Here is a 63375-nt window from a genome sequence, read left to right on the forward strand (position 1 = left end):
CAAAATAAGATATTGAATTGGACTCTTTATCTATGTTTGTGGCAGTCACTATGACCATATTGTTCTTATAAAATAGTAGTAGATAGTGAAGCAAGTTTCATAAACAAAATGTATTTTGGTGCACAATATCATTGTGATTGCTATAATGTCATTTTTTTTACTTTTGTATTAGATTATTGTTCTATGGGGAAAAAATGATGTCTAGTAGGAATCTAAATTGTCCCGTCTCATAGATCATGTACATTATCTGTACTATTTGGCTTCCTTTGTAGAAATGCTTGGGTTTTACGTATCATGATATAAACCGATTGATTGACTTTGGAATCCAGTAGTCAACTTGGATTAAAATGCATCAACTCATGATATGCTAATTTTACATAGTTGTTGACTTATAAATATGTTCATTAGACCACACTCAATGACAATGACTTCCATTTCAGTAGCATGGGGAATGAGATTGAGTCTCTGCAATGATCATGTCTGCTTCAGATGCATTTGCGGGTTACTTTACTCCTTACCAGTTGAGGTGACTTGAAAAATGAGATACCAAGAGAGCTTAATGCTTGCTCATTTGTTTCAAATTTTGAAAGTATCTCATATTTACTTAGCTTAATCTGCTGCAGCTTTTGCTTAGAGAGCTCATTGAACAATTCTAAAGTTAGAGGGAAGGTTCTGGTTTGTCGACATGCTGATAGTTCTGCTGACTCAAAGTTAGCTAAGAGCATGGTGGTAAAAGCGGGAGTGTAAGAATGATTTTGATCGATGATGAAGATAAAGATGTTGTTATTCCTTTCATCATTCCTGCTGTAACTGTTGGCACAAAAGATGGAGACAAAGTTTTAGCATATATTACCAACACAAGGTTTAAGTCCCTGCAATAACCTGAACAAATAAAAAATTTACTTGTTCCGAACATTATCAATTGTTAAGATGTACCAAGCTTTTGATAGAGATAATTTTCATTTGACTGATTTTCTTTGATGATTAATAAAACTTATAATTTCTAGCCTTATAAATTTTTAATATTTTAATATGACATGGTTAACTACTTTCCATATATATATATATATATATTTTGGGGGGGGGGGGGTGTATGCATCAGTCTATATGGGGCAAACACATGAATACATGTGTTTTCTTTCACCACCTGCATGAAGACTAAATGTTGTTGATGACAATCTTGTGCTATTATAAACCAATTTGAAAATCATATTTGGGGCAAAAACCAATTTGATATTCATATTTGGAGCAAAATTCAATTAGACATCTATATTTGGGGAAAAAATCCAATTTGAGATTCATATTTAGGGAAAAAATCCAATTTGAGATCCATATTCGAGGCAAAAATACATATTCAGGGCAAATAGCCAATTTGAGACCCATATCCGAGGCAAAAATTCATATTTGGGGCAAAAATCCAATTTGAGATCCTTATTTGGAGCAAAAATTCATATTTTGAGGCAATAATACCATTCGAGATCTATATTTGGGGCAAAAATTCAATTTCAAATCCATATTAAGGGCATAAATTCATGATTTTAGATATAATTTTGTAATTGGATCCATATCCGGGCAAAAAACCATAATAAACTTGTTAAAACATATAAAATAGTGGACGAATTGGATCATACGATCCAAAACAAAGTAATTTGACCCATTATCCATGATTGTCCAAGTTGTCCGCTCATCATCATCAAACAACGAACATTTAGAACATAGCATTTGAGTACGGTACAAACAAACGTTGGACTTGAAACATTTGTTACAAAATGATCATAACCAATGTTCTGTTCCGTTCTTTTTGTTCATTTCGTCCAACCCTAGACAAGCCATCAAACATACCCTTAAGAAACACAACTTTGTATTGGTAGCTCTTGTATCTTGAAAGGCTACATTAAAGAGCAATCATAAACGGGAAAGCTCAGGAGTTTATGTCTAACAAAGATGCCAAAATTTTATGTTAAATTGTATAAATCGTGATCCCTTCTCTCTTCAAAATAACCTCCTTCATGGCTTTGGTGTTTGTTTTTTCAGGAGGTGGGGTAGTTGGCTCATTAACTTTAAAGATTGAAACGTGTGTAGCGACCTGATATTGAGTTTGTTCCCCTGAAAAATGTCAAGTTTTAGAAAGTATTATCACTGTAAAATTAGTTTTAAAATACTTTTTGCCTGTTAAAATATGAAAAACTAAAGGTTACTGCCTGCAAGTATATAGGTAAGGTACTCTTGGGAAATGAAAACTTACAAAAATGGCACGGTGCTAACACAAAATTGGATTTGGGTATTTTTTTGAAATTTTGACCATATATATGTGATATATATGTTTGTTTTTTATAGGAATTATTTCTTGCAACATTTGCTTCCAATGCATGGATAGGTTTTAAGGAGGTTTAAAAAATCAACAACTATAATTTTTATAAATTTTTGAGACTCCAAATACCATTTTTTCATCCAAAATGCATGATCCAAGTGTTGATTTCTTGTAAATCAATCATGCTGAACGGTTGAAATTAAAAAAAATACTGAAATTCATGACCATGTTTCATTTACCACCGTGGTCATTTTGTAGGTTTCCATTTCTCAGGTACATACTATGCTATAATAATTATGTGAAATGTATTATCCTTCTTAAAATGAAACATGTCCTAATTCAATACCTTTTTTGACTTAAAGAGACTATAAGCCACATTGCAAACATATCTCTCTCACTATATCACTATATATATAAATATATATAGTCACTAGAATATGAGAACTAGAAATATGGGCATTTTCAATGCTGTTTTTGAAAATCTAACCAAGATATTTTTGGCATAATAAATTTGCTAGGAATCAACTGTTGAATCGTGTATCATTGATGAAAATATGATTTTTTAATGCTTGAATATTTATGAAGATTATGAGACATTGATTTTAAAGCCTTAAAAATATCTCAGTTATGCATTATAATCAAGAACTGATCCTTTTAGAACAAAGCATGTAGATAACATATGATTAGATTTAAGAAAAAATCTATAAAAAATGTTGTTCATGGTAGTTCTCGTATTCTAGTGACTCTCTCTCTATCTATCTGTATATATATATAGAGAGAGAGAGATAAAGAGAAAGAGAAATGGGAACCTACTAAATGGACATGCTATTGGATTTTTGTGTTTAATAGATGTGATCTATGTGCTTGTTTTTATATAAACGAGTTCTTGGAGCATTTGATTCCAATGCATGGATGGATTTCTATAAGGTTTCAAAAATTAACAACTTACAATTTTCATAAATTTTCTAGACTTCAAATACCATTTTTCCATCCAGAATACATGATCCAAGCATCTATTTCTACTAAATAATCTTACTGAACATATCTATGGGGTTACAATTTAAAAAAGAACACCAGAAAAATAATAGCACGGTGTCCCATCTCGCTCTATATATATAGTTAATGTTACAAATCTAGTAGAAAAAACTGTTTTTTTTACTTTGTACTATTTTTGTAGATTTAATAGACGCAATCAACAAAGTTTTTTTAGTAGAAAACATGCTTTGGATCATGATTTTGCAACATGTAAGTTGGTTTTCTAAAGGCTTAAAAAGAATCAACGACCTACAATATACCAAAATTTTATGATTCAAAAAATCATATTTTTAAATTAAAAAAAATACTCAAAAGTGTAGTCCCTAGTTAAAAAACCATGTTGAGCACATCTATAAGGTCAGATATGATTTTTCACTTATATTAAATATATAGTAGACAATACCAAGATTGCATTTCTCTCTCTCTCTCTCTCTCTCTCTCTCTCTCTCTATATATATATATATATATATATATATATATATATATAAAGTGGTAGATGCCTACCCCGAGTGAACACGTGTTTTTGGGTTGTTTTCATAAATTTGGCTTTACAAATGTTAAACATGGTTGATTTGCTAAGAAATGACACTAGAATCTTGTTTCTTTAATAAAAAACATAATTTTTAAGCTTAAATATCTATAAAAAATTTAACCATTGATGTAATATTTTATTGCTCATGTATTTTTAAGTGAATCTAACCATAAAGATATGATTTATATGGTTTTTTTGGTGGGGATCGACTTTTTGAATAACAACAATCTAGTGTGTTATAAACCAAAATCAGCCCCAATTTACTGACGTTCTTTGAATTCTAGTTAGATTTAATGTTTCAATTTTTTGTTGTAATAGAGGGAGTATAGCGGGTTATTAGATTTTGATGTTAGTGTTTGGTCTATTTGATTCTCAAGAAGTTGGTCATTTTTGTATGGATTAAAGGTCCAACAATTGTTCTAGACCGCAATTCAGCTAGAGCTCTGGACCCAAAAAGAGATCCAAATCCATTACCAAGGATTCAAACATCACTTATAGAACCTTCTAGGGGTTGACCAACACAGTGTGGAGCCCAGGGTGATTATGTGGCTGCTGATATAGCTTTTATAATGGTTGACAAGTCAAAGATTCAGAGTCTCAGTTAAGAGAATGAGAAGCTAGACACGTGTCAAGACTCAAAGACATGATAATTAAGAGTGGGGTTCACCTAGGGGGCGTGTGATCCTAGAGAGTACTAAGAGACGTCCCCTAGTTTTAGAAGATTAATTAGAATTAATTAAGTTAGTTAATTAATTATAAGATAGTCTTTAGTTGGTTTGCTCTTTTGAAAAATCCTTTGCTAAGTTGTCGAAGTCTAGTTGTTTTTTTATACAAATAATACTCAACTCAAGTTTCATTTATATAAGGAGGTCTTCAGGTGCCATATGAATCATTGAGTAATAAATTAAATTATATCATAATTTCTATCCGCCCCCTTCTCTTTCTCCTTCTGTCTTGCTGACATTCCTATCATCTGATGCCCTCTTTTCTCTCTCCTTCCTCTTGAATGTCCTTATCTCTATGATATCTTATTCTCTTCTCTCTCTCTGGTCTCACCTAACACCATGTGTGTGGTGGTGGATCCAACATACACAAAGTGCGCAAGCCCTTCACAAGTTTCTTTTAAATATTCAAGAAGGCTATATTACCCGATAAGTGATTCGAAAGCTTCTACAGTCATGGTTTTGCCCTACCACCCTCTTCGAAACCTAACTCAAGTACTCGATCCTCTAACCCTCTGATATTAGTCTCCTACACCTATAACTAGACCCTAGGTTACATTAGTTTTCTCTTCAGTGTCTTATCTTAACACTGACACATGTTCCTAGGTGTCCAACAACCCCTTGGTTCAGTCTATACCGGATATGAACCAAAATTATTTTTTGATTGGCCTCCAAAGTCATTTTTAGCCTAAATGATTTGCTTATTTCTTTAGACTTTTTTTCTGAACCACCCAAAACCTTCATCATAGTTACCCTGAGACAACTGCCTCATCGTTTTCAACGAGGGTCTGCACCCCAAATACATCCTGCATAACCTAAGAATATAAAGAACCTTAGATTCAATCCTCTCAATTCCATTAGTCTCAGACCAAAATACTTATCTATTGTTAGCCTAAGGCTCTCTTCATATCCAAGTTCTGAACCTTCAAAACTAGATCTTAAGGAGGACCTAACAAGTGTATACAAGTTTTATTGGTGATTCATAAATCAATGACTATAAAATGCACTAAATATTTGCGACTTGATAATAGTTTTTTTTTTCAAAATAACAAGATCCAAGGGTTAATCTCTAAGAAAATGGCCATGCTAAAAACAACTGCTAAGGTTAGATTGAGTAAAAACCAACTTTCACCTATGAGTTCCAACTTTGGATCAAAAGCAAGATCTAACCTTTGGATCATGTTTAGCATGTTGTAATGACTATTTTCATGTGTTAATGTTGCCTGAAATATGATGCTTTATATCATTTCTAAACCACCCTCATTTTCATGAACTATGAGTTATTGATTTTTCATTATTTCAAAAAAAAAATCTTATTATATATTCGAGATGATAAAACCTTCTATCGTAATAAATAAACTATGCTAAATACTCTGTGCCGTTAGATCTATCATTTGCTGGCTAGATTTGTACCAACAAGAGTGCATACCACCATGAGGTATCATGGTATGTAACACACAAATATACGTGTGTATGTTTTTTGAGATTTTATAGTGCCATAGTAAGAGCTATCACAAAGACACTAGTATAATTTGCAAATGGGCATGAGTTCAAAACATGAATTAACCAATTTTGTGACAAATAGGACCGAGAACATGAATTTTTTATTTTTAATTGATTGAAAATATTTTTTGATATTTAATATATTAAAAGTACAAGTTACTAAAATATTGTTAAAACTATTTAAAAACTATAAAAAATAAAAATAAGATTTATACATGTCACGATGTATACCAATGTATTTGATGGTGCATCCAAGATTGAACATAACAGCAAAACATGACAAACATAATGCATATTTTGTATGTTCTATAACAATTGTACTACGTTTAACATTTGTTTTAATTGGACAAGAAGTTGTGTTCTTTGTGTTCACAGTTTGATTTTTATTCTGTGTAGACAACTTGAAGACATATGGATAATGGGTCGGATAACTTCATTTTGGATCATACGACCATATGAGTATTTTAACATGTTTATTATGAAATTTAGCTCTTTATATAAATTTTGGATTGGATCTAAAAACTAAAAAAAAGTTCAAAATTTGAGTAATTTGAGAAAAATTAAGAATTAATATTTTTTTGATATATAAATTCTTTAATTAGTGTCATATTGGATTTAATTATGAAAGTTTATCAAAAAATTATGGATTTTAGTGCAAAATATGAATCTCAAACTAGATCCAAGTATGAAAAAAATGTTTAAATTTTGGGTAATTTGAGAAAAAACATGAATTCATATTTTTTATATACAAATTCAAAAACCACAAATAAATCATAAAACCCTAAAATAAAATAAAATAAATCATAAATAAACAAAAAAAACTTAAACTACAAGAAAAATAAACCATAAAATCAAAGATTCCATAAATAAACCATAAAATTAAATATAAAAATCTTAATTCAAACTCTAATGAAAGAAGATCAAAGAAAAACAAGAAAAGTTCTAATCAAATTAAGTATAAAAAAACTTAATTAAAGAAATTTGATTCTAAACCCTAATCAAAGTAAATTAAAGAAAAAGCGGTAATCAAATTAAAGATAAAAAACCTTAGTTAAAGATATTTGATTCTAAACCCTAATCAAAGTAAATTAAAGAAAAAAGTGGTAATCAAATTAAAAATCAAAAACCTTAGTTAAAGATATTTGATTCAAAACTCTAATAAAATTAAATAACAAAAACCTTAATTAAAGATATTTGATTCAAAGCCCTAATCAATGAAAATCAAATAAAAAAACTCTAATCATTGAAAATCAAAGAAAAATTATAATAAAATAAAAAACCCTAATCAATGATAATAAAAAATAATTCTAATAAATGAAAATCAAAGAAAAAACTGTAATCAATGAAAATCAAAGGAAAAAAATTCCTAATAATAGAAGAACAAAAATGAAGAGAAAGAGAGAGAGGGAGGAAGGAAGGAGAAGAAAGAAGAGAGAGAGAGGGGTTAGACCCCCTCCACCCGATGATTTTTTTTTTTCTTTTAGTAGCGGCATCCCGTTCTCATCGTAATAGGGGGAGGGTGAAACTGTGTTTCATCGTTCCACAAACGTGGCAGACACATGTTTGGAGCATCCGCCACATCCAACGTTTGATGTGCGAAGTGTCCCACACATTTGCGGCATCCTGGGCGATGCGCAGGACGCACCATAGGTGTGTCCATGTGACAAAGATTAAGAGACATGATCTGTTCTTGTTCTGGTAGTGGAGATGTAGAGGTCCGTGTCTGTGTACAGACATAAGGGGTTGGTAGAAACTAGAAAATAGGTACCAAATACACTCCATCCCGTCTTTTCAATTGTTTTGAATCCCTTCACAAAAAGTTGATATTTGCCAAACAAAATGCTTTAGTTCTCTTGATATCTTTCAAACCAATTACTTGGGAATTTCTTTCACTAGTCTTCTTAACAAGAGAGAAGAAACTACAACGATTGATATATTAATGCTTTGAAGAGTCATTAGCTTCTCCCCCCCCCCCCAATTTCCCCTAAACCATTTCTCTTTGTTCCTCCCAAATTCCACTTCCATCATTTTCCTTGAAATATCATTTTCCAAACATAGCTAACGGAAGGTGGGTGAAAGAATCGATAGGGACCTACCTAAATGTTCTTTGAAATCAAAGAGTTTCAGTCACTTTTATTATTTTTACTTGGAAAAACCGCTCCAGGTTCAGAGAGAGACCTAGCTGCACTGGCTTCTCTGTAAAACTCCTAGGGCTTACCCCCGGGCAGTCGCCAAGCTTAGGCTTAAGCAGGGGTGACGACCATGGAATTTGAACCTAGACTGCTCGTCAAACGGTCTAGGCCCCCATCCAACTGGGCCAAACCCCTTGGGTCTTGAGATTGTCACTTTTGGTTGTTTGGAATAGAGGAGTTGGTGGAAATGGAAAAATAGGCAATAAAAATCTGCCCCGGCCCTCCAATCCCTTCACCCTCCTTGTTTTTTAATATCACCATAAGGACTAGATATATTCACCACTTCCTTCTCTAGTTAGACTTTACTGTGAGCTTGGGTAATACGATCCTTTACTACGTCCAGAGCCACATAAGATTGGTTACTGGTCTTAAATGGATACGAAATACATGGAAACAAGTTCACACAAACACAAAAGAGAAAAAGAATGATTCGAAGAGGAAAGAAATAATAAAAACAAATATGTATTTACCAAATATCATATCACACAAGAACCATATACGTGTACGGTCAGAGTACCAAGCCCTCAAACCAGTTTATTGCTGCAATAATCAGCATATAACACAAAAGGGTAAATTAATAGCAAGCAACAGGACGAAAAGCTCATCCTGGAGAGTACTAACACGTCTATCTGACTACTATTCCAACACCAAGCAGCAGCAGCACCGCCTCTCTGACGAGGGCGGGATCTGGTGAAATCACATTGCACAAACATGAACGTGCTGCTGCAAACTGTGGGGCCCAACAGCTGATGGGTTGGCAGTCATGTGCAGCAGCACATTGTTTTCGTGCAACGGATTGCACCTGATCCAATTTCCTATCTAACTATGGGAGATTTAATAGCCTGCTAAAGCGCTTGAGGACACCTCCTTTCTCCTCCTCATCATCATCTTCCTTCTCGAGCCTGTGCTTCATCCCTCGGAGCCGATCAGCGTGAAACCTGTGGGGGTGGTCATGGTGGTGGTGGTGGTGGTGGCGGTGATGGTGGTCCTCCTCGTCGTGGAACCGCACGGGGCCCATCGAAAAGTGGCGGTCGTCCATGAAGCCACCTTCGAACTCCGCTCTCCTGATCGGCACGTGCTGGAAGTCTCCCTCGATATCCGCCTCCTTCTCCGGGAAGAAATCGTGGTCGCCGTGCTCGTGGTGGTGGTGGAAGCGGCGGGGGAAGGATCGCCGGATGTACACGTGGTGGTTTCCAATGAGGAGATCATCATCGTCGGCGGGGATATGCCGGAGGGTCAGCGTTTCCGGCTGTTGCTTCTCGTTCGGAAGGGCATGGTAGTTTCTGGGCAAGAGATCGCTGTCGTCGTCGGTCGGGATAGGCCCTCGGATGGTCAGTGTTTCCGACGGTGGCTTCTCGCTCGGAAGGAGGAGGTTGGGCTCCACTTGGACGAGGGGCTCCTCGACGTCGACCGATCCATGGGAGTTTTCCGGCAGTTTGGCCGGAATACGGGCGTTGATCAAGACGGCGAGGGAGAGGATAAGAGAGAGGAAGAGCACAGACTTGGCCATTTTTGGGGTGTGGTTGGGGATGAGGAGATCCTAAGCTTCGGTCGTTTTATAGATGGGCCTGCAGGGTACTTTGGTGAAACGTTGGTGGTTTGGTTCTTACGACGAAACCGTGTCGTCCTCCGCAGAATTTAAGGGGCGCACCGGCAACTGTCGGTCTCCTATCTGCCGTGGTCGGTTTGTGAGTTCACAAAAACCGGAAACCAGCTATAACCGTTGACTGTGCTTTACGACGCAACATGTTTCAAGGAATGATCGTTCACGGCACGGGTTTGACATCACCCCAATAATGGTTGGCCACAAGGTCCTCAGAATTCACGGCGGTCCATAAGACTCTCTCTCTCTCTCTCTCTCTCTCTCATATGCAACTGTGGCACTCTTCGCTCAGCAGCAGTAAACTTCTCTCTCTCATATGGCCTTAATTTATTTCAAACTTATTAGCCTGAGATTACATAGGAACCGATACAGTGTAACTTTATATACTTGTAATGATAATAGTGTTATGATAATAGCTTAACATGCCAATTGCAATGGATTTCTAATAAATCCCACTGGCGTCACATTCATAGAAGAAATATTTTCCAACATATTCTAATCTAGTTGTACCTAAAAGAATTCGTATGTATAGAAGAAATTTGATATGCAACTGTGGTACTCTTGGCTCAGTAGCAGTAAACTTCCTCTGTGTGAGAGAGAGACGAAAGAAGATCAACATTACCACTCATGAAGATCAACAAAATGTTGAACCCATGAACCAAACAATATAGAAAACAAAACAAAAAATAGCTAAAGAAAAAGAAACTACAAACAAATAACAACCAACAACAAAGCCAAGCTCAACCAGGATCCATTGGATTAGAAGAAACCACCGATGAGTGAACTTTGTTAAGAGGGAATAAGAGGTCTCTAAGATGCATACGTAGAATCACATATACATCAACCAAGATTTTATGGACAAGATTATTAAGGACAACCGGAATTTGACAAAAAGTAGCATCATTGTGTGCCATCCAAACAAACCACCAAGTAGTAAGCAACCACGTCTTCCAGATTAATCTCCACCGCGTCTAATTCCAATAGGACCCAGGAGCAGGTCCAACGCAAAATACTCTTCTTTGACAATTACGTCCAGAGATCTTCACGTCCTATTAAATATGGCCACAAAGATTGGGCAGGACCAGAATAAATGAGCAGTAGTTTCTTCAGCAGCTTGACAAAGCACACACAAGCTAGGAAACTGAAAGCCCAACTTCTTTAAATAATTGTGAGTGAGTGAGTGAGAGAGAGAGAGAGAAAAAGATGGGTTAGGTGATGAATTTTTCTTCTAAAGGCAGGTTGGGGGTAGGCAAACCCCTACCAGTTATACAACTATACCATAGAGTTTTAAACCTGCAACGTTCCAACACAAGGTGACATGCACTAGCTGTGGAGCCCCCAGTTGGTGTGATATAGGGGTGGCAAAACCTGACCCAACCCCCCAACCCGCTTCTTAGCCGGGTTAGGGTTTGGCTTAAACAGGTTCGTGTCGTAAATGGATTGACCCGCCTAACCCGTTTATTAAACGGGTCATGTTTGTGTTAGGGGTATGCCAACCCGTTTGACCCATTTAATAAACAGGTTAGGCGGGCAGGTCAACCTGTTTACACAAACCCGTCAACCCGCAACCTGTGTTTAGGTGTTCATTTGTTTGCTGTGATCAAATGTGTGTGTGTGTGTTGTATTCTTGATTTCCTCTTCGTATTCTTAAGAATGCATTTCTTTGATGATCTTTGTGTTTTTTTTAAAAATCTAAGATTGATGCATCAAATTCTTGTAGTTGCTACTCGATTTCTTTTTTTATTTATGTTTTTTATGTGACTTTTCTGTTTGAAGTTTGAAGCGATTGTAGTGTGAAGAAATGATCCGGTCATGTTTGTATTTGGTTTGCTTTTAGGATAATGAAGCACAGATTTTGTTGATGATAGTTCATTTTCTTTGTTGTTTATTTTGTCCTAGCCATCATCCTTAGGAGTTTAATTCATTTTTTTAATTATTTTTTATCTTCTTAGTGGTGTTGAATTTTACTTGGCGTGCAAGAGGCTGAATTATGGCTTTTTTATTTTGTTTTTCTTTGTTTAATCTATCCCATCTTATGGATTGTATGGTTTTTCTTCTTGTTGTTGATTTCTGACGATGTTTCGAAAGGATCTGTGGTTTGCCGATTGAATCAAATTTGAGAATCTGTAGTTTATATCAAATATGGTTATCTTGGGGTTAGTTTTGAAGAAAAAATTATGTTGAGGTTCTTTCTCTTGCTCTCTTTCATGTCTCATTCATATGTTTAGACTAGGTTTGCTTCTTTGTGAGTTTTCTTGTTTGTTTCTGGATCTAATCCATGGCTAGGTTGCTATTGTTCGTGTCTTTCTGAAATATGCTTGAGTTTCCTTTTTTCCTTGGCCAAGTTGCTATTTTTTCCAAGAGTTTCTTTGTTTGTAGGGTTACTTCGACTCTCTTATACAGAAATATGTTTTCTATGCTTGTTATTTTACTTCAGTTGATGTCATATGAGAAAAAATGATCACATTTTTGGATGATTATTGGTTTTGTTTGTTCCAATGATAACAAGTGATCATTGCTTTGTTAGTTTGGTGATGTAAAACTTAGTCTACCACTCAACTTTTCTTTTCTTTTTCTTTTAACCCATTTTGCTTTAGATATCTCATTTATAAATTTATGTTTTAGTTTTTTTTGCACATGATTTTGATTTTTTTTTTCTGATATTTACAAGATTGTATATCATACTTACTAATGAAGTCAATGAATCATTATGCCAACAAATAAGATTTCATTGTTTTGAAATAAGAAAATAGTGAAAGTTGAATTACAAATATGCCAACAAATGGAGGCTGAATTATGCCAACAAATAAGATTTCACATGATTTTATATCACACTTGCTTTGAATATGTCATTCTTTCTATTATATTTTGAGTTTTCAATTCAATGACAAATATGAATCATACTTATTGTTTTTAAAAAAAATTGTCTATTCATATCTTGTTTTGATTTTCTTTTTACCTGTTCATATGTGTATGCATGCGTTTGTGCATTTACTGTCCCAAAATTGTTGCTTAGTATTTACTTGAATGTTTAGTCCTGCTTTGTGGCATGAATGTAACATGAAAGTTAGAATCGTCCATATTTCATTATTGCAAGTTGGTTATAGGTGTGTGTGTGTGTGTGTGTGTCTGTTGGACTGCTTATATAATTGATCATAATTTTTTGCTTTTCTTATTTTATAACTGATATATATATATATAGGAAAATATTTTTCACTAATGAAGGTAAGGAGTTAATGAGATACAAATCATAGATGCAAGTTTGTTTAACATAATTGCTTAGAATGCCCTCAATTTCTATGGATTTCATGTAGGGGTTTTGAAACACACAAGGTAGGCAATATTATATATATTATATATAAGTTATATATATTAATATATTACACATATATTGTATGATAAGTTTCTTTTCAACTTTTATATTAATTTTTGTTTATATACTTTTTAAGCTAGTGATAAAAAAAAAGAAGCAGGTAATCACCATAGACCATAAAAGTTGCATTCAAAATAATAGGTATTTATGCCAACAAATAAGATTTCACTGTTTTGAAATAAAAAATATTCTACATATTGATACATGCAGATACTTTAGATTATGTTTTGCATTTGATAGGAGTGTTGAGTATTTGAATGGAGCTTATAGCTTTATCAACTTTTCTTACGAGAACAATGCAATTACTAGGGAAAAGATAAGGTGCCCATACGTAAGGTGTAACAATTGCTTATTTCAATCAGTAGAAAATGTTATTGGTCATATGGAATGTTTCAATTTTATCCAAAACTAAACATGGTGGTGGGTATCGCCATTGAATCCTCGTCATCTCCTTCAGGTATGTGGATTCTTGACTTGGGTGATTCCTTTTATATGACCACTCATGAGAATTTTTTTTTGAAGTTTGCACTAATTTCATTTCATCTTATGCCTCAACCGTCGATAGAACCTCTTTAAAAATAAATAGTATGGGAACTCTTGATTCAAAAACTTTTCAAAAATTTCTTGTTTCAATAATAAGGGTTGTTCCAAAATTGAATTTAATCTTTTTTGTGTTTTACAAATTTTGGACCATGAATACAAAGTCTATTTCTCATCAAAAGATTGCATTGTGCAAGATCTCTAGTCAAGGAAGTTGACTGGCAAGGCCATAAGAGAGGCGATCTTTACTTCATGGATTTTTTAAATCTTTCACCTAAGTCATTTTATAATTGTGTTCAAGATAAAAGCATTGATACTTAGCATAAGAGACTTGAGCATCCTAGTTTTTCAATGATGTGTATCTTTTCTTTTTTAGAAAATATTTGTAATATAAAAGATATATCCTATAAAGATCATTTTTTAAAAAATGACCGCAATTGTTTTTTCCCAATGAACTTTTATTTCTACTTGTCCTTTTGAATTAGTGTATTCAGATGTATGGGGTCCTTCACTAGTTATATCGAAAAGAGATTACTCCTATTATGTTATTTTTTTAGATGACTTCAATAGATATACATGGATTTAATTTCTAAATTTTAAATCTGAAGTATTCTCTTTATGTAAGAGATTCTATATAATGATTAAAAATCAATTTCTTAGTAACATATTTATCCTTAGGTTCGATTCAGGAGGTGAATATATGCCAAATGATTTTTAAAATTATTTGAAACAACACGACATTCATCATTAAAATCTTGCCTTAGAACTCCACAACAAAATGGATTAGCAGAAAGAAAGCATAAACATATAATACAAACCACTAGGACACTTTTTATTTCTAAGGATATTACAAAAAACTTTTGGACAGAAGCAGTGTTATCTTCAACCTACTTAATAAATAGAATACCTTCACCTTCTTTGCAAAACATCTCTTCATTTGAAAAACTTTTCAAAATGACCCCCAATTTTAAAAGTTTGAGAATCTTTGGGTGTATGTGTTTTGTACTTACTCATAAAAATAATAAACTATCTCCCAAAGCTATTCACTGTATTTTCTTGGGATATGAAAAAAAAGTTATCATTGTTTTGACTCAAAGAACGATAAACTTTATGTTTGCAAAGATGTTACCTTCTCAGAAAATGAAAGTGGATTTGATAATAAAGAAACTAAAAAAGAAATCGACTATACCTTTCTATTTGATCTTTTACCAAGACTTGATGAATCTAACCAACTTGACTCTAATGATGACTTTGATCTTTGCTTGAATGATGTTTCTAGTAATAAACATTCGGTTATTGATGAAATGTCATCAAAATGAAAGATAAATTAAAAATATGCATGTTTATACTCGGTGTGGACAAAGTGATCAACCATCTCCTCTTGAGAAGTTCACTCAAAATATGCTCTTAGAGGAATCTCAACTTAGGAGATCTAATCGAATCTCTAATGCTCCTAATAGATTTGTATCTTATGATTCTTTTTCTCTCAACTTTAGAGCTTGTTTAATAGCTCATCACTCTTATTATGAACCATCCCATTATAAATGTCAAAAAATATCCTCACTAAATTCAAGCAATGAAAATAAAGCTTGATGCCCTTAAGAAAGCCAACACTTGGAAAATAGTTGATCTTCCTCTAGGCAAGAAATCTATACGATGTAAATGTGGATTTAAAGTAAAGACCAAAAATGATGGATTCCTAGAAAGGTATAAAGCAAGGTTGGTTGCCAAAGGGTATGCTAAAAAATATAGAGTAGATTATGAAGAAATCTTTGCTTCTATTGCTAGGATGACTAGTGTCCACACCTTAATAGCCATTGTCTCTATTAAAAAAAGGACAATTTATCAACTAGATGTTGGAAATATCTTTTTAAATTGAGAACTTTGTGAGAAAGTTTACATGGATCCCCCATAGGTAGTGGATATCAATTTGAGCTTAATTCAACAAAAGCTTTCCCAAAAACTGCAAAAAAAAAAAAAGTGGATATTGTTAGAGTTAATGATCTACCACATAGTTTTCTTTTAGTTCTTATAAATTTTTTTTACCTTGAGTGGTACTCCCATTTCACCTATGAAAAATATCAGGTGCAATCACATTGCACATTTGTCTAACCCGGCTATTTTTGTTGATAAAAATGAATGAAAAGGAATTCCATAATGCTATAAATTTGGCTCTCTTGTCACAAATACCTATGCACCAGTAAAAGAATATGACTTCTTCACCTTCATCTTTTTCCTTTCTTCTCTCCCTTCTCTTCCTCATCACTGTTTGTGTCTTCTCATTTTGTCCCTTCCCTCTCTGCTGACCATGAGTGGTGACCTAGGGTAATTGCTGCTAATAATAGGAGACAAGATGTTGTAGTAACATCATTGGGATGCTATTGGACCTTTAGAGTAGATCCATGGGAGGAAAGGACAATGCCACATTTTGATCAATGCCTTTTTGCATGCTCATTACATATAACATGATGATTAACTTAATATGGTGCAAGTCCTGAGAAGTAGATGAAAGCTATCAAGTCACCTTTTGAATGTCAATGCAATTTATATGATGAGATACATTGAAGCATTGATATTGAGCTAATGACTGCCAACAATCCGGGTAATACTCATAATTTCTAGTTTGACAAAATAGTGGAAATTACATATTTGTGGTGGCACTCATAAACATGGTATTCATTTTCATTACATATCAAACTTGAATCATGATCAAAGGTGGTGGTCTCTATTGTATCAGAGTAGTTGTGATTATTTATTTATGAATGTTTGGGAGTTTGGACATCACATGGTCGACATGAACACATAACGCCCATTTGGTGTAAATTACAAAACTTGGAATCATGAAAGTGTTAATTCAATGAAATTGTGTTTTTTTCCACATTATTTGTGACACTAATTATTCCATTAATTGAAATTGCTACAAGATTCTATTAATTTTTGTATTTGCTATATTTGTGATATATAATAAGCTTAAAAAATATTGTTTTCACTAACACAATTTCGCGTAAGTAAAAACAACTTCAATTCTGCAGATATGTGCTACTAGAACCTGTTTCACTAGTGCAACTTAGTGCCAGTGAAATAGATTTTACTGACGTAGATTTATGCTAGTAGAACTTGTTTCACTGGCACATATCTGTGCCAATAGAACTTGTTTCATTGGTGAAAGTAACTTTCTCAAATGAAAGCATTACTAGTGGGACTTTTACTAGTGCCTGGCACCAGTTTTGTGCCAGTAGAATCTTTCACTTGTTGCACTAGTAAAACCCCGCTTTTTCTTGTAGTGGTTTTTTAAATTGATTCAATGTTGTTGAAATTGATTTGAACAATCAGATTAGTAATTGTTTAGCCACAACAACTGGTATCAGCGCATCCAAGTTTTCTTGCATACCAGTGTTTGTTGATTTGATTGTGGGACGAAAAGTTTGAAATATGGCAAGCCACAAGTTTGATATTGAGAGGTTTAATGGTCTCGATGATTTTGACATATGGAAGATGTAAATGGAGGGTCTGCTAATTCAATATGGGTATGAGAAGGCATTGCTTGAAAAAGATAAAAAAGATGCTATCACTACGGATGAACAATGAGAAGAGTTAGATAAAAAAAACTTGATTGACAATTTTATTGGGTTTGTCTAAAAGTGTGCTTTTCAATATTACCAAAGAAACCATGATAAAGGGTTTATGGAAACGACTTTAATCATTATATGAAATTAATTCTCTCACTAACTGGATTTTCTTAAAGAGAAAGTTGCATACTTTCATAACGAAGCCAAGTGTAAAGATGACCGAACACTTAAATAAGTTCAACACCATCATTTATCAACTTGAATGCATTGACGTGAAGATGGATGAGAAAGACAAAGTGGTGAACGGCTTTGCTCATTGGCAGAATCATATATATGATACTTTGGTTACTACTTTATGTTGTAGTAATAAGGCTCCTTTTAATTTGAACTTTGTAATGTTCTTCTTTCAAATGAACTTTGCAAGAAGGATACAAATCTTTTCATAGAAAAGCTTGGTTTTTGTAGAAGTATAACCATTGTGTTTAAAGTTTTTTTAAAGATAACACATTCTTGTTGTTGTTTTATATGTTAATTACATGTTATTGGTGGCAAGATTGATGAGCTCAAGGGATAATAGAGCATGACATTTGAGATGAAAGATCTCATCTCAATAAAACAGATTATTGGCATAGACATAGCAAGGAATAGATAAAAGGGAATACTATCACAAAAGGGTTTTATGAAAAATGTGCTTGATAAATTTGCTACGAGTAAAGCAAAGCCAATTAAAACACCACTAGTGGCTCACTTCAAGTTGTTTTCAAAAGATTGTCCTACAACAGAATAAGAAATGAAGAAGATGGATGATGTTCCATATGATAGTTTGGTGGGTAGTTTGATGTTTGCAGTAGTATACATTAGACTAGACATAGCTTACGCGATTGACATTCTAAGCCATTATATGACAAATCCTGAAAAGTGGCTAAATGGGTACTTAAGTATTTGAGAGATACAAGTGATCATGCTATAACATATGACAAAGGTTCTAATATATTACATGGTTATCTTATGCAAACTATACGTGTGATCTTGACAAGATGAGAGCTAGTAGAAGTTATATTTTCCAACATGGGAACAGTCAAATAAGTCGAATATCCAAGCTTCAACCAACAATAGTTGTATCCACTACTGAGGCCGAGTACATGGCATTGACAAAAGATAGTAAGGAAGCACTTTGTCACAAGAGGAATTCATGATTTTAAACTCAATGTTTGATGTGTGAAGTCAGTGTGCATTTTAAACTCAAGATTTTATTTTGTGATAATATGAGTTCAATATGTTTGGCTATAAAAACCCAATTTATCATGAGAGAACAAAGCATATTACAATTCCGTATCACTACATCAGTGAAGTGGTGAAGGATGACAAAGTGAAAGTATTAAAGGTTGGAACCAAGGAGAATTTAGTGAACATGCTAACTAGGTTGTTGAGATGGAGAAGCTACAATGAAGCTTGGCTTCTCTAAGTATCAAGGCAAGGTAAACTTGATGGTTTGGTAATAGCAAGTGAAAAATGTTGGGTTAGGTGATATCAATCACTCAACTTTTTTCTATTGGGGTTAGTAAGTCTCTTTTCCACTTTGTTGGAGTGTATTTTAGTTATCTAAGACTTATTAACAATAGAAAGTAAAAGTAGGGCATCCTTATGCTTAATGTTAACTTTTCCTCATTGCAAAAGTTGAGAATTGAGAGGTTTTTTTTCAAAAGCTTATCCAAAAGTGTTTTTGGGGGTGTTTGGCATCATAAATCTCACTAGATTGCATATACGATGGTGGAAATACATTGTGGTGGTCTCTTGCTAGGATTATTGATTGTGGGGTGTTGGATGTTCATCGGATTGGGGAGGTACAGTTGTTGATCCCTAATCTTGTATTTTCCTCGTGATCTCTTTGTTAATAGTAGAATCTTGCTTGCTGGTTTTGCCCATAGATGTAGCCCATTGTGGGTGAACTACAAAAATCTTGGTGTTGCAGTTTGTACCCTTTGTTTCTTTATCATCTTATTGCTTTTGTGTGCATGTGTTTTTATACACTTTCATGGATTGTTTAAATTGATTCAATGTTGTTGGAATCAATTTGAGTAATCAAACTAATGGTAGTTTAGCAACAACAGAGAGAGAGGTTCTTATTTACCAAACATATGCCGTGGACGGTAAATCAAACCCCACAAATATGTTCTGATCTATTTGCTCGGAATCGACTGTCATGTTTTTTGACAAAATAATATGATTTTATGAGCTTTAAAATTTATAAAAATTCTAAGCTATTAATTTTTGGATCTTTATAAAACATGCTTGCATGTCATAATTGGATGACTCAAACATCGATTCCTACGAAACAAATCAAGTAAATCACATCTTTAAGGTCAGAATCCAAAAAAATATTGAAAAAATAAAAAAAAAATCAAACTGTTCACACCCTCTACCGTTAGGATATATATATGAAAAGTGGTAGCTTGCCTACCATGAGAAAATGAGCATTTTTAGGTCAGTTTTTGCAAAGACATTGCAGATGTGTTCAACATGTTCAATTTGCAAGGACACAACAGTTGGATCATATTTTTTGATAAAAAAATGATTTATTATGTTTTTAATATTTATGAAAATCTTAGATCATAGATTTTTTAATATTATAAAAACTACATCTGTGTAGCAATCAAATGATCCAAGAGTCTTTTCCTATAAAATCAAGCATGTGGAACACATCTGTATAGTCACATTCAAGGAAAACAATGAAAAAAGCTTTGAAAGCCGGGTAGACTGGCAGTAGGCAGCTACCACATACTACTCTCTCTCTCTCTCTCTCTCTCTCTCTCTCTCTCTCTCTCTCTCTCTCTCTCTCTCTCTATATATATATATATATATATATATATATATATATATATATATATATATATATATATATATATGTGTGTGTGTGTGTGTGTGTGTGTGTGTGTGTGTGCGTGTAATGAGATTTTCTATCAAAGACAAAGACAGCACAGGTTTAGCTAAAGCTAACCTTTGCCCCCTAATAGGGCTAGTAAACCAACTGAGCAGCTTGTGACTCGGATCGGCTCAGATAAGCTTGTATAGATAAAATATGCATATATTTTATCTGCAATATACATTTTTATTGTAATAAATAAAGAGAAGAATGCATAAAATATATACATAAAGGGAAAGATGGATGATATATATATATATATATATATATATATATATATTCTGTGTAATAATTAACATAGATTATTTTGTTGGAGCAAGTTTGTGTTCAGCTCGTCTCATTTAGACATGAGAAAAGCTCGAGTTCTGCTCGGCTAAACACGAGTTTGAGTCGAGTCACAAGCTTGGTTAACTAGTAAACAAGCCAAGGCCAAACATGCCCTGTTCGGTTCGTTTGGCTAGTTTACCAACCCTTCTCCCCTAATTAACCATTTTTTTTCTTTTGCTATCAAATATATACTTAAGAACACATTAAGCAGTCATTTATGTAATTTAAAAATGAAGAAGACCGCCTTTAAAAGCATCCCAGCTCATGTGTCTGGAAGTTGAATCAAGCGAGACTTTTGGGTGGCCCTTCATTTTCACAGCTACCAGTTATCACCTTTGACCAACTGGTAGATTGTGAGTAGTAGTTTGCAGTAGAATTGAGATCAGGTGCAATGTGATTGCAGACTTTTAGTGTACTGCTACGGGTGATCACCCTCAACCTATTGTTGGGCCCCAAAACTGACAGGCTGTATGTATCCTATAGATGGTGGGTGATTAGGTGTAGCAGCACACTAAAATTGTGCAATCACATTGCAACTGATCCTCCCTCTTTGCAATAGCCACGCAGCGTCGATCAACTTTATCTGTTGATGGCCCTACTGGTGTGAACCAGGCCATTCTCATTTTGACCTTCTTGCTGTTTTCAAACAAATGAGCCACATTCTTTTGATAGCTGAGATGACAATGTAATCATAGTTTTTATTTTTCGTTCACTTTTCTGCCTTTTTTTGTGGTGTTTGGATACTGCTGGAAGATAATCAGAATTGAGAATGCTCTGGGCGTCACATTCTTTTGTTTGGGTTAATTAGCTTTCCTAGAATTTGATTTCACATTTTCTCTTAACTTTAAAAAAAAAATTAAAAGATGTAAATGGTCATCCTGATGTTATAGTATAAAATTACCAAGCATATAGGGCTATGTTTGGGAGCTTTGCGGTATGGTTTCCATGTGTTGCCAAACCATGATTTTGGAGTTACCAATACGACAAGCGCTGTTTGGGAGCCTTTTGATTTTCATGTGTTTTTATCATTTCAATGGACTAGTTTTTACTCCAAAACAAGTATATTTTTTTAAGTCAAAGCAGTCAAAAGTATGTGCATGCATTTGTCCATAGATGCATTGGCACACTTTGTTCATGCATGTCCATACATGTGTTCAAGTATATGTGTCCATATATGTATTTATCTATGCACATGTCATACATGTATTGTCCTAAGACAGCATATGTGGCTCACTTCAAGTTGTCTTCAAAAGATTGTCCTACGAAAGAATGAGAAATGAAGATTTTATCAGAGATAAAGAGGTTTGTGGACCACTGATTTGGGATCACAAGAACCCTAAGTTATGCCAAAATAGCCCTTGGTTGCACATAATAGCTATTAAGAAAAGAAAAGTCGCTTTTAATGCTTGTAGAATTCTCAAACTTTGCGATTTTTGCAAACCTTTCAGAAATTTTGCAAACATTTGAGGAATTTTGCAACCATCAATGCAAAATTCTTGATGAAATTCATACTCTCTCTCTCTCTCTCTCTCTCTCTCTCTCTCTCTCTCTCTCTCTCTCTATATATATATATATATATATATATATATATATATATATATATATATAGGTAAATTCTCATGCTAAAACAGAATCGGGCATTGCTTAATGCGAACATATGAAAGTCTATGAATTCCATAAACTTTTCATGAATTTCACATTGAAAGTAGACTTTCACAGCCACCAATGCAAAACTCTTAATAAAATTCGCACTCTAATTTTATATATATACATAAATTTGCTAGCTAAAATGTAATTTCAGATCACTGTAAGTTGACAGCATGAAAGTGTGAATTGATGAAAATCAATCAATCAGGACAAACCTTTACCTGACAACAATCAAAGAGGGAATAAGTTTAGAGCCAGCAAGCTGGATAGAGTATTGATTAATCAGTCTGTGCAACCTCATTTATAAAGTGATAACTAAGATTATGGTGAACAGAATGAGACCTATCCTGGACAAGATCATCAGTCAAAATCAATAAGCATTTCTCAAAGGCCGTTCAATATAGGACAGCATGCTCCTGGCCCATTAGCAAGTGGACTTTATGGAATCTAGCAAGAGGAAAAGTGTCCCATTTAAGACAGATTTGATGAAGGCTTATGATCGCATTGAATGGAATTTCTTGGAGGTGTCTCTCAGGGTATTCGGTTTCACCAAGGATTAGATAGTATTGGTGATGCAATGCGTCAAAATCACTCATTTTGTAGTAGTAATAGATGGAGAAGCAGGTAATATGTTTGAGAGTGGTAGAGGTATCAGGCAGGGGAGACCCCATGTCTCCATATCTTTTCCTTCTAGTGATGGAAAGATTGACTAGAAGCATGAATCATGAAGTGGAAATGGGTAGAATTGTGTCGGTTCGGATGAACAACTTCAGTTGGCATCATAGCTTCTATGTTGATGATGCCCTATTCTTCTTGCTAGATAAAAGGGATTCAATAAAGCATTTCCTTTCCCTGCTAGGGGCATTGCTGAGCACTCGAGGCTTCAAAGAAAAATCGAACATGGTCCCTTTCCACATTCCTCTCACAAGGACTAATTATCTTTTGCAACTTTGTAGGGGGAAATGTAAGAGGCTCCCAGTCCCCTATCTTGGGCTTCCCTTGTTCATTGGGAGACTTAAGGAGACGTGTGTTCTATTAATTGCAAAGTTCAGAGCAAGACTTGAGTCATAGAATGGAAGATTACTTGCCAGATCGGGTAGGTTGGTGCTCATCAATGCAGTGCTATCATCGTCATTATTGGATGGGCATCTTTAAATTCCTATGGTTGTGTTATCAGCAGCATGAAAAAGATCATTAGAGGATTCTTATGATATGATGAGGGGCCAGAAGAAGCACATTCACCTACTGAACTTCAGAACTTGGGAAGAGTATCTTCACCATCATCATTACATCCTTCGGGTAGAAAGTCTTCTAGAAAATACTCTATCTGATTTGTATTCATATACTTTATTCTAGTGTTAAGGTTTCAGATCATGTCTTCTAGAGATTTTATTTTCCTGTCTGATTCCAATGATGTGGTTTAGATTGAGTGAGTCAACCAAGGCGTGTGAATTTTCCTCTCCTGGTCAGACATTTGGGATTTACTGTAACACCCCGATCTGGGACCTCAGGAGTCCAAGTTCGGTTGGTATTACTTCCCAGAGGGAAGAGTGCAAAGCTTACACAGTGAAAACGTGGCTAAAAAAAAACTTTTCATTTTATTGCATAATAAAACTTTTTCTTACATTGGTCATCATTCATAACAGAAGAAAAGCAATTACATCATTTTCAATGACAAGGAAAGTAAAAATATATCACTGCTCTGCTGAAGGCTGAAAAAAAACTGCTCACAAGCGACTGATCTAATGCCTGGAACCTACAGTTGTAATTAAACAAAAATGGGGGTGAGTCTACAACCCAGTAAGAAATAATTATAAGTAAATAAACAACAATTTACAACTGTAGTGGGCTCTAAGCCCCTAGTCTTATTTTAATTCTCGATACACCACACATGTTTGTATATTTTAATTTCCCCAATTATCATTCTCAAATACTCTCTTTCACACAACTATCACTAGGCTGGCTATACCGGTAATAGCCATCTATGGGCGTAGCAACCCTGTAGAACACCACAGTTCTACATGTTGGCCAGACAATGAACCATACACTCCCAGTGGTCCCCAGACCACCAGGCACTGCAGTGAACCACCATGGGGACCCCACCGGTAGCTAGCCGGGAGGTCAAGCTCTCAATCTCGGCATGATTCATGCTACATCCTAAACATGATGGTTATCAACCATCCATGATCCTCTCGAGTCCCAAACCAGTGTGAGTGAAATCCTAAGTCATAATTAAGTTCACACATTAAACAATATTCTCAAATTCAAAGTTCACTCGTTCTCTCACGAGTGGTGTCATGACTAATCACAACGATCTCATTCTTAATCTCATGACGACATTAGGACTCACACCGCTCTTCACTTAGCACGCAATGATGCAGTGTCTCTACATCATTAAATCATCGGCGGCCCACTCTCCATGGTGTCTGCACTCTGGCCGCGAACCAGGTAGCCCTTGCCATAGGTCGCCACTTCCGGGATTTAAGGGGTACTGCATGTTGCACTCTAAATATTCATTCATACTACATGAATGAACTCAATGGGACTCAAAACCAAACTCACATCTTATCACAATGCATGATAGTAATGATCAAATAGACATACATTTATAATTGCTTTCTATCATGCAGGACATATTACAACTACATGCATTTCACAATAAACATGTATTTAAATGAACTCATAATGTCAAACATGGAACTTATGCATGTCATGGTCTCACTAAAAGTTATCATGCTAATCACATAACTTCTATAGTACTACGATGACAAACAACGTGAAACAAGTTTATTCACTTCTAAAATTACTCATAATATCCCTTACCTCAAGTGCTGACTCTGTGCTCTCTCCGAAATCGAGCCTCACGAAGCTCTAACACTAGGATCTGGTCATTCAGGTAATATATTTTAATCAGTTCACAAACTTCTTACTAAAATTACTAAAATTACCAAAATACCCCTCCTAAATCTTATTAAAGAAACCACAGTTTCTGTATTTCAAGTTTGACTGAATTTCATAGACTATTGAATTTCCCTCTTCAATACGAATCCAACGCACCAAACCTCACTCGATTCCAAGTTCGGAGTGCGAAGATATGCCTGTTTTACTGAATTGGATCTCACGAATCCAAATGGATCTCTTGGTACATTTCGGATTTCGGGCCAATCTGAGACTATCTTATGATCCAACTCTTATCTGGATCCAAACCCTATCTGTTTGGATTCAGATCCATTTCATAACTGGATCCCAAAACTGCATGACTGGATCCAGAAAAGTCTGACTGAATCTAGAATAGTCTGACTGGATCCGAACCGGATCCATCCTGTTCTGACTGGATCCAGACAAGTCCGACTGGATCCAGGCCCGATTGACTGGATCTGAACCTATTGACTGGATCCTGGACAGTCTGATTGGATCCAGATCTGCCTGACTGAATCCAGGATCATCCGAATGGGTCCAGACCTGTCTGACTGGGTCCAAATCCGAGACTGATCCATTCAGATCTGGACCCTGTTAATCTAGATCTTGAGACAAGTCCAGATTGAACTGGGGCCGAACCGAAAAACCTAGATCCAGATCCGAAAGGTTTGGTTTGGACCTTGGTTCAACCGGGTCGGTTCAGACCCGATTCGGTTTGAACTGGTTCGATCTGAATCCGAAATAACTGGATCAGTTTGGCTTGAACCGGTTCGACCCGAACCGGTTCAGCTTGAACCGGTTCGACCCGAACCGGTTCAGCTTGAACCGGTTCGACCTGGACCGGTTCGGCATGAACCGGCTCGACTTGAATCGGTTCGGCATGAACCGGTTCGACTTGAACCGGTTCGACATGAACCGGTTTGCCCAATCCACGTGACCCGGTTTGGTCTGGGTGCGACCCGGACCGACCCGGTTCGGTCTGGGTCGCACCCAGGCCGAACCAGATTATAATTTTTTTTTTCTTCCAAGGTACTTGGTCTAGGCGCGACCCAGACCGAGCCATTGGTCTAGGTCGCACCCAGACCCACCCGGTTCGGTCCGGGTCACCCCAGACCGACTCGGTCTGCTTAAAAAGGACCGAAAGGGGCAAAGCCCCTTTCGTTTACAGGGAGGGGGCGGCCACCTGCCGACCCTCTCCACTGTGTCCAGGAGGGCATCGGCCGGTGGTCGGTGTCGGCCGCCCCCCAACGCAGGGAGATCGGCCACCGGCGTCGACCGGCTGGCCGATCCCCTCTCTCCTCTCTCTCTCTCTCCCCCTCTCTCTGTTTCTGATTTTTTTTTTTAAACCGTAACTCCCCGGCAGCCATGGCTGCCGGCCCTCTCAGCTCTTAACAGAAAAACGAAGAACGAAGAAGGAGATGGGGGAAGGGGCTTACCTCGCCGTCGTCGCCGTCGTCGCCGCCGCCGCCATCGCCGGTAAGTCTCTCCTTTCTCTCTCTCTCTTTCTCTCTGTGCAGGGTGCAGAAAAGGGGAGCCTGCGTGAGGGTTTTTATAACCCTCACGCAGGGTGGGGGCTGAGGATAACCTCGCCCCCCCTTTCCGCGAATTATGGGGGGTGAGGTTTATCCTCACCCCCACTCTGGGAAACCGCAGTTTTTTTTTTTTTTTTAATGCTTATCCTCTCCGGCGACTTTGCCGGAGGGGGGTTTTACATTTACTCCAATGGCTATAGCCTCTCTCATATTCATATTCTTGGGCTCACTTGTTTTTTATTTCTACTTATGTCTCTTAGGCCCATTCATACTCTTTTCTCTTCTAATTTTTTCTTATTTTTTAATCTTTCCTCTATATATTGTCTTTCTTGTGCCAACACATCCATCTCTTTGGTTGGAGATTCGAGACACGAGGTCCTAGGGACTCATTTCCTTGTGAACTCATATGTGCCAGAGTTGTTTGTCTCATACCCCATAGGGGGTCCTTACGAGATGAATGAGAATACCAACGAGGGTTGAATTTTGGGATCATCAGAGATTTTTCTTTTCTCTTGTCGTTCATAGGCTCATCTGAAACATCAGTATGGTTCCTTTTTTTAGGATCCTCATCAAATATGATGCTTTGAATCAGGTGAGTTAGCATCTCGTAGATTGGGATTTCTCAGAGGTTGTTCTTCAAGAATAGATTGGGATTTCGATTTTCGGTTTTTATATCGAGTATTCATGATACCTCAAACAATAGTTCATACAAAGGAGCAATCAAACAAGAGATTTTCAAAATAAGTGAGTACTCTAATTCTCTTGAAAATTTCTACACAAATATGTGAGGTCACTTCAGGTTCTATGGGTCAAGGTTCATCACTTGTATACCTAAGTTAATGATTTAATGGTATTGATAGTTGGATTATTTGGCTTTAAGGTACCACCACCAATAAACTCAAGCTAACATTTTAAAGGTACTAGTGGGAGGATTCCAAGATCGAAATGATAGGACAAGAGCTTTTTTTGAAATTATAAATAAAAAGGGTTTTATTCCTACAAAAAGGGATGTGAAAATGAAGAGCACACAATCATATCAACAAAGGTCCTAAGCAAAACTCTAATTTGCTTAAGGTTGTATTTTCCTACCTTCTAAATGACATGAATTGTCTCTACCAATTGTTTTTAAAAATAATTGTGATAAAAGTTAAACCTAATAGTTATGCAAATGCAAAAGGCCTATATTTAAAAAAAGAAAGGAAAACAAAAAGCAAAAAATCACAAAACAACCTAAATCTATAAAAAATCATAGTGGACAGCCATCTAGAATGAACGATGGTGAGATTTTTATCGTTATACAACGATGGCCCAGGCAGTTTAACGGCTTAGCTCTGGATTACACAAATTGTACAGGACGACAGAGCTGATGGACGACACAGCTCGAGAGGACAAGGAATTGTTGGACAACAGACATTGAGTTAGGGATCCAGACGACAGACCCTGTGAATGGTTGCTAGATGGTGCAGAGGATGCATACGACAAAGGGTCAGGGCAGCGTAGCCTGTAGAAAACTCTAGACGACGGAGGGAGTTTCAGACGACAAGCTCGATGGTTGGATGGGGTGGGTCAGACATCACAGAGAGTACCGGATGGCAAGACCTGGGGTAGCAGGGTCTGGAACAGTAGAGACCTGGGGTAGCAGGGTGACAGAGCCTGCAGAAAGAGGTCTACAAGTGTCAAACAAGATAAGGATGGCAAGGACTCATCGGACGATAGATCTTGGACGACAGGCTTGCATACGGTGGAGTCGACAAATGAAAAATCTGTAGAGGGTGTGTCAGACGACATAAAAGGTGCCAGATGATAGGCTCTGTGGATGGCATTAGCCTGCATAAAGGTCTATTGGGTCAGATGACAGGCTCTATGAAAAGCAAAGCCTTGGTACAAAAGTAAAAATAGAGCATACGACACAGTGGGTGCCAGACGACAGACCCTCTTCAAGATGACATTAATTAGATGCCCAAGTTGGCCTACCGTTTGAGCCAAGAAATACACAAAAACGGGTGGTTTTAGGTGTCTTTAAGACCCAAAAATCACCTGCAATTCTAACTATAAAAAAATTCAAAAAAATATGGCATCCCACTATTATCACAAAAATTTGTTGATAAAAATTTATGGCTAAGAATAGGAGTTACCCAAATTTCTCAAAAGTTTTTTAAAATCGATTCAAAAAACATGTAGTATGCTTGTTTCTAGCCTTGATCATCCTTCTCTACAAAAAGGTAAAGCAAGGGTCGGTTTTTTTTATCTCAGTTTGAAGCTCACCATCAGAATAGATAGATATGCAATAAAAGATCAAATATGTATAGAGTATTTAAGCCAAAAATAAATTGAATATAGAAATTAAACCAAATTGATCTAAAAATCACATTTTTTGTATTTTAGGATTCACTTAGTTATTTTATTGGTCTAGCAGCACCGCTGCACAAGTATAATTGTTGCTGCAATAGCTTCGGCAACACCTTCGCATAGGTATAGTAGTTTAGGGCTCAAGCCAAAAGAGATTAAGAGTGAGAGCAAGGCTATGGTAGGCGTTCTCTATTGACCAACACTCTGCATGTAATTTTCAGTTCCTCTAGACTATAGGGTCAGCTCCTATTTATAAGAGTCTAAAATTGAAAATGGATCATAGGTTTTCTAGATTTGAATCCAACCCAAATGGATTCATGCCTATTCTAATGGAGGATAAGGCTCATTTAGAAGAATTCTACACGAACATGCACATGGAGAGGTTGAGTCCAGCTAGAGCACGCCTCTTCTTGAGGCTTATCTACGTGCTCGATGAGGCAAAAGACACTTGTGAGTTTCGTCGCAAGGTAGGATGGTATCCATGAGTGTCCTCCCAATGCAGAACAGTACCTGCAGTCCCTGGACAAGAATAGGCAGGGTGACACTCTAGAGTGTCATCCCAAGGCAAGATATCACTCTATTGTGCCATCCCAGGGAATTTTATTGGGTTGTCCTTTTGACATCATGATCTTTAAAACCCTAAGAGCATTTCGAAAAAATTGGGTGTCTACATATGCATAAGAAAGATACGCTTGAAAATCAACGGCTTACAATTTTCGTAAATATTCAAGCATCCAAAGATAACATTTTTCATTAAAAATACATGATACAATAGTCTATTCCTAGCAAGTGAACCACGCCAAATGCATCTGCAGGGTTGGATTTGCAAATAAAAGTACTAAAAATTCCTAGTTCACACACACACACACATGTGTGTAATATCGAACTCACAAAGAGTTTGAGTTCTACTTTACATCGAAGGTGCACGTGTTATGAAGAAAAGCGAGATTTAAGCGATGGTCTTGACCGCCACTAAATCTTTTTTTTTCACCATATTCATAGTATAAAACTGCCACTGAAGGGTCCTTTTTTTACAAACTTGGTGCACGTTAACACATCCGGGCGTTGGATGATACTCCCACCCAATATATAAAGAGAGAGAGTAACTAGAATATGACAACTGAAATATGAGAACTAGAAATATGGGCATTTCCAACCCTTTTTTTTTTACAAATCCAACCATGTGAATGTGCTTGGCATGGGGAATTTGTTAATCAACCATTGGATCATGTATTTTCGATAAAAAAATATGATTTTTGAATGCTTGAATGTTTAGGAAGATTATGAGCCATTGATTTTAAAACCTTAAAAAAAATCATGTTTATGCATCAAAATCAGATGCGGGTTCTTGTAAATCCAAGAATGTAGATCACATCCTTATAGTCAGATTCAAGAGAAAAGGACAAAAAAGTTCATGAAAAGAGCCGTTGACAATTACTTCTCATATTTTCAGCTCTCATATTCTAGTGATTATATATATATAAAAAAAAGAGAACCATACTTTCTATAGAAAGACACGTGTGAGGTTTATCAAATCAACCTGTCCAACACTGTATTTATTTGAAATAACATTTGATTTGTTTTGAATTGCGATATATTTTGATGCATCGTGGACTTGATTTTTTAAGAGAACTTGCCTAGGCAACACCCTCATAGACGAGTGGTCTCTACAAGACAGTACGATACTATTCAGAGTAACCAATATTTTTCTTAAAAGTCCCTACATTTGACCACATAATAAAAAGTAACCATGTATGGGTGTTATCTGATCAATCATGCCCCCAAAGACGTGTTCAAATCGGGCTTGGGGTTCAATGTGTGGTTGATATTGGGTCACAGATTAGGTAGAAAGAATCAAATTGTAAGATCCAGATTCATAGTGTTTCTTTCCATTGCAATAAGGCATTGAATGCCATTTTTTTTTTCTCCCCAGCTCTCTCCTTAGCGACGGGGGGCAATGATAGCGACGTGGCACCGATGCGGCACGTGGGCACAGGGTCAAAGGCAACAAAGCTAAGGAAAGCAACCATTCACTGACAGCGGGCATTGTACCGCGGGGATGGTGCAATGAATATAGCCAATATTTTTTCTTACTCGGTATTTGGTGCACTCAACTGTACCATAATATCTAGCAGAGAGTCATAGGTGCAAATTTAATTTATCAATCTGACTCCACAAATGCATTCAAATATAAACTGGCCCCAGTGATGCCGTGGTGCAATAATCTTCGGTAACCAAACTGAACAACACTTCAGCAAGCAATCCACGGAATCGTTGGTCATAAATTTCCATATCTCTATCTTTTGACAGAGAATAAATATAGTTATATTATTAAAAAAGGAAAAGAATGAACATCAATAACCCATTACAATCACAATAAAACTAGGATATATTGCAAATGACTATATGTTCATATGTATCACCATCTTATCTTTTTTTTTTTTTTACTCGGAGAAACCGCGCAGGCGCAGAGACCTAGCCGTGCTGTCTCAGCCTGTCATACTTGCAGGTTCTTGCGGTCTCTGTCCATGTCGGTGTGTAAAACTCCGAGGGCTTACCACTCGACCCTAGGTAATCACCAAGCTTTGGGTTACACGGGGGTGACACCCATGGGATTTGAACCTACACTGCCAATCAAATGGTCTAGGCCCCCATCCCACTACGCCAAACTCCTTGGGTCTACCATCTTATCTGATAGCGAGAAGCAACAGTTTTGGTTTTGGCAATCTCATTACAGGGAGGGAGGTGCTCTGTTGACCATGGCACTGTTTTAGCGACTACTATGTAGGGTTTGGTTTGGTTTGGACCCAGGTGAAACCAGACCTGGCCCCGATTTTCAGGTATGGTATCGGGTCCTTTAATCAAACGCACCATAAGAGAAACCATACCCGGACGCAATAAAAACTGCACGAACAAGACTCAGGTCATACCCACTACAATACTATTTTTTATTATTTTTAAATTGAAAAATTACAGGTTCATGACGACTAGTAGACTTTCTTATAAGGTGTTTCACTGGAAAACCACATAAAACCCAAGGATTAATCGATTACAGAATTTTTCTCAATACAAAGTGACGTAAATTTTCTTGTCCGGTCACCTTCCTTGCCGAATTCAACAGCAGAAATGATCCAATATACCAAGAAAATCAGTTATAAAATCCTACTACGCCTCATGAAGTCGCCAAAATGAACACCATCACGCAAGATAAAGCACGCAACAGCAACAAAATGATTCAACAAAGAAACAGAAACAAGAGTGGAAACACTTGCAAAACGAAGTACCAAAACCCCGAACCTCAAGTGATATGCCACAGACTCACCTTGGTGACCATAGTTTGGCAGGACTTTCCAGCATGAAAGGTCTTCCGGCCCCGACATGGGTGTCCCCACGTAATAAATGGTTACAAGAAAAAATAAGTGATATGACAATGTGTTTCATTCATGGAGATCCTTTTTCTTATTTTCTTATCTTTTTGGCTCCTTTCTGCTTCTTTTTTTTATGAGCTAAAACAGCATGGGAAATTTTCAGCCTTTAACAGACGAAACAAGAGTTTTGACATTGCAAAACAGGAAAAGAAAACCTCAAGGCTCAAAGTCTTACACCCATGGTGTGCTCCAGTATCAATCTCTGAATCAAATCTCACCGCCTTCCTCTCTCTTACTCTTCCTACAACTCAGACACAATCAATGGGTTCTGTACTGTCCTGAGTTGCTAGTCTCTCCGAGACTTCCGTGAGTGACTTGAGGTTGCATTTAATGAGAGCCTCGACAAAGTAGCAGGTCTCATCCTTCGTGTTTCCTTCTGGAATATCTACAACAAATGACTCGATCACCAGTGTCCCTGGTCTCCCATCGATGACCTGTGGATGCAGAGTGATCACAGAGTAGTAGTTCTGCAACCACGAAAAAACTGTCAGTTCTTCTCAAGGGCTTCATATGATGCATACCAACATTGAGCCAATACTGCTGCAATTTGGTACAGCAGCATAGAATTCTTCCGCTATCACTTTGCTTCTCCATAAGTAACATTACAGGCAAATCACTTCAAAGTTGGATATCCAATTCACACCCAAACTCACATGGAAAAGTAATATTAGACCACATCCACCATAATCAATTCCAGAAATGTAGTATAGATAGTGAACTGTGAAAAGTGGGTCCTATCCTCCATAGAGAGTAATGCAGGTCCCATGCTTTTTGATAAAGATCAGGCTAATTTGGTCATCAATGGACAACATATACGAGATCAGGTGAAGTTCTAACATGGCTGAATTAAGAAAAATAAAGGCTACCAATGAGTATAAAACAAAAGGGGTAGAATAAAATCAAATATAGCTCTAAAAGCTTTGGATCAAAAGTCTAGTATATATTACAAAGTTGAGAATTTCTGCATCAGAGGAACAATGTATAAATGCAGTAAATGCACCAAAACATGGTTTGTTTACCCAAACAATCAAAACTTCATACGCTAAAAGTCCTTATACATATTTTATACCAACAAAATAAAACGGCTTTATCTTTCATTACCACAAAAAGAGGTCAAGCCTTTTGATTTCAGCTGGTTCATGAACATTTTACCACACTCGCACAAAACAACATTGACCATATACTAGACATTTTAAAAAATGAAATAGGTGCTCTAAATCCCAGCTGACTCTGCAACAAGAATTTCATTAAGTTTGTCAAAAAGAAATATGGTTTTCAGTGGGAAGCGATCGGGTGAAGAATATAGCATGACACGACCCACCCATACAGAACAAAAAAATGCAAATTAAAGCAGTTAAATTCTGGCCACAGCACATAAAGTTGTCCCATCTTCCATTGTTGGTGATAGAAATAGACCAAGAAGAGAGAGAGGATGGACCATTTCTTGCCCAGTGACATCCAACCGAAACCATTTCTGCAATAAGAACACCAGTCTGTGCTGTTTTGGGTAAGCTTGAAACAGTATTACATATAGAGGAGGATACGTTTTACCCATTGCTAAATTGCATAACAAATTGAAAGCACGAGTAAGATTCACTGAGGATAAGCAACACATAACAGGCGCATTGGATGCATACAACAACCGTCACTCTTAAAAACCCAAAGGCCAAATAGAGACTGGGTTCCGAGAACTCTCTACCTTCAACCTATGGTCGCCTCCAACTATCCTGATGCTGAGGATGTGCTCATCATCGTCAAGAAGTTCCAGTCTCTCCGTGCTCCTGGTTGCAGGAAGCCCAGATTTCACATCAACTTCCCTCAAGCTGCCGATTGTCAGATCTTCCCCAGCCACACACCTACTGATGAATGGCTTGTATTTCTGTGGTTGATCAAACCTCCGAACGAGAGACCAAACCTGTGTTTTTTTTTCATTAGGTAAGAAACAGTAGGAAAGTCAGTAAACACATACCATGTTCGTGGAGATCCTGAGAGAATCTAAGTGACATCAAAATTTCCTTCCTTATATGTTCTTAATTTGTTACTAAGAACAAAAAGAAAAGCAGTCGAGAACTTTAGCAAAAAAAAAATAGACAACTCATGCACATAATTTTGATTTTTGAAAACGAAGAAAGAAAACCCCAATGGATTTCTGATTGTGGGTACAAAAAAATAGCACAGAATATAAATGTAATTCAGAATGAGCACAAGTGCAATTTGGATGCAGTATTTCTCGCATCATAAGCACCAAAAGGAAATCAAGAGACATGTCTGATGAGTATTTAAGAGATGTCTGATGAGTATAAAACAAACAACAACAACAACTACGCCTTCATCCCAAAACTATATACTCATCAGATGTCTGATGAGTATATAGTTTATAAATGCAAATCAAACTTCAAGAAGAAAAGAAGGCGATAAAACGTTTCAAGGAACAGGACGACTTCCAGTGGATTCATCCTTCTCTGGTTGAACCCAGAAAAAATTCCCATCAAAATTAAAACGACACAGATCCGGAAGCAATTCACACTCGAAAGAAGACTATAACAGAAAATCAAGATCCATCTATCTTTATTATGCTCTTCCCGAGTGGATCTTAAACGACATAATCTCCCCTGTTATATCATAACAAAACCATCAGCAGTAGGCCCCTGTTATATCACAACAAAACCATCCAAAATCTCTCCTTAACAAACCCACCGATCTTGATTCAGCAAAAGAGAAACAAAACAAAAAAAAAAGAAGCAAAATCCTTGTGAAAGACGGAAGCATCTCTTTACACCAACTTAAGACAGAAAAGCTCAAGAAGAAGAAAAGATCGCGTTCAAAATTTAGGTTAATAACGCAAAAAAAGAACATACCAATCACTCTGATATTAAGACTTATAAAATCGATATTTTCAACTCAACCTGCAAAAAGAAAAATCGCAGAAAAAAGAAAGAGAGAAGTCCTTATCGTTCCCAAAATCCCGGAACTTGGGGGTGAATCAATCCTCATATTAGATAAGAAGGATGGATGGAGGAGAAGAACAAGCAGAAAAAAAGAAGGAAAAGGAAGGATATTAAAAAGAAAGAAATATGAGAAGGGGAAAAAGAATCAGATCACCAGAGGGACGGGAGCTTTGATGTGCTTAACGAGAGAAGAAGTGCACTGGTTGTGCCCGACCTCGTGCTTGTGGTGCCTCCTTATGCACTCACCCTCTATCTTGTTGTTGCACCCAGTACCACCCATTCTCTCTCTCTCTCTCTCTCTCTCTCTAGACCACCACCACCTGACCCACCTCTTCCCTCAAAGCAAGGAGATAAAAAGGAAGCAATCTGAACCAAACCACACCTTCCCACCTCTCTCTCTCTTTCTCTCTCTCTCTCTCTCTAGTCACGCGGCTGCAACCCCAACTCTTCTTTCGAGCGTTCCTCACTCATGCCCAATCCCTCTCGGACTCACTCCTTCCTTCTCCGCTGGAACAGAGTCACGCCTCCCTCTGCAAAACCGCCGATTTTCCTATTTTTAGTGTCATAGCGTCCTCCCTCAACCGTCCCTTTCCTAAAGCAAAATTGCACACATAAACAGTGATCCATAGTCACGAATCTCGGCAAGGGATAATCTCGCGACTTTGTTTTCTCGAAAAACTCTTGAGAAAATATCGGTAGATTTAAAATTTTAAAAATAAGTAAGAACTGAAATATAAGAACTAGAAGGCATTTTCAACGCTTTTTTTTTTTTGCAAATCCAACAATGTGGAAGTGCTTGGCATTGGCATGGTGAATTTGTTAGGAATCAATCATTGGATCATGTACTTTATTTTTTAATGCTTGAATATTTATGAAGATTATGAGTTATTAATTTTAAAAATAGGATGATTCAAGAGCAGGTTTTACACATCCCTACAAATTCAAGAGAAAAGAATAAAAAATTCATAAAAATAGTGGTTCACACTTTAATTCTCATATTTTCAGTTCTTTAGTGACTCTGTACAAGAAACTATACAAAAATAAAATGAAACCATTAAATACAAAGAAACTGCAAGGTGGGTATAATAAACGAGTTGAGCTTGATCAGACAGTTCAACTCGAATAAGCTCAGCTCACATAGTTATTAAAAAATTAGATTTATATATGTATATATTTTGTTCATAATATTAATATAAGGAAAGGTTTTATGCTAATGGATAAGTCATTAGTCATCCAAAGTGGTATGAGTTCAAATTTAACCGTTTTTCTCTTTCAAAACAACATTTTACATAATTTTCAAAAAGTTTAAAACATTTTTAAAATAAAAGTTTTCATCTCAACACGAGCCAAGCCGATCCTGAGCCATGGTTTGTACAACCAATTTTTCTTTATGCGCAAGGCCATGAAGCTTGGCTCGAGCCTGACTTCTGTGCATCCCTAGTTTTACCAATCGGAAACCAACAAATGGTTCATGATTATTTTTTTCCTTGAACTATTCAAAAACTAAAAAAAGAATTATGTAAAAAATATTAATATCATATCAATAAATACGATAACATAGAGGCTTTTTAAAAAAACACAAAAGCAACAAACACGCATCCAATAATACCATTATAAAATTGTGATATTTTAAAAATATTATTGATATTTGTTATGTTTTTCTTTAACGGGCTCAAATAATCAACCAATTAATCCGACTAATAATTTGTGTCTTCATGGTCACTTTGTTGCATCTTTTATCTTTGGTTGCTCTCAGCGGATCTCAGCAAGCCATGCTGTAAAACCTACCGTTCTTTCTTCTTTTTAGGACTGGTAAATGAGTCTAACTGACCAGGACATGTATTTAAAGTAACAAAAAATCTATGGATTGCAATGATAATCTCTTGACCTCTTCAAATAAAACAAAACATTAACCACCAGACCAAATAGGCATTTTATTAAAAATTAAAAAATTATTTAACCATGTTTAAATTTCAATAAGCCAATCAATTCAAAAAGGGTCTTGTGTCAAGTTGAAGGCTCATGATAGAATCCTTCTGCCATATATGGCAGCTATTCTTTTGGAAGGGGTCCGCCTAATCCCATCTTGGGAGATTATTGGTAACGAATATTAAATTGATTTTCAGCCTATGAGCCTTTCTTATGAATGCAAACGAAGTAGAATAGGTCTCTAAAGCTTCAGAAATACTCAAGTCACGATTTCATTGACTCACAAAGGAAATTTGAGTGAAGAACTTGAATGAAAAGACTTTGTGAATGAGAAAATGAATGCTTGAAAGAATAAAACTGAAAAACACAGAATTTGATGTTTCAATTCATTTATTTTGAGTGTAGATCTCACTCTTATTTATAGTTGAAGAATTTCAGACGTTTGTGGTATGAAAGGGTATCAAACTGACAGTTTTGAATAGTCAAAATGTTTAAAAAATGAAAGAACGCAACTTCTGAAAAGTTTTAAAAAATAGTTATATTAGTTGACTAAAAAAATTATGAGTCGGCTGAAATCAAATATTAGCAGACTGATTGTTAAATCAGTCGACTACTGTGTCTATCCAAAAAGATTTGAATTTGAGATTTTGAAAATTAGTTGACTAAAGAAAAATTAGTCGACTGATGAAAATCATCAGTAGACTGAAAAACGCTTTCAGACGACTTTTGTTAAATTTTTCAAAAATTGGACATTCAGGTCGGTCGACTAAGAGTAGATTAGTCGACTGATTAGAAAATAGACATTTGACTTTGAAAAAGGTGCGAGAAAATTGGTCGACTGATAAGACTATTAGTCAATTGATAAAACTAAAAATATAGGTAAAGGGCTTTCTAAAATTATTTTTGCAAAGGGTTCTTTTTAGAAAAGTTTTCCTAAGTATTCTTAGGTGTAATGCAAGTGAGATATGCAATCAAAGTAAGGCGCTTACAAGAATTTAAAGAGATTTACACTTTCATGAAATCTTCAATCAATTTTTCAATGTAAAACTTGTACACTTCTTCAATTCTTTTCTTCTTTCTTTATTGTCATAGCTGAAATCAAGTTGTTTCAGTTGTTCATCATCAAAATATCATACTCAAATTATTGTGTATAACTTCCTTGTCTTAACAATCCCTTCCTTTTTATGATGACAAACTAGTCACAAATAGAACATTGATAAACAGATATAATAACTTACGCTCCCTATCAATATGCAATCAAAACATAAGAAGTTAACATATCAAATAATATATATCATACATGCATATTGTTCTCTATGTATCACACATATTTCACATGCATATTGTTCTCCCCCTTTGTCATGATCAAAAGGAGTAGGTGGAGTCATAGTATCAAAAAGATACATGCAAATACAAGTTAAAAAATATTACAAACCAAAAATGTTATCATAGCAATCAAAGTTCAAGAAAAGTGTTGCTTTAATATCTCCTTGAGTTCAGCTATATCAGACTGAATAGATGAAAGTTATAGACTAACATCCTCACAAAATGTGTTTTGGTGAAGTTCCAAAGCTTCAAGTCGTTTCAGGATTTCATCGTCATCTTTTTCAGTAGAAAATTTCTTCCTTTTGCCTTGAGATGGAGGAGATATAGGAGATGGTGATGGTTCAAGAGATATAGGAGATACAGATGATGAAGGTTCTAGATGGAAAATTCTCATTCGTTTAAGAACAGTTTGATCAAAGATTTTCTTTTGAGAAACAAACTTTTTTGTATTTAGAGGCACTTTAAAATATTTAAAGATTCGAGTAAGGATACAACCATATGGAAGAAAAGGTTTTTGCTTCCATAAATTAGTAAAGAAGACATTTGCCCAGTTTGCAGATATATTTCCAAATAAGACATATAGAGCAGTAGAAAGATCAGTGGAAAAATAATCAGAAGAACCTATTTTTGGAAGAACATTGTGAGTAAGAATTCTTCTCGCAATTCGTGTATGAGGTTGAAGATTAGTATTTTGAAAAGGAGGACAATGAGGAGAGCCTAAAAGTAGTATTTGGTCGAAAATCTTTTCATCCTCAAGTTCAATGGAATTAAGAAGAGTGCCAGAAGATGGAACATTAAGAATTTGTCCAAGAAGTTTGTAATCAAATTTGATTTCGACATCTCTAACAAGAGAAGAAATAAACTCAGTATCATGATCGATTTACAAATTTGTGTAAAACAAATGAATCAATAATGGATAGTTATCACGATCAGAAGAAGCGTCAAATAGATGTGAAATACTTTTAAACAAAGCCTTGAGATTACATCGTTCATAGACATAAAAAAGAACATTTCGATCGGGTAAAATTGGAAGGGTCGATATAGACCCAAACCTATCATAAAGAAGAGGATTTCGAAGAAGGTTAAGGAAAAAACCATGTCGTGCGTTGGCCATGGGTGTGTTTAAGGAAGGAGAAGCATGTCGAGAAACAGTTTTCTGACGAGACATCTTTGTCAAGAAAAGGGGCAAAGAAAATGGAACATGTCGAAGATGGTGTTGTCTCAGGGAGTGACGGGACGTTGTGAGGAACGGAATGGATGTTGTCGTCTGGCACTGCAGTGACATCGTCCGACGTTGTAGAGGTTGTCATCGTCTAGAAAGTGGAAGAGGGATGTCGATTCACTGAGGGTTTTAGAGAAGAGGGAAAAGGGTCAGCTACTGTAGAGGAGAGAGAAACACAGGGGGTTTTGTAGCATAAGTCAGTTGCCCTTTGTTTTTAAAAACAAGTAAGTTGTCAGTTCCATTTTTTTTTTTAAAAAATAACCAACTACCAGTCAACTAATCGACAAATGTCAGTCGACTGAAAAGTTTAGTCTTAAAAAAATTCAAGTAAAACAAAATTTTCAAAAAAAAAATATTATAAGTCCAATAATGAGCAAATACCAAGTTCTCTTCTAATTCTCATAAAATCTTCCTTTTTGAGTGGTTTAGTAAAAATGACGGCATGTTGTGCATTTGTGGGTATAAAATTTAAAGAAATATCACCTTTTAAAACATGATCTCGTAAAAAATGATGCATCACCTCAATATGCTTAGTTTGTGAGTGCTGAATAGGATTTTTTGAAAGATTTATAATACTAGTGTTATCACAATAAATAATTGTTGTGGAGTAGTTCAAACCAAAATCTCTTAAGGTTTGCTTTATCCATAGTACTTATGTACATGCTAAACTAGCTGCTATATATTCTGCTTCAGTTGTTGAGAGTGATACCGAATTTTGTTTTTTACTAAACCAAGAGACTAAGAAATGTCCTAATTAAGAAGTGAGAAGTTTTACTAGTACTCTTGCGATCAGATTTGCTTCTAGCAAAATCTGTATCACTATATGAAACTAAATCGAAGAAAGATGAATTCGGGTAAAACAATCTAAAGTTTGAAGTATCTTTTAAGTATCGAAGAATTTATTTTACAACAATTAAGTGTGATTCTTTTGGATTATCTTAAAATTTAGCACACATACATACACTAAACATTATATCAGGTCGACTAGTAGTTAAATATAATAGAAATCCGATCATACCTCTGTAGAGCTTAGTATCTACAGTTTTATTGTTTTCATCTTTGTCAAGAGAGGTAGTTGTGCTCATAGGATTTCTTCTTGATTTAGATGAGTCCATGTCAAATCTTTTAAGAAGCTCTTTTGTATACTTAGCTTGGTTGATAAAGATTATTTCTTCAGTTTGCTTTATTTGAAGTCTAAGAAACTAGTTCAATTCACCCATCAATCTCATTTCAAACTTTTCTTGCATAGCTTTAGCAAAATCTTTGCTAAGAAAATCATTAGTAGAACCAAATATTATATCATCGACATAAATTTACATAATAAGAATATCTGAATTTAGATTTTTAATAAATAGAGTGGAGTCTACCTGATCGATGAAAAAAACAGATAGTTCTAAAAAACTTTGTAGTCTCTCATACCATGTTCTTGGTGCTTGTTTGAGTCCGTACAAAGCTTTTTTTAATTTATAGACTCTTTCTGGATATTTCTCATCTTCAAAGCCTGGTGGTTGTTCTACATAAACTTCTTCGTTGATATATCCATTCAAAAATGTACTCTTAACATCAAATTGCTATAACTTAAAATTCATGTAGCTAGCAAAAGCAAGCATCATTCAAATTATCTCCAATCGAGCCACATGAGCAAAGGTTTCATCAAAATCTATGTCTTTCTATTGGTAATAGCCTTGTGCTACTAGCCTTGCTTTGTTTTGAATGACTTCGCTGTTCTCGTCCAACTTGTTTCAGAAGACCCATCTCGTTCCAATTACTGGATGATCCTTTGGTCTATCAACTAGATGTAATACATCAATTCGAGTGAACTGGTTAAGTTCTTCAGACATGGCCAAATGCCAAAATTCATCATCACAAGCTTCATTGATATTCTTTGGTTCTAATTTTGATATGAAAGCAATATTTGTAACATATTCTTCCAATTGGCTTCTAGTTTGGACATCACTCTTTATTTCTTCAATAATTTGCTCATGTAGATGATTACAAAATTTTTTCCAAACCGGTGGAAGATTTTGTGGATTGTTTTCTTGTGAAGTGCTTTCTATCAAAGGTTCTCCTTGAGGTATGACTTCTTCTCTTTAGCTTAAAGGTACAACTTGCTCACCATTCTCATCAAATACAATATGTAAATACTCTTCAATGTAAGAAGTTCTTTTATTAAAAACACGATAAGCTTTGCTTCTAGAAGAATATCCAAGAAATATTGCTTCGTCTGATTTTGAATCAAACTTGTCAAGATTATCTTTGGTATTTAACAAGAAGCATTTGCTATCAAAAGTTTTGAAATATGAGATCTTTAGTATACGATCATAAAACAATTCAAAACAAAGTTTATGTAAAAATAAACGAATAAGAACATGGTTTAAAACATAACATGTTGTATTTACTACTTCAGTCCAAAAGTATTTTGGTAAATTTTTATCTTGAAGCATAGTTCTAGCACATTCTTGCAATGTCTTATTCTTTGTTTCAACAACTCCATTTTGGGGTGCCGCTCCAGGAAAAACAAAGTTGTGAGATATTTCATGAAAATCACATAACTTTAGAAAAAAATTATTTTTAAATTCTCCTCCATGATCACTATGAATAGTAATAATAGAGGTAGATTTTTTATTTGTAATTCTTCTATAGAGTTTACCATGTAAAGTATTCATTTGCATATATTTGCATTTGCATCAAATTTTTATTCATTCAGAATAAGGGATAATCCTGAGACTCCCCGCAGTTGTCCAAGTAATCGTGAGGCTGAAGATTGAAAATCTCCTATCACAATCAACAAGCACTTTTCAAAACATCAATCTTTTTTAAATTCGACCTTCGGATCGAGTCTTTTATCAAAACCATTTTCACTGGTCTTGCCAAAATCAACTTTCGGGTTAAGCCTTTTTCTAAATCCTGTTCTTATTGGTCGAACTCTCTAAATCAAGTTTTTACTGGTCAATGTTTTCAAACTCCATCTACATTGATCTAGTTTTCCTTTGAAGATTAGAGTTCTGACTCCAATTTTCTTTCCTTCAAATTCTAGAATTGGTCTAGAAAATCTAAGTTATTACTCAAACTTCCTTCCAAATCCGGTTTAGCATTGGTCCTTCGATAAAATCTAATTCTCGAGTTGGTTCTTACAAATCCAGTTTAGCACTGGTCCTTCCATAAAATCCAATTTTCAAGTTGGTCCTTACAAATCCAGTTTAGCACTAGTCCTTATAAATTCAGTTTAACACTGGTCCTTCCAAATCCGGTTTAGCATCAGTCCTTCCATAGAATCCAATTTTCAAGTTGTCTTTACAAATCCGGTTTAGCACTGGTCTGTTATCATCGCAAAATTTTACTTTTGCAAGTCAAACTGACCTTTCAAAAAGATTTTGAAAATAACTCGCCTCCGTTTTTAAAATGCGGGATAAATCCGATGAATGGGACTTGCCTGTCGGTACGAGGTTCAACCATTCCTGACGCCTTTACCAGGGGTAATTGAACCAAGGATCAAAAGTGTGTTTATCTTTGCTCAACTTGTCTAAATCGTGTTTTATTTCTTAAATGCACAAAGAATCAGCCATGTGCTATGAATTTTCTGAAAATATAGATTTGAAAACATGATGTTTGCTTCTGAGATTTGAAATACTTGGAAAATTCTTGGAAAATATGTCACTTGGAAAATCATGAATCATGGTGAAAGAATATTACTGAGAAAAATGAAAATTGATTTCTGATGAATCCAAGTGTTTTGTGAAAATGGATTTTTGAGGAATTTCAAATAACTTTGGAAAACTTGATTTCTCTGAATTCAAACTTTTAAATTGAATATGTAACTTGGAAAATAGAATTTTAAACTTTGAAAATACTTGAAATACCATTTGAAAGTTTAGAGTTTTGAGAAAATCATTTTCTGAGAAAGACTTAGAAAATTTTGAGAAAATCGATTTCTCTGAATTGGAATTGGGTTTTGCTGAAATGAATGTTTGAAAGATATTTCTTTAAGGAATTGAGAAAATCTTTTTGACTTTTAAGAAATACAGTGCATTTTAAAGTTAGCCTAAGAGTGTAGGTTGAATGTGGCTAATACGAAGATCACAAATCTAGGTCTCATTCGTATTCTGATTATGGCCATGAATGTGAATTCCACCAAGTTTGTCAACTCCCTAAGAGCTTGTGTACGTGTCATTCGTGTAGACCATGGTGAATTTGAAATATGAACATGAATGACAAACATAACAGTTATATATCAAAGTTCAAACTATATGTAATGCAAATCTTAATCTAAGCAGAAATTGAAATTCTAATTCCAAAGTTTACATTTAATTTACATCACTAATCTGAGAATTGAAATCGATCAAAATTGAGTTTAAAATGAATCCAAATTATTTTCTGAGAAAAACACTTCAAAATATAAGATCCTGGAGGTTGACAAATGGTACAATGTCGATTCAAAACCCATGTTTTGAAATTGACTTTGAAAGAAAAGTTTTAAAAGCACGAATCTGGATTCAATACTTTGAAAACAAGAGTTTTGGATCTCGATAATGAGATGCAATGACATGTAATGCAATGAAATGATATGTTAAATGCATGCAATGATATGGGGTGACATATGAAATGTAAGCACTGGATGAGGGTAAAAATTTGGGGTGTTTACATGGTCCTTCCAAATTCAGTTTAGCACTGGTCGTTCCAAATTTGGTTTAGTATCGATCCTTTTATAAAATCTTATTTTCGCGTTGGTCCTTACAAATCTAGTTTAGCACTAGTCCTTTCAGATCTGGTTAAACATCGGTCCTTCCATAAAATCCAATTTTCGAGTTAGTCCTTACAAATCCAGTTTAGCACTGGTCCTTACAAATACAGTTTAGCACTGGTCCTTCGAAATCCGGTTTAGCATCGATCCTTCCATAAAATCCAATTTTCGAGTTGGTTCTTACAAATCCAGTTTAGCACTGGTCCTTTCAAATCTAGTTTAGCATCGGTCCTTCCATAAAATTCAATTTTCGAGTTGGTCCTTACAAATTCAGTTTAGCACTGGTCCTTGCAAATCTGGTTTAGCATCGATCCTTCTATAAAATTCAATTTTCGAGTTGGTCCTTACAAATCCAGTTTAGCATTGGTCCTTCCAAATTCGGTTTAGCATCGGTCCTTCTATAAAATCCAATTTTCGAGTTGGTCCTTACAAATCCAGTTTAGCACTGGTCCTTCGAAATCTGATTTAGCATCGGTCCTTCCATAAAATCCAATTTTTGAGTTGGTCCTTACAAATCCAGTTTAGCACTTGTTCTTCCAAATCCAGTATAGCATCGGTCCTTCCATAAAATTCAATTTTCGAGTTGGTCCTTACAAATCCCATTTAGCACCAGTCCTTTTACTAAATCCAGCTTTGCATTGGCCCTTTTACAAAATCCAGCCTTGCGTTGGTCCTTTTACAAAATCTAGCTTTGCATTGGTCCTTTCACCAAAATCCAGCTTTGCGTTGGTCCATTTACAAAATCCATCTCTATGTTGGTCTTTTTACAAAACCCAAACCTCTCGTTGGTTCTTTTATCAAATCCAGTTTTGTGTTGATCCTCTCACCAAAATTCGGTTTTCATATTGGTCGCTCTTTCAAAATTCAACTTTCGAGTTGATTTTTTATTAATACCAAGCCTTTTTCAAGGTTCACTATTTAGTCACGAATGTATCAATTGGATGTCAAGCGATTATTTTCACTAAGTATTTTAAAAATATTTTTGCCAATTTGTCATGAAAATAGTTGTTAATCTCCAAATAGTTATTGCACAAAATTTCACCTCATATTACCTTCAATATTCTCTCCAAAAGCACAAAGCTTTTGCGAAGAAAGAATAAAATTCAAGCTTTTCTGTTGGTCAATCAAAAGGACGAAGAAAAATCCTCGATATGATCGACAAAGGAAAATTTTAATGATGTTGAAAAGCCATAAATGAACTGATATTGATCATAACTATGGCGCATTTCTAAAGACTATTTTTCTGGTAATAAGGTAGTGGAAATATCCTGGGCAATATAAAAAAAATCACTCAATCTCAACTTCAATATCTCTTCAAACAATCAATTATCCACAAAAGGGATCTCTCAATCATCATCAAGATGAAGACAAATGGATGAGTTAGACCCACGGGGCCAAAGGAGACTCAGATCATCTCCAAGTTGATGGAGTATGTGACGTGTTCTTTCAAGAAAAGTTTAAATCATCATCAAGTTAAAGGCTGATGCGATGAACCTCCCGACAATCCCTTAAAGATATTTGATCACGGTTATCATAAAGAGAGTTTCAATCCAATGAGACAGTTTTATCAATATAATTCTTGGGACTAAAGAAGACTTGGATCATCTCCAAGTTGAAGGAGCGTGTGACCTGTCCGTCCAGGAAAATTCAAAACATCACCAAGTTGAAGGCTGATATGATGAAATTCTCGCCAAATCTCAAGAGAGTTCACTTTCCATATCTGAAAAGAGCGCAAAAGATTATCAAGAGATTTCAATTAAAGAGACAACATTAATCCAATTCCTGGAACCAAAGAAGACTCAGATCATCTCCAAGTTGAAGGAGCATGTGACGTGTTCGTCCAGGGAAAATTAGAACATCACCGCGTTGAAGGCTGGTGTGATGAAATTCTCACCAAATCTCAGAAAAACTCATTCTCTATGTCTCAAAAGAGTGCAAAAAGATCATCATGTGTAAACCCCAGATATCAAACTGTCGAAATTGCCAAGAAACCTCTTTATTTATGTGAAATTCTTTATCAATATCATTTTCATCAATTGCTTTTATGATACTGAAAAGAAATTCTTTTCTTTTTATATCAAGGAAATGGATAGCTTTCTTGAAGAAACTCAACAACAATAAATTTGATTTTGATTCTGGATTCTACGGAGTTAACGCTAAGTTAGAGGTAATACTCTAGGTAGAAGAGGAAATATCTTTTAAACAAATGTGCTTATATTTCAATTATTTTCAATCAACTAAATTTTTTATTATATTGGCAATATTTTCAAGCTATCCTGACATGAAGTGAGAGCTTGATGTCGATTTTGATATATCTTGGCATTGTTGTTATCCCTCTTTAGAACTTGATAATGGGAGTTCTCAAGATCCTTCTCTTCTTATTTTGATCTGAGCGCCAGGGCTCTCAGATTCACACACTTCCCTGTGTACCCCAATGTCCCAGCATAGACAATTCTCGTTTAGGATAAGGGTTAAACCTGAATTGTTCTTGCAAAAGGTCATCTGTTTTAAAAGTCATTCAGTCTCAGCAATGAGACGCCAAAGATCAATCTTTTTTCAAGCTTTAGGGAACCCCATTTTCTTCCTTTTGCAAACCCCTCTCGGATTTATTGTGCAAAATCTGAAGGTTCCATCATGGTTTCTTCTTTCGAGGATACCTATTTCCCGTTAAGGTTAAGGGTTAAGCCTGAACCTCGTTCTTACATAAGGTATTTTTCCTTTTCAGGATAAGGGTTAAACCTGAACCATTTTTCGGAAAAAGGTTATTTTTTAAAAGTTATTTAGTCTCAGCAATGAGATGCCCAAGATCACTCCCTTTTCAAAGCTTTTAAGGAACCATATTCTTATCGCCTTCTTTGCAACCCCTCATTTTGATGAGGTATCTTTCATGTTTTCCTCAATCTTTTATCTTGAGGATTCCACTCTAACCTCTCATTCAGGTAAGGGTCAAACCTGAGCATGGTCTTCTCAATCTTTTCTCTCGAGGACTCCATTCTACCCCCCCCCCCCCCCCCGTTCAGGTAAGGGTTAAACCTGAGCCGCCTCTGTGAGGTATCTTTTTCCCATTCAGGTCAAGGGTTCAAGCCTGAGCCTCATTCCGATTAGGTGAATTTTTTTTTTCATTCTTCATTCCATATCTACCATCATCACCAGAAATAATTCTCTCATACCTAGTTACATTTTTTTAACTGGGGATTTTTATAGTCCAAATTTGGTGTGTTTTTCTTTGCCACTAAGATCAGCTTTCAACCGTCTTAGTAGCAAAGAGGGGCATCTGTAAACACCCCCAAATTTTCCTTGTTCACTTCTAGACACTCTCTTGTCGTAGATGCCAAACCTGTAGGTCAGTGTAGGAGTCTAACTCTAGGTTTGTCTCCTTTTATGTGTCATTTCACCCCCATTCTGTCAATAAAATTCCCATTTTACTCCTACGTCACCTTAGATCCTGGTCAGTCAGAGTTGACCAAGCTCATTCTTAAGCTCAGAATAGTTAGAATGTCAGTCATTTCTAGCTCACCTTAGCTCACGATGAGCATATCATGTTTATTTCTAACCATTCCTATCAAAACGGGTTCATTTTCTAAGAAATGAGCTCATTTCTAACTTGAATCCTAGTCAATTGTTCTTGGGTCAGTCAAACCCAGTCGACCCTATTCCCTTAAGTGTAACCTAAGCTCACCAAGAGTTCAAGTAGCGCGGTTCCAGTTCAAATCCATTTCTCACATTCTGGGAGTCCATTTTAACCCATTTCAGCTGAAACTAAGCTAAGTTTAGTCAGTTGAGCTAGTGTTTCAGCTTCAGCTTTAGTTCATCTTAGTATTACTGATCTTTGTTCCAGCTCAAACTCAGTTCTTGTTCGTAACTCACTTCACTCCAGTGATCATTTCTCACCATTTCTTTAAGAAATGATATCATTTCTCGATCGTTCAACCTAGGAAGTTTGGTTGAACCAGTGTCTTGTCAGTTCATTTGAGTTTTGAAACCCTAGAACTCAGTTCAAACCAGTTAAAACCCCAGTTTTCAGTGTCACTCTTGGCCCTGCAAGGACAAAAACCATTTCTTAAATCATTTTGTTCATTTTTATCAATTTTATCACTTTTAAACTGGTACAACTGTCGACCAGAGACCAATACCTAAAATCCTTTATCCAGTGTTTGCATTTTACATGACATTACATGTGATATCTCATCATTTTTCATCATTTCTCATCATTTCTCATCATTTCATTTCATTGCATTTCATTTCAATTTTGAGATTCAGCACTCTGGTTTTTCTAAACATCTAATCATGACTTGATTTTAAAACCTTTCTTTCGAAAGCAAATTCAAAAATTTGGGTTTTTAAATTGACATTTGCCATTTGGCTAACCGCTAGAGCTTCATTTCAAAAGCATTTCTTCAGAAAAACAATCTGGATTCATTCCAAAACAATTTTCAATCTATTTTAAACCTCAGATGAGACCCATCCAGGTGGTGTCACTTCTGAATCAATGATTTCTTTCAAAATTTGCATAATTCTAATTAATTCATAATTTTAGTTAAACTAGGACTTTGTCATTTTACATTTTAAGCCCTTTCAATCTTCCATTTATTGATTCTGAGTTAAAAGTGGGTCAATACCTTGTTTAGCCCCCTTATTTGGTCTTTTTCTCAGAGTTTCAGTCGAATTAGGACTTTGTCCCAGAGTCCTAATCGAATCAGGGCTCTATCCTGATTTCATTTTCTTATTTCATTTTCTTATTTTATTTTCACTTGTTTTCAAAAGTCCTTTTTAAAATCTCATCATTTGCTTCTGAGAAAACCAAAAATTCTCAGAGTTCTAGTCGAATTAGGACTTTTCCCCAAAGTTCCAGTTAGACGAGAACTTTAATTTTGATTTCAGTTTTCACCTTGTTTTCATCTGTGTATCCACTGTCAACTACTAAAATTTTATATTTTTTTAACATGATTTGCTATATTTTTCTGTACCCAAAACTGGATATATTAATTTCAACTCGTTATATATTCCTTGGAGTCAAGCATATATTGTTGGAACAATATCTCTCTAACCGAAGATGATTTTTCTGATCTGTAAAAAGGAAAATCTTTTTTTTGTCTAGTACCATTTTGTAAATTTTTGTGAATTTTCATGGTGATTTGATACCTGATTCGGGCCTGACACTGTGACAGGTATGTGCTCGTAGGCAAAATCATGCATTTTAGGGGTTTATTCAATTTTCATATTAAAATAATATCAAAAATATATTTTTTTCAATTGCAGTTTAATTTTAGGGTTATTAGAACTATTCATGTCAATTTTTACAGATTTTTTATTTCATTTGATATATTATTTGATTAAATCATGAAAATAGGGTGCCCACAAAGTCACGATTCGAGTAAAACACCGTCAAGAATCACTATTTTTATGATATTTCAATTTTTTTATAAAAAGCTTCATGTTTTTAATGTATGATCATGTTTATAATCATGCTAGGGTGTTTCACACCCGATTTGGTGTTTATTTGAATCTATCTGAGCCCTAAATCCAAAGTTTTACAAAAATCTTTTCTGAAAACCCTGATTTCAAGGCCATAATTTTGTTTTCAGGGGTATTTTTATCATTTTTCTCTAATTTCTGAATTTCAAAGTTTTTTATCTTTATTATTTCTTTAATTTTACATCAGCTTTTATTATGTTTATCTCAGGAAAACATGGAAAAAGGCTTATATTTAGATAAATCTAGTAATTTTCAGATAATATTGGATAAATCCAGAAAAGCTGATATATCTTCACTAACAAGTTTTCTAGTTTTGCAGGGACATTCAAGAGTACATTTTATTTTATTTTCCTTTTTTTATGTAAATTATAATTATAAATTTGGAATAAGAATTTACTTTTCCTACTTAGAATAGGATTGCATTGCATATAGTTTTATTTTTCAATAATATTAATGTGTGATGGATGATGAATCATGCATATTCAAATTCACCATGGTTTACATGAATGATACGTGCACTGGCTTCTAAGGAGTTGATAAACTTAATGGGTTTCGTATTTGTGTCCATAGTCAGAATATGAACAAAACCCAGATTTATCATCTTCTTCTAAGCCACAATCGACCTATACTTTTAGGCTATCTTAAAAAACCGTTGCATATTTCAAAGTTTTCTATACATTTTTCTCATTTTTAGATTTAAATGGGTTATATTCAATCAATATCTGTGGCCATAGTCAGGGATATGAGGTGAATTTACTTCGTTGAAGTTTTATAAGACACCTAAAATCCCTTTTTCAAATAATTTTCTCAATTTTTTTTTAAAAAGAATATTTTCACAAGACAGCATTCATGCATCATCTAGGTTAGAATGCATCATGAAAAGGATTTCACAAGGCTACACGCCCCTTTTTTTTATCAAATCAAGAATCCAATTTCAAGAAAATTGATTTCTCAAAGTTTCCTGATTTTTTTTTAGAAATTGATTTTTCTCAAAACATTAAGGTTTCATTTTCATTAAAAATGATTTTCAAGGGATTTCCAAATGCTTTTCTAAATCCCAAAATCGATTTTCCAAATTCCAATAACTTCTTAATTTCATAATTCAAAGAAATCAACTTTTCTTAAAGTCATTTGTATTTTCTCAAAACTTGATTTTCTCAAAACCTCAGGATTTCTTCAGAAATCAATTTTCTTTTCTTCAAAAAAGTTATCTCAACATAGTTCATGATTTTCAAGGTGTCCTCTTTTCTAAATATTTCCAATATTTCAAGCAAACATCATGATTTCAATCTACATTTTCTGAAATTCATAGCGCATGCATGATTGTTTGTGCATTTAGGACTAGAACATCGATTTAGACAAGCTAGGCAAAGCAAAGCACATGGTTGATCCTTGGTTCAATTACCTCTGGTTATGGTGCCAGAAATGATTGAACCTCATACTGACAGGCGAGTCCCATTTTTCAGAATTATCCTGCATTTTAAAATGGAGGTGAGTTATTTTCAAAATCTTTTTCAAAGGTCTGTTTGACTTGCAAAAGTAAAATTTTGCAATGATAACAATATATATATATATATATATATATGGATGAATGTTTTCTTGCTTTATTGATTATTGTTATTGTGTATAACAATTTCGTTGTTGAGTTGTTTCATAGATTAATCAAAATATTTGAAGTTCATTGAGACCCTTGGAGGATCACCCATTATTTATGGTTTGAAAAACTCCTCGTATTATGCCTCACACTTCTGAAGCCCTTCGTCGGAGAACTTCGTTATAAAAAAAAAAGTTATGCCCGTAAACTAGCTTGATGCTATTAAGCATTAACATTTTAATAGAGATTAAAAAAAGCAAAGAAAAAGCAAAAAAGTTAGCGTAACTACTACCTACAATCAAAGCAGGTTATATGTTCCCCCCCGAAACACACAGGTGTGAGTTCTCGAGTTTGAATAAGCGCAACGTATGTAAGCACGTGGGGCTTGTTTCCCCGTGTGTGTCGGCATGACTTAGCATCAGAGTCTGGTGTGTTTGCAAAGACCTAAGTACCCTTTCCCGCCATTAGCGCCATAAAATGACGTTTTGAGTAAAGGATAGAAATGTCCTCCCGCCAAAAATGGTTATCCCTTATAGTTCTGGATTACCCTTTGACGACGCACTATCTGCTATAACAAGAGCTCCCTTTGACGACACAACCTTTGACGTCGTCTGCTGCCGCTAGAGCACCCCTTTGTTGTCGTCTGCTACTGCTGAAGCACCCCTTTTTGTTGTCTGTTATCGACAGAGCGGTTTTGAAGTATCGTTGCCACCATCAGCTGCATCTACCTTCTAGGTGTTTCTCCTCCACTATCGGATTAGCAAAACTTGTGTCCTTTCGGTGAGTTTTATGTAGACAAATCAATTTGTAAATCTGAATGCTAAATTTTACAACTGGTTGTACTATTCATACTAAATAACACTTATTTTCATACTGAAACAAATCGATTTGTACATATCCACCTTCTGGGCATCGAAAAATAGTTAGCATGATTTCTTCTTATGAAGGCCAAACATTACAATGATATGTACTTATGAAGGCTAAATTTCTACAACGATTTATAAGTTTGCATTTAACAATAATTTATATATTTAATGTAGTAGCGATTTGTTCTATGCAACAACGATTTATACGTTTGAAGCAATAGCGATTTACGATTCATGATTCATGATTTATACATTTAAAGCAACAACGATTTATACATTTAATGCAGTAGCGATTTATGATTTACAACGATATGTACTTATGAAGGGTTTGATTTATACAACGATTTGTATGTTTGAAGCAGCGATTTGTACGTTCGATGCAACAATGATTTATATGTTTGAAGCAGTAGTCATGTGTATTTATGATTTATGAAGTTACCACGATTTGTACTTAAGTTTGCTAAATCGTACTACGATGTTTAGTTATAAAGCCAAAACGTTACAACGATATGTACTTATGAAGGGTGCAATTTTTATAATGATTTGTATGTTTAAAGCAGCAACGATTTATACGTTTAATGCAGTAGTGATGTGTAATTATGAAGTTACCTTGATTTGTACTTAATTTTGCTAAATCATACTACGATGTTTACTTATGAAGCCAAATATTGTGATGACTTGTAATGTTGGTGATTATGTAACGAAAGTAATAATTTATAATAATATATACTTGGAGAGGCGGTTGTAACATATAATGAAGCAGTTAAATTTATGTGTTGTCCGTTGAGAACAGGACATCGATTTAAAATTTTGAATTGGTAGGGGAGAAAAGCCATAATATTTTATTTTATGTCTATGATGGCTATATCGCACTGGTTTTTTTAGACACATTTTCTCTTATCACTCCCCAACCGCCCTTTCTCTCTCTCTCTTTTCGATGATAATGATGTTTCAAATGGAGAGGACAATCGCAACGCCACCGCACAAGTCATCTACGATGGCTCTAACAAGCAAGGGCGCCTCCTGTGCCTCCCAACTCCTCAGCCTCCAACCACCACCATCCCTTCTTGTCGATGTTGTGCCTCCCATGCCCAAAGTTTTTCTTTCTCCCACCTCACTCATCGCCAATCATCTACCAATCCGATATATATGAGGGTTATGTAAAGTACCAAAATATAATGAACATTGAGATTGTGATTTATTATTTACGTTTAAAGTAGAACGATTTATACGTTTGATGCAATAACGAATTATACTTGTTGATGATAGCGATTAACGTGACATCTATTTAATTATAGGTAGGACGTGTTGAAGTGATTTCTATAGAAATCGCTAAATGAGCAACAATTTAAACACGCAAATGGCCACCTCATGTCGCTACAATGTAAATTCCTCATGCAAAGGTTTCAATTACATACTATAAATATTTAACAAATCGATGCTAGAAAGCACTTAATATTTTACAAATCGGTACACATATCGCATAATATATTACTATACATAACCCTATACCCTGGACCCTTAATATCTTACTAAACACTAGCCCTAAAACATAAACCCTTAATATCTTACTAAACACTAATGCTAAACCCTAAACCCATAATATATTATTAACCCCTAAACCCTAAACCCTAAACCCTAATCCTAAACCCTAAACCTAAACCCTAAACCTAAACCCTAAACCTAACCCTAAACCCAAACCCTTAATATCTTACTAAACCCTAACGTTAAACCATAAACCCTTAATATATTACTAAACCCTAAACTTTAGAACCTTTAACCCTAAACCCTAACCTAAACCTAAACCCTAAATCTAAACTTAACCTAAACCTAAACCCTAAAGCTAAACCCTAACCCTAAACCCTAAACCCTAAACTCTAATCCGTAAACCATAAACATAAATCTTACCCTAACCCTAACCCTAAACCCCAAACCCTAAAACCCTAAGCCCTAAACCCTAAAACTCTAAACCTCAACTATAAACCAAAATTACGCTCCTGGCACATGTGTTTTGAATACACAAATCGAGACCTCAAGCGTGCAAATTGTAACAATATAAATTCCGCAGGCACACGTTTCAAAATCAAAATACAAATATCTTGCAAATCGACATCTTTAAAAAAAATGATATAATATGGCACACATGTTTTGAGATATTATTTTGGTTATTAATATCGATTTGTAATATATTATGCTAAATTGTCATATATCAATTTGTAAGATATTATGTGTTTCCTAGTGTCAATTTGTGAGATATTGTCTTGTTTGTTAATATTGATCTATAATATATTATGTTGAATTGCCGTATATTAATTTGTAAGATATTATGTGTTTTCTAGTGTCGATTTGTGAGATATAGTTTTAGTTGTTAATATCGATTTGTAATATATTTTGTTGAATTATCGTATATCGATTTGTAAGACATTATGCTGAATTGCCGTATACTGATTTGTAATATATTATGTTGAATTGTCGTATATCAATTTGTAAGATTATATGTGTTTTCTAGTGTCAATTTGTGAGATATGGTTTTTTTTGTTAATATCGATTTATGTATAAGTGTAGCACACAAATGCTACTGAACAAATCGTTGTAATAATAGGTATTCATAAATAACAAACAAAACCATCTCTCACAAATCGACACTAGAAAACACATAATATCTTACAAGTAGATATACAGCAATTCAACATAATATATTACAAATCGTTATACGACAATTCAATATAATATCCTACAAATCGATATATGACAATTTAGCATAATATATTACAAATCGATATTAACAACCAAAATAATATCTCACAAATCAACACTAGAAAACATATAATATCCTACAAATTGATATACGACAATTCAGCATAATATATTACAAATTGATATTAACAACCAAAACAATATCTTACAAATTGACACTAGAAAACACATAATATCTTACGAATTGATATACGACAATTCAGCATAATATATTATAAATTAATATTAACAACCAAAACAATATCTCATAAATCGATACTAGAAAACACATAATATCTTACAAATCGATATATGGCAATTTAACATAATATATTACAAATCGATAATAACAAACAAAACAATATCTCACAAATCGACACTAGAAAACACATATTATCTAACAAATCGATATACGACAATTCTGCATAATATCTTACAAATAAATATACGGCAATTCAGCATAATATATTACAAATCGATATTAACAACCAAAACAATACCTCACAAATTGATACTAGAAAACACACAATATCTTACAAATCGATATATGACAATTCAGCATAATATATTACAAATCGGTATACGACAATTCAGCATAATATCCTACAAATCGATATACGACAATTCAGCATAATATATTACAAATCGATATTAACAACCAAAATAATATCTTACAAATCGACACTAGAAAACATATAATATCCTACAAATCAATATACGACAATTCAGTATAATATATTACAAATTGATATTAACAACCAAAACAATATCTTACAAATCGACAATAGAAAACACATAATATCTTACAAATTGATATACGATAATTCTGCATAATATATTATAAATCAATATTAACAACCAAAACAACATCTCATAAATCGATAGTAGAAAATACATAATATCTTACAAATTGATATACGACAATTCAACATAATATATTACAAAACGATATTAACAACCAAAACAATATCTCACAAATCAATATACATGTTACTACAACCACAATTTGCGTTACTTTGCATATACTGAGTGAATGGATGATACTGGATGGGGTAGAGGCCCTTGCTCGCATCTGTAACCAAGCATTTTTGTCAACAGATCTCACTGCCTTACAAATATTTTCAAGTTTTCAACCACTGAAACGATAAAATGTACCTGCAATAACAAAACAACACCTTAATGACACTCACGATGACATATGTTCTTCAACAATAGCATGATGACATGGAAAGGTACTCATCACACTTTAATGGCACTTATTGGAATGTTTGTGCATCATTGTTTTTTTCTATACTGCCTAACGAAAATGAAGAAGAAGAGAAGACTCTAAAAAGAGATGCCCACAAATCCCCCTATGATGCCCACCAATGATTGAACCAGTCGTTCGATTTATAGTTATCTCCATGAGGTAAGAATGAACCCAAAAAAGTCTTTTATCTAACACAAGGCAGACACGAGATGTGTTGTAATATAAACTAAAAAAAAAGGCAAAATGTGCAAATTTATTTACGAAGAGCGAAAGGACATTTTCATCCAAGGCATATCTATATTTCCGTCAAAACCATATCTTTTTTGTATGTTATTTTTTTATAAAGTCATTTTTTTATAAAATAATCAGAGGTGGGAACACACATCAGAACATGGGTATTTGTGTTCCGGGAATAACACACAACACCCTCTCTCACCGCCAATCTACTTGATCATCATGCATTGAGCACGTCATTTACATAAACATCTACGGACATAACAGTCACCATCGCCTCCCTAACTCGCCAAGATCTCCCAGATCAGTTCAGGATCAAGCGACGGCATCTTCTCCAGCAGGCAACCCTCCAGTTCCTGCAGAAATTCCGGCGAACCCGGCGACTGCACTTCCGTCTCCGGCGATACTTCCGGCGACGGCTCCGCCACCGCCTCCCTCTCGACGGTGCAGCTTTCGGAAGACGACGACGACGATGACGGACGCTGTTTCTGTCTCCCCACCCGCTGGCAGACCGCCAGAAGCTTGGCGTCGACGACGGACGTGAGCGCGCTCAGGCGAGCGTTGCTGGGTCGGGATCCCGTTTGGAAGATGTCCCTCAGGTTGGGGAAATTAAGACGGGCGTACTCGCCGCGCAGCTTGTAGGCTGCGCGGTCGTAGGCGTAGGCGGCGGCCTCGGCCGTGTCGTAGGTGCCGAGCCACACGCGCATCCTGTTCTGTGGCATCCGGATCTCAGCCACCCACTTCCCCCAGTGCCGCTGCCTGACGCCTCTGTAGAGCTTCTTCGGCACCTTGAACGCCGGTAACGACGACAGCCCCTTCCCAGGCCCGAGCGCGGACCGGCTCCGGCCGGACTCCCTGAACCGTTTCAGCTGCTCTTCCTGCAGCAGGTAGACGTCGGAGCCCAGCGGCTCCGAAACTGGGGAGAACCGGGTCTCTGCGGGGAATCGGGAAGAGAGAACAGAGTCGAGAGCGCTCAGCCCTCCCGCCAAGAGGATCTCCGATAGGGATGCCCCCGCCGGGTTGCTGACGTGTGCACCGGAGTAAGGCGAGGGGTCGGAGAAAGGGAACTGGGATCCTGCGTATAGAGCTCCCGACATGATTATATAAACCGGTTCGGTTCGATCCAACGGAAAAAGGAAAACTAGGGGATTTGGGGCCGGCACCGCTCGTGCGTTTCAAGTTGATGAGATGTCACGAGTTCGATACCTGTGGGGATATATCGCTTGCCTCAAAGTCAAGAGCTGAAGACTCTGTTCAGTGAGCAGAGTAACAAAAAAAAGAAAGAAAGAAACCGATGGGAAATTGAAGTTATGGAAAACAGAGTCCCCAAAGAGAAAAGCTAAGCCTGAGAAAAGCAAATCAAGCAAAAGGTAGTGGAAACTTGGGAGAGAGAAGCAGAGGAGGAATCCGAAGTCTTTTTTTTGTTTGTTTAAAAGGAGATTCGAACTTTCGCCGTTTTTAAAAAACACAGCGACTTCGACGTCCAACGATATCCAATTTTTGAAGCGGAAAGCACATGGGAAAGATGAAGTACCTGAACCAAGAAAAGAAAGAACTAGAGCAAGATAATTTCCGGTGGAATATCTACCAGGAAATTTATGGGTTTCTTTCAGGGGTCTGAGAAAGAACTAGGTCTTGGAGATTAGAGTTACAGTTTTCCTGATTTCCAGTGTCTCTGTTTTCGAAATTTATAGCCAAGCCCCCCACAGGACTCTCTCTCTCTCTCGTTTTCCTCAATTTACTGAGAGACAATTTGACGAGGGCGTCGACGTCAGAGAAAGATCATCCAATTCGATCGCTGCCATTGAAAATATTGATCGTTCACATGTAAAATCACCAAATTACCCTTTGCTTGAGCTAACCTTTAACCATCCTGCCCAACAAAGCTTCTGCCATTGGAAAAGGAGGGATCGATCCTCTAAAATGAAAATGACCAAGACGCCCCTAACATCTACGTAAACGACACTCGATTCTATTTTATTAGGCGCATAGTTATTGGGCTAGACTAGAGGTTGATAAATACTAAACTCCGTCGTTAAGAGGGCGTCGACTCTCGACCCGGTTAGGGCCAATTTCAAGCCTAGATAAAACAGGAAAGTTAGGGTCAGTGGCAAAATATATGTAAAATTCTATCCAAATTATGTGAACATGAGTCAAAAAAAGCTAATATGATTCGTAAAGCTGACCTCATGCAGTTGAGACATGCTCGATAATGATGAAGATGACAATGAAGTTGGTAAAAAACTACTGTGATAGTTGTTGTTTGGGAGAAAAAGAAGTCATAAGGCACTCGAGGAATTAAAAAGATAGTTGCAGCATCTACTCTTTTTTTTATTTTTACTCGAAGAAACCGCTCGATGTGATGCTCATGGGATTTGAACCTAGACTGCCCGTCAAACGATCAAGGCTTCATTCTGCTATGTCAAACCCCTTGGGTCTAGCATCTACTTCATTCTGCCATTGGAAGAGGAGGGATCGATCCTCTAAAACGAAAATGACCCTCGATTCTGTTTTATTAGGCTCACTATTTTCAATTTAATCGTAGGAGCATCTAACAAGTCGTATATGCAACTCAAAATTCCTGCTTATTACATAATGTAAGATTAAGCAAAACTTTATCTACTTATCCAAGCAGATGTTAAAGTAAATGCATGTATTCATTAGGCTCTATTCAGGTATAGACTTATTTGTTTGTAGTACAAAAATAATTTAAAAGATCAAATGAATGCGTACGTTAGGTTCTATTCAAGTAAGGACTCTTTGTTTGTTTGTGGCACAAAACTTACATGATTTGGCAAGTACGTCTGCTATTTTCCTTTCACTATTCTCTAGTTATTGTGGGGACCCAATTATGCCTAGTTGAAAGAAGGGATTTTTCCTCCCATAGATTGGACCTTCCATCTTTAGTAAGTTTGGTGTGATCTATCCAAGATGTGCCATACAAATTGTATATCTCTCTTGGACAACCGAGTTAGAAACAACCCATTTCACTCTATCCACCATGCTCGACTCTAATAGCTCAAGTGTCGAGTGTTTGACCCCTATTCATGACATTATCAAGCTTGGACTTCTCAACCAAGCAATGCATTGTCAACAAGGGCTCTGCTCGTCGGGTAGGGGCGACTTGTGAATGTTACCAAGTTGATGGGACATTACAAGTTCGAAACCCACTGGTGGCATTCCTTACCCCAAAGTTGAAGCTGGGTGTACTCCCCAGTGGGCAGGAGACCTCAAGAGTTTTACCAACCGGAGGTCAGCCAATGCATTTGGAGCGTCTTAAGTGTGGTCCATGCTGAGCTTTCACCTTATCCAGTCAAGGTATCAAGTAGTGTATTTTCTCCTTCATTAAATTCTAAATGGTCCAGTTCCAACATAGATTGAGTCCGATTCTCCCTGTGATCAAACCTGTGACATGCATGGAGGCATTCTCAAGACCCATTTAGTTTTTTTTTTTCTTTTTGACAGAGAAAGCTGGGTTAGGCAGACCCCTACCAGTTATACAACCATACCATTTGGGGTTCGAACTTGCACCGTCCCAACAGAAGGTGACGTGCACTAACTGTTCCTGCCAGACAAGCAGAACCCCCATTGGTAAGACCCATTTAATTGCGTGGACAGGACTGTGTAGAAAAGTCTTATCTGAACACTGTTCGCTGAGCGCTAAGGTGTCTTAAACAGGCTAAGTTTTTGTCTCAGGTGATTCGTCATTTTTTTGGTATTTTATTGTGTTTGGTTTTTGTCTTAGGTGTCCTTGATACCACTGAGACAAGTAGGGGTGTGAACGGGTTGGTCTAGTTCGGACCCAGGTAGAACCAGACTTAGGCCTGATTTTTTAGTATGTTACGGGATCCAGACCCAGGTCTGATCGAGTCCACTATAAAAGAAACCATACCCTGACCCGATAAAAACGCCTTGAGACATCTAAAAAGTGTTCCGCTGGACACGCCGGACACCATGTTCCAGGCTTGTCACTCATCGCCATTTCCGTCGGGCACGTACCTTGCGGACAGCAACGACTCATGGGTATTGCTGTCTCGCAATAAAATGCTCGACTTACCGGTACATGGTACCAACAATTAGGACTCAGTCTTAGACTCTTAGGTTCATTTCTTTTTCATTAAAGTAAAAAGAAAGAAAATTTCATTTACCGGCCAACCTTTTGCCATTAATTTCAAATATGCATCAAACATTTTAAAATTTTCAAATATTAACCAAACCTTTTTTAAAAACTGTCAAACAAGGGCCTGAATTTATTATTATCCTTAAGTTAAATTACAACAATGATCTTCATCATTAAAAGTTCGCACTGTTTACTTTTTTTTATGAGGATAAGTAAGTACATTTTAGTTTTTAAAGGACAATAATACAAGAAACCAAAAAAGAAAAAAAACTCATGTTTTCCAATACGATGTGGTTGACCTGAGGTCCATATTTGACAGTTTCTAAGAAAAAGTTTGGCTCATATTTAAAATTCTAGAAACGTGTAGGCTATATTTAAAATTAGTAATAAAAAGTAAACCACTAAATGATTTTCTTTTTTTAAATCCCTAGCAAATAAAAGCTATTTAAAAAGTGAGGTTTTGAACAATGTTGTCGGTATGGTACCCGGCATGAATCGTTGGGCCACCGATTTAGCTGTATCGGCCAAAAAATAATAAAAAATTTATTACGTGTCAATCATAACATGACACGTGTTAAAGCTATTAAAATTATTTAAAAAAAAGTGGTAATTTTTTACATTTATTAAAAAATATCCGATTCAGGCATGCAGCGTATCAAAATTCTGCCGATACGCACCGATAACATTGGTTTTTAATCTAATACAAATTTATCAGTATTCTTCAATTTTCTTGATTTATTTGCGGTTTTGTGGGAAGAAAAAAAAACCCCAAAAAGAGTGGTGTAAGAAGCTAAGAACGAGGAAGGTGGAGGTTATTTCAGTAAATTTCTAAGGCGCGGTCCACCCTTTTCTCCACCCTACAAAGCAACTTTTTGAATTAATTGGAGTGGGTTGGGGGATTCATTAATTCCCCTGCATGCCTACGCGTCGCAAGAAGAGTGGAGCTCATTTAGTAAAAAAAAAAAAAAAAACTAAAAAGGATACTTTGTCGTTTTTGTTTTTCTGTCAGCTAGACGTTGTGGCCTAAAAGAAGGCACATAGCCAGGTCCGGGGCTGACTAAAAAAAATGAGGGATTAATGGATCTGATCTTGGGGTTTGAGGATCCAAATTGATTTCTCAAGCCTAGTAACTGGATCCAGATTTAGATGTTTGGAGGGCCTACTTGAATACCTCGGATCTCATGTCGGAGGTTATGATGTGGGTGGGTCCCATGCCAGACTCCTTTTTGCCACAAATCCTGGATGTCAGTGGATCGGTTTTATCTGATATCCACAAAATCTGAATCCATTTAGTTGGATTGGGTAAGTAAAAACTATATGATTATATTTGGATGCAGATATGGTTTTGTTTTTTTGGAACAGAATCTGACTAGAATTTGGGTTTAATAGATATTCGAATTCATTTTTTTTTAATTTATAATTCAAAGAAATTGCACCCAACACGAAGACCTGGTTGTGCCGGCTCAGCCTGCCATACCTATGGTCGTCATGCCAACGGCATAAAACTCTGAAAATCAAACCTTGACTGCCCATCTGGCATCTAGGGCCCCACCCTACTGTGGGGCTATCCAAATTCGTTTATACGTTGAAACCAGATTTGGCATGAGCTTTTCACTGTCCCGATCCGAATTTGAATTCATATCCATTTAGCCAACATCCGATTAGACAGACATGGTATTGGCTACATGAACCGTTTATGTCCCCACCCGAAATTCATGAATTTCAGGCCCGGGTGAGGGGTGATCAGGATAGAGATCCGTGGATATCTGGTTGATCACATTTTAGACTACTCTCTCTCTCTCTCTCTCTCTCTCTCTCTCTAAACGCTGCATCTACAATCCATTACAATAAGAGGTCTCAGGATATGAGATGTTGAGATCTATAACAATCAAATGCACCTGGACAACCGAATAACTAATACCATGAATCAATTCCAATTTTAATGGATGAAAACCTTTTTTTTTTTTTGAAAGAAAAGCTGGATTAGGCAGACCCACCAGTTATTCCACTGGGTTTTGAACCTGCAACGTCCCACCATAAGGAGACATGCTGATATATAATAACTGGGTTTTGAACCTGCAACCAGTTATTCCACTGGGTTGGTGGATGGAAACTTTTAAGCCTAAGTGATAAAGGAAACCGGGAGCTTGTCTAAAAAAAAAAGAGGATACAGGCTAATATTGGCTAACTTTTTCTTTTCTTTGGCTACTTATCCTGGGCTAGTTGAACCAACATTTGACACTTATGGTGACCGAACACTTCATTATGCCTTTCGTACTGGTGTCAACATGCGTATTCCTGTATCTGACACGTGACAACACTCGGACTCGGACTCATTATTTTACCCTTCTTACGTACAAGTTTATATTAGTTTATAATTTGTAATTATATTTTCAGTATATATTATATATTTTAGACATAACATAAATA

The 63375-nt window shown here is 35.8% G+C and overlaps 2 protein-coding genes across 2 annotated transcripts; both read right to left on the minus strand.

Moving 5' to 3' along the window:
• Positions 1–32496: 32496 nt before the first annotated feature.
• Positions 32497–36045, minus strand: LOC149820077 (abscisic acid receptor PYL8-like). Its single transcript, XM_089983607.1, has 3 exons — positions 35608–36045; positions 34205–34420; positions 32497–32972 (listed from the first exon to the last, which is right to left on the minus strand). Exons 1-3 carry the CDS (start codon positions 35731–35733, stop codon positions 32754–32756), a joined length of 561 nt encoding a protein of 186 aa, XP_089839733.1. The 5' UTR covers positions 35734–36045; the 3' UTR covers positions 32497–32753.
• Positions 36046–56818: 20773 nt separating this feature from the next.
• On the minus strand, positions 56819–58494 carry LOC149820078 (ethylene-responsive transcription factor ERF061-like). The gene has a single exon (XM_089982373.1). It carries the CDS (start codon positions 57920–57922, stop codon positions 57107–57109), a length of 816 nt encoding a protein of 271 aa, XP_089838499.1. The 5' UTR covers positions 57923–58494; the 3' UTR covers positions 56819–57106.
• Positions 58495–63375: the final 4881 nt, after the last annotated feature.

This window comes from Nuphar pumila, chromosome 12 (genome assembly GCF_984573655.1).
Source record: "Nuphar pumila chromosome 12, dmNupPumi1.hap1.1, whole genome shotgun sequence".
Taxonomy (NCBI): Eukaryota; Viridiplantae; Streptophyta; class Magnoliopsida; order Nymphaeales; family Nymphaeaceae; genus Nuphar; species Nuphar pumila.

What these genes read in the sequence shown, in the direction of transcription:
- LOC149820078 (XM_089982373.1), bottom strand. Translation starts at nt 57,922, where the DNA reads ATGTCGGGAGCTCTATACGCAGGATCCCAGTTCCCTTTCTCCGACCCC.
- LOC149820077 (XM_089983607.1), bottom strand. Translation starts at nt 35,733, where the DNA reads ATGGGTGGTACTGGGTGCAACAACAAGATAGAGGGTGAGTGCATAAGG. An exon ending in TCAAAGCTCCCGTCCCTCTG is followed by an intron (nt 34,421 to 35,607) that starts GTGATCTGATTC and finishes AAAAAAACACAG; the next exon opens with GTTTGGTCTCTCGTTCGGAG. An exon ending in GAGGCGACCATAGGTTGAAG is followed by an intron (nt 32,973 to 34,204) that starts GTAGAGAGTTCT and finishes TCGTGGTTGCAG; the next exon opens with AACTACTACTCTGTGATCAC.